Source organism: Nicotiana tabacum, chromosome 11 (genome assembly GCF_000715075.1).
Source record: "Nicotiana tabacum cultivar K326 chromosome 11, ASM71507v2, whole genome shotgun sequence".
Taxonomy (NCBI): domain Eukaryota; kingdom Viridiplantae; phylum Streptophyta; class Magnoliopsida; order Solanales; family Solanaceae; genus Nicotiana; species Nicotiana tabacum.
Window position 1 is genome coordinate 164637531 of NC_134090.1, and position 72089 is coordinate 164709619.

At 38.4% G+C, this 72089-nt stretch overlaps 3 protein-coding genes across 10 annotated transcripts; all 3 read right to left on the reverse strand.

Moving 5' to 3' along the window:
• Window positions 1-1067: 1067 nt before the first annotated feature.
• On the reverse strand, window positions 1068-8470 carry LOC107830821 (3-hydroxyisobutyryl-CoA hydrolase 1). Of its 8 annotated transcripts, none has more exons than XM_016658478.2 (7): window positions 7986-8445; window positions 6655-6741; window positions 6248-6328; window positions 6078-6161; window positions 5671-5755; window positions 4729-4814; window positions 1068-1279 (listed from the first exon to the last, which is right to left on the reverse strand). In XM_016658478.2, exons 3-7 carry the CDS (start codon window positions 6275-6277, stop codon window positions 1253-1255), a joined length of 312 nt encoding a protein of 103 aa, XP_016513964.1. In that variant the 5' UTR covers window positions 6278-6328; window positions 6655-6741; window positions 7986-8445; the 3' UTR covers window positions 1068-1252. The 8 variants fall into 8 exon arrangements, with proteins under 8 accessions (XP_016513964.1, XP_016513959.1, XP_016513958.1 ...); XM_016658473.2 differs by lacking the exon at window positions 1068-1279 and having other exon boundaries at window positions 4340-4814; window positions 6655-6726; window positions 7986-8032; window positions 8115-8470; XM_016658472.2 differs by lacking the exon at window positions 1068-1279 and having other exon boundaries at window positions 4340-4814; window positions 7986-8032; window positions 8115-8470.
• Window positions 8471-22159: 13689 nt separating this feature from the next.
• LOC142166116 (uncharacterized) lies at window positions 22160-27343 on the reverse strand. The gene is made up of 7 exons (XM_075224535.1): window positions 27193-27343; window positions 24073-24277; window positions 23482-23856; window positions 23306-23388; window positions 23088-23148; window positions 22538-22592; window positions 22160-22420 (listed from the first exon to the last, which is right to left on the reverse strand). Exons 1-7 carry the CDS (start codon window positions 27341-27343, stop codon window positions 22160-22162), a joined length of 1191 nt encoding a protein of 396 aa, XP_075080636.1.
• LOC142166117 (uncharacterized) lies at window positions 27340-27711 on the reverse strand. Its single transcript, XM_075224536.1, has one exon. The coding sequence runs from the start codon at window positions 27709-27711 to the stop codon at window positions 27340-27342; it is 372 nt and encodes a 123-aa protein (XP_075080637.1).
• Window positions 27712-72089: the final 44378 nt, after the last annotated feature.

Consider the following 72089-nt stretch of genomic DNA (forward strand, 5'->3'; position numbering starts at 1 on the left):
GCAATTGTATATATGAAGCATAGTGTTTCTCCGCGTTAAATCAGGGCTGAAGCTAGAACTAAACAAAAACATGATTTCGATGCTGGAGAATCTTTGAGGCCAATCAAACAAGCGGATAGGAAACGAAAAGAGATAGTGTTCGATGATGATTTTATAGAAGATGTGCCTATCAGTAAACCTGGAAAGAAAGCTAAGGTGACTCCCAGTTCAAAAACTCCCAAAAAGAAGAAAAATTCAAAAAAAAAAAAAAACCTAGTGTTAAATCTCCTAAAAATGTTCGAAAACACTCATTGGTGAAGGTAAGAATTTAGTAATTTCTTCACTACTTATGTCGCCTGTTTTAGTTGTTAAAAATCTACATAATCTGTGTTTTTTTTTTTTGCTTTGTAGATTTTTGTAGAAATATTGTATATATATTGCAAATGTATCTATGTTTTTTAAGCACTGAATTAATGTGAGATTATTTGTCTTAATTTTGAAGATTAATTGTAGATTTGTTGATATGTTTAACATTGTTGTTATATTGTATATTATTGAAGTTATTTTGTAGAAAAAACATACAAGTGTATTAGTGCTTTTTAATTACTGTATTAATGTTAGATTACATTTGTTGAATTTTGCAGAATGGACATTTTTTTGCATCCCATAATGTTGATTATGGGATGCTTAGATTCCAGACATTATGTGACCCTAGCATTCCTAGCCAAATTAAAACGCAACCAGAAATATTTGGTCGCCACCCGCTATAGCCTCCGCCGCTAAAAGTCAATAGCGACGAGATTGGGGTCTTGTCCTAAAATTTCATTTGAGACCAGTTTGAATCCTGGTCCCTAAAATACTTTTAGGCATCACATTTCTAGTCTCAAAATACAATATATTGGACACATTAATTTGGTTGTTAAATATTTTAGCGACTAGTTATTCTGGTCCCTAAAATAATTTTAGGAACCACATTAATTTTTTATTATTTCATTCTTGTGCTTGTTAAATTCAATCTATAACAAGAATTAAAAAAAAAAAACTGATAACAACAAGATAATACAGAGATAAATTTTGTTTTACAAAAATTGATTAACATGCCAATTAAATGGCGCCATTTACATGTATAATGTAACTAAGCAATCACAATATTGTTACACAATTTCTGCAACAAAAAAAAAAAAAAAATCTAGCTAACATCCCTAGACATTATACAAAGTACAAATTCCCAGCAAAATGAGAGTCAACTTATATTTCCTCCAAATAAGCTTTTTTACCTGCAAACTTCAATCTCCAAAACCTGTAACAAGTATTAAAATATCTTCAGAAAAACCAATAAAGATCAACAAGATGATTGGTTAAATAATTGTAACGACCCGATCGGTCGTTTTGAGCTTTTGCATTTTTCTCTCCAGTTCTCGGGCATGACTTGCCCCGTGTTATGCAATATGACTTATGTAAATCGTTGGTGTTGAGTTTCAAGTTAATCAGAATTTAATTTGGAAGAACAGTCTCAATGGAAGCTTAAAATTTGAAAGGTTTGACCAAGATTTGACTTGTGTGTATTTGATCTCGGATTGGAATTTTTACGGTTTGGTTAGCTCCGTTAGGTGATTTCTGTCTTAGGAGCGCGATCAAAATGGGTTTTGGAGTTGTACAGAAGATTTAGGCTTGAATTGGCGAAATTGAGATTTCGTCGTTTTCCGGTTGATAGGCGAGACTTTGATATAGAGGTCGGAATGAAATTCCGAGAGTTTCAGTAGCTTCGTTGTGCCATTTGGGATGTGTGTGCAAAATTTCAGGTCATTCGGACGAGATTGATAGACTTTTTGATCGAAAGCATAATTTAAGAGTTCTTGGAGTTTCTAGGCTTGAATCCTATGTTAAATTGGTGATTTGATGTTGTTGAGAGCGTTCTGGAGTTTTGAACAAGTTTGAACGATGTCATGGGATGTGTTGGTACAATTGGTTTGAAGTTCCGGGAGTTCCGGGTAGGTTCCGGGATGTTTTAGGCCGAAAATCATAGCTGTAGCAGGTCCAGAAAGGTTGCAGGTCTCGGCACTCACCCGCGCAGACCGCACAAAATGGTGTGCGGCCGCGGTAGGTGCTGTGCGGACCGCACAAAATGGTATGCGGCCGCGGTGAAGAACATTTCGCTGGTCCTACTTCGGAAGCTCATATCTTTTGATCTACAAGGAATTTTAAGATGATTCAAAAACGAAAGGTGTAGCCCTTCGTGTCTAGATTCCAGAAATGTAAAGATATCGCAATTTGGACATCTGTAGCGAATGTTATGGCCAAAAGACTAAAGTCTGTCACTGTAGAGAAAAGCTTGTGCGGCCCCGGTCGTTTTTGTGCGGACCGCACTGGTTTTGTGCGGACCGCGGTCGATTTTGTGCGGCCCGTGGAGGCGGAAATCTGTGGGGTACTCTATAAATACGAGGTTTTGGGTTTTATTTGATATTTTGACATAGAGAGCTCGGATTTTGGCGATTTTTTGAAGGTTTTTCAAGAAATTCATCGGGGTAAGTGATTCTAACTCAGATTTGGCTAGAGTACATGAATCTATCATTGAATTCATCATTTAATTCGTGATTTGGGATGGAATTTGGAAAGAAAATTGTGAAATCTTTCAAAAATATAAAATGATGATTTGAAGGACCAAATGGTATCGGAATTGGATAATTTTCGTATGGATAGACTCGTGAGAGTATAAGGATTCTAGTTTTGTGAATTTTGTCAAATTCCGAGATGTGGGCCCGAGGGTCGGGTTTGACCAATTTCTGAAATTTTGTGGTAATTCGATTATTTTCGCTTCGGGTTTGTTCCCTTAACATATTGTGACGTATTTGTTCTGATTTTGGATAGATTCGACGCGCGTGGAGGCCAATTCGAGGGGCAAAGCATCGCGAGCTAGAGAATTAGCAGGTTCGAGGTGAGTAATGGTTGTAAATGATGTCCTGAGGGTTTAAAACCCCGAATTGCACATCGTAGTGTTGTATTGAGGTGAGACACGCGCATGAGTGATGAGCGTGGGGTCTTTTACTACTGGGGATTGTGACTTGGTCCATCCCGATTGATGACTTTACCGCGTATTTGATTAAAACTTATTTGTTATCGTCATGATTTGGGCTGATTGCCATATTTGGGCTTTATGCCAACTATTTGAACCCTCCGGGAATTTTTATCACTAATTCCTCACTATTTGACTTATTACTTGAACTCAGTCCTGTTGATATTTACTGTTTTACAAACTCAGCCACTTTATTTCATATTCAAACTTAAATGATATTTCTAAATGATATTTTGGGTTGAGAACTACTGTTTTACTAATGCCCGAGGGGCTTGTGATGATTTTCGGACTGAGTGAGGCCGAGGGCCATATGTGAGGATATGCTGAGTGATATGAGGCCGAGGGCCTGAGATACTTTTTATTGCCACGAGATGGCTTGATATTGCGCTTGGGCCGTAAGGGGCCCCTCCGGAGTCTGCACCACCACACAGTGAGCGCGGGTACCCATCATGATTTGAGAGTGAGCCTGAGGGGCTGATATTGTACTGAGAGTGAGCCCGAGGGGCTGATACTGTTCTAAGTGATTGATACTGTGCCCGAGGGGCGGATTTCTACTTGTTATTTACCTGCCAAACTACCTATTTTACTTATTTAAAAAGGGATTTAACTTGATTTCTTCACGAATTTACTACTTTAAGTGATTTTTACTGCTTTGATATAGAATTGCCTTGTGCCTTTACGTGTTTTCATGCTTTCAGCCATTATTTATATTTGTTACTCACTGAGTTGGACTACTCACTTTACTCTCTGCACCTTGTGTGCAGATTTAGGTATTTATGCACCCGGTAGTGGGTTTTGGCTGATCGGTGGCAGAGTCATCGGAGTTTAGCAAGTTAGCTACCGGCGTTAGCATCACTGCTTCTCTCTTTCTTCATTCATTAGTCTGTATTTGTACACTCAAGCTTTCAGTTGTATTTATACCCTAGTAAATGCTCGTGACTTATGACACCCCGGTTAGGGCTGTGTTGGGTTATACTTCCGCACCTTATTGACATTATCCGCTACTTAGTGTTGTTATATCATGTTTTAGACTGCTTTTATGATATTTAACTGTTTAAAAAGTGAATTGGGTATAATTGGCTGACCTTGTCTTCACGAGAGGCACCATCACGATCGGATTCGGGTTTAGGGTCGTGACAATAATATTGTATAATTTTACCCTAATAATGATCAACCTACTTACCAAAATTCATCAAGTGTGGTCATCTACCCTACAAAAGTTAAATGGCAACGTAAAAGGGATTGCATGAACACAAAAAATTGATTTAGACCTTTGGGAAATATGTTCAAGGATAATTTTATCTACTATCCCGGGTTTAAATGTTAAATACAATTATGAAATAATTTCTTGGCTAAAGGTAAAAATCACAAATCTTGACAGAAGCACAACTATGTTTCATGCTAAAGCAGTATAAGCTTTGCCCTTGAGCAAATTTAATGCGTAAATACATAGATCATTGTCATAATATACTTTAAAATAAGGTATTAAACTTGAAAAACTTGATATTTTTCTATTCTTTGGCTGAAGAATGTAAAGTAACCAATCTTTACTTTAATGGGATTTTTTAAGATCTGCAAATATAACTTAGCTACATACGCATATTAGTAACAGCCATTGATTTCCAATAGAAGCAATCGAAAATGGACAGAACATGCTGAGAATTAAGGTAATATACCGTCGATGATACAAAGTGGGTTGCTAGACCACAAGCAAGCATTTCAGCACCATCCAACCTAGCACCAGTAAGACCAGCATATTCCCCTGCCAAAGAGTACAAGAAATTAGAAATAAGCCAAGGGGAAATGAGACTTAACATTTGATTTTTTTTTGTTGTTGAGAAAGAACGAGACTTAACATTTGTACCTACAAATCCTATGTGCATCATGGTAACATAGGAATTAGCCCTCCCCAATAATAGCAACATAATCAGAATAAAGAAATCAGGGGAAAAAAGGATCATATCTCTAGATAAAATCGGTATCATTCATTCAAACGTGTCACGATTTTTACATGTCTTCAAAGGCTAACATTTGTAATAATCTAAGAAATTCATATGAAAGCAAGGGCTGATATTTGTAATAATTTAAACTTGACAAATTCAGCCATCACGTGAAACCTAAGGCTGACATCCAGCTAACTGTCCAAATATTTGTAGCAAAAATATATTTTGGAGACTTTCATGTGAAAAGTAAGTATGATTATATAATGAGTGCAAACTTACTTTTAAAGTGAGGAAACATATGATCAATGAATGAATAATGGTGGAAAACAGATAAAAAGAATGTCCAGAGAATTCGAAAACTATAAGAGAAGATGCACCAAAAGGTGTGTATCACAAGCTTTTGAACCCCTTCTGCAGGAACTAAGGATCAATTTACTGTTTCTGACTCTTTCTTACTTTTGATTTCAAGGATATCGGGGAATTAGAAGCAGCATTTAATGCAAAGTAGCTGAGCTGACCATTGCTCTTAAAATAGCCTAAACTAGTGAGCAGCCATGTAGTGACTTTTAATTCCCAACGACAAGTAGCAAATAACTTCACACTGACACTTGAATGAATTACATCAACAGCAGTAAATTCCTTCAGAAATATAAACAATGTGGCAAGTGAAATTACCAAAGAATCCTGGAAGTCTTGATAAACAGTAAGAGGCACCTATATTAGGAAAGAATCCCAAAGCTATTTCGGGCATGGAAAAAACCTACATGCAAAAAAACATAAGAATATGTTGGACATGAAATTTTTGGTATCAGATCAACAAACATCAAGTTAGAAAAAGGGTTATGTGTAATCTTCAATGCAAATCTGAGGTACCACCTAAAGCTCATGAAAATATACAATTTGTAAGGTTTTGCTCTTATTTGGCTAGTGTTATTCTACTGGAACATTCATATATTGCTGCACTCCATATGAAAGGACATAAAGAGACAAATTTCAAGAAAATGCCAAAGAATGTGGCAAAGATCAAATATAAAAGGGAAAGAAGACAACAAGATAAAATCTACTTCAAGTACAGGCAATACCGACTTTTCTGTTGCAACTCGAAATCTACCACGTACAGAAACACCAGCCCCGCCTCCCATGACGATTCCATTAAGAATGGTAACCTTCAATGGGCAGTCCAAATAAGATTAAGGAGTACATCAAAGAAAGTTATATTACAGAACTAAAATAACACATGACCTAGCTTAACCTGGGGTTTGCTATATTTTTGCCATAACATAGTTCAGTATGTATCACTTTTGGAAATAATTATCACCAAATTTTCAGTTACCTGATAAGCATAAATAAATAATTAAATATATGACTGGGGACATTAAGCTATGTGCACTTAAAATTACTAAGTTATTGAAAAACTTAAATATCATCCAGAAATATCACAGTTGTCACCAGCCATATCTGGTATGTCTCTCTGTATTGTTAGCACATAGTAGCATTACCTTTTATTTCTTTTAACTAATTAAAGTCTAGACTTTTTAAATGCCAAAGAGTAGCTTGACTTCTAAGCCTTACACTGTTTAATTTGCAGCCGATATCAACTTTGTAACAGAAAATTCGGAAAAATAGATAATTTTAACACTTAAGGAATGATAGCATTACTTTGGCACATGGTGAAAGAAAGCCATATTTGGTAGCATCCACAGTGGATCTGACTCCATTTACTGTATTTGACTGTTTCACATTAAACTGGAGGTTACATAAGAATCAAATTAGAAAAAAGATATAGGACATGAAAGTACTCTAAAATGCACATAACCTTTTAGACTAATCGAATAATACTCCACGAGAATGTAAGCTGCAAATTGATTGTGAAAACGGAGAACACACAATTTCTCAGTTCAACACTGATCAACTAGTTTACTAATTGTTACTCATCAACAATTTCTCTGGTCATTAGAAGGACATAACCTTCATAGCAATGAGCTAGAATTAATAAATTATTAATCAATGATTAAATTTAAGAATCTAAAAGTAATAATATACCACAAGAATGAGATAAGCTGTAAATTAATTGTCAAAACAAAAGGAACAAATAATTTCTGTGTTCAACACTTATCAACTAGTGTACTAGTTACTCATTCCATATATTTTTTGTTTATAGTTATATTATTACATGCTTGTGAATTGAATTAAGTGAAAACTTGACTCTAACCCAACACTGACGGTCTTAGTACTAATATAAGAAAAGGACAGATAATAAAACTATCTAAAAATGAATGCACTAAAGTCAAACACTCGATTCTGAAATTTTTTACTTTCGACTACAACGATAGAACTAAAATGCGGCTGATTGAAAATAGAGTTGTTAGGTATCATTTTGTTGAGTTACAAATGAGCCATAAATACTCCAAATGCTAAATTCATTAGCAAGCCACAAACAAGACTTTCTAAAACTAAGCCAATATATACTAGACTCACTAAAAGTTAAAGAAGATGAAAAAAACCCAACTAAATATTACATTATGTTTTCAAAAGCTAAAAGGTTGTCTAAAATTCAACACTATATTCCTGCTACAAAAAGGATTAAAACATAGGAATTCACTAATAAACAATCTAAACAAAATGAAGATCTATTTTTACGGAAGATAAACAATTGACGACATATCTTTAATCCAAACTACATATAAAAAGGGGGAGTTCCTCTAAGCACTAACTGCAAAAAAAATGCTGAACAGAGTATAGAAGATAAGAACTAATTAAAAGAAAATGAAACAAGGAAAAGGCTTTTACAAACAATTCAAAAAGAGGACACGCAAGAAAACACAATCTTGAAAAGAAACTGATTGTACAAAATCTTGCTGAGCAACCACAAAATAGAAGCACAAAGACAAAAATACATTAGAAAAGCTAGATATAACAAAAACCCAGATGAGGAGTAATAAGTAAAGATTGTCTCATAGGATATATATAGAGAAATAAAGTGTGCTTACTTTGGGTAAGATAGTCGTCCATTCCTAGTTTGATTTTCTCCCCAAACCTGCACAAACGGGTTTCAAACCTACTGTGACAGAGATGAAAGAGTGAAAGAGTAGAAATATATAGCTCTGATTTTAGTATACATGCTGTCGTTCATAGCCTTTGAGGGAAATCTGCAGACTTAGGTTTATGGAAGTGATTTAGGGATTTGAGAGAGATGAGATGTGAGTGGGAGCCAGCTAAGCTTTCTTTATTTCCTTGGAAAAGATAAAGATGTCAAGTTAATTTTCTTATATTTTATTCTAACGGCGTCAAGCCAGGAGCAAGGGCAAAATGAGGAATCGAAAGCCAGGAGCAAGGGCAAAACGAGGAATCGAAAGCACGAACCTATCTTCCCCAAATTACAATTTTTTTTGGATGTAAGCATAACAGATACAACATTATCAAAGGTATCCACAAGGGATGCACAAAAAAGACCGCTATCTTCACATAGATAAATGTAGTTTGGCATGTCACCTCTTTTTTGCGCCAAAAAGTTACTCTTTTGTGACCAGATATCAACCCTTTTATGAACTAGACTTAATTCTCTTCGTTGATTTAATGAAAAATTAGAGAATTAAGGACGAGCATATATTCTCATCCCTACTATGGTACTTTTAGGGACCACATTCGAACCCCGTCATTAAATGTTGGTCTCTAATAAGGCTTTTTCTTGTAATGAATGTTGATTATTGGGTGCTTAGATTCCAGACATTATGTGACCCTAGTATTCCTAGCCAAATTAAAGCGTTTTTGTCTCCAAATGGTTTGAAGCTGTTCAAGAAGACATGCTTTGGTTATTTACTGTCATTTCCCAATTTATGCATGCAAAATCAAGCTATTCATCTTCTTATGAAGTATGAATTGAAATTATCCGATGTTTCCTATTTTTCAGTTGAGTTAAAAGGTGAGAGGTTAAATTTTGGATTGAGAGAGTTTGCAGTAGTAACTGGTCTTAGATGTCATACTGAGGTGACAGACTTTGGTTACACTCCTAATTATGTCAGTAAGATAATGAGCAGTTACTTTCCAAACAAGGTAAAAGTGGAGAAGACATACCTAAAACAGATAGTAACCAATAAAAGCTGGGTCAATGATGAGGATGCAGTAAAGTTATGTATTCTGTATCTCATAGAATTCTTCATTTGTCTTTCAGAGAGAGACCATATTGGGTTGGTAGATCATTTTAGGTTTTGTTGGGTGAAATCTGATCAGTACGAGCCATTTCCATGGGGTATTCAGTCTTACAGACAGTTGATTGAATCAGTTAGGCACAGGCTAAATTCTTTCATTCATTCTTATCTCATTCGAGGATTCCCACTAGCCATGCATGTATGGTTGTATAAGTGTTGCTCCTCCGTCAACATTGATATAGCTACAAGGATTTCTAATTCAATCCCTCGCATACACAACTGGTCAGCTACTAAGGGTCAGATTTGGGTAGCTGCAATTGAAGACAAAATGATCAAGCCTGAATGGATGAAGGTAAATGGTCTTTATTTATGATAATACAATTTATCTACAAAATATCTATAATTTGTATACATATTCTTCCTTAAACAAGCTAATTTATTTTTTTCATCATTCAGTTCACCAACATAAATGAATCACCTGAAGAGTTTTCAGTGATGTCTTTGTCTGATAAAGTTGAGTACATAATTGAAGAGGTTGAACATGTTTCTGAGAATCCAAAAGTTGATGCTCCTCCATTGGAACCCAAAGAATCAATTGGAAAAGAGGAAAAAGAGTCTATTCTTCGTAAAATAACAAAGTTAAAAAGAGGTGTTGAGAAGGTAACATGTAGTCCTAAAAAGAATTGTGATGTATATATAATAGTGTATCTGTTTTTAATGTATTTTAAGACATATTTGTGAAGTTAACTATGTATTTTTATAATTATGTAGTTGAAGAACTAGGTAGCTTTCGAGACCTAATAAAGGATTCAGTCAAGACTGTTTTGCAGGTGATAAACAGTCCAAATGATCAAGCTGATGCAAAGGTAACATTTGAATTTTAATCATATTAACAAAACTATATATGTCACCTCTAAAATATAAATCCTAACTAATATAAAACTTACAGTTTGCTGGTAATTCAACCAAAAATACTGACCAACCAAAAGACAAGAACAATCAGCAATTTCAGTTCAATAGTAGTGAACTAGTGCAGGTCAGCCCCAGGAAAATAGGTATCTACAATATATCTCCAGTTTATCTACAATTATCTACAGAATATATACAAAATATCTACAAGTTATCTACAACATAACTACAATTTGTCTACATTATATATACATAATATATACAATTGCTGATCTAGCATATTGGCACATCTCTACAGATTTATATAGATATTATGACACACCTTCATATCTTCATAAATTGTCAAGCCAATACTATCCAGTATGATTTAACATTTTTTAATGAAAAAACAAAACATGCTGAATGTGCACTTGGTGAAGAAAATCATCCAGCACATGTTGATTTATATACACATTTTGAAGGGACAGTTGATGAAGAGAATGCAGCTATGAAATTGCTTTCAGAGATATTTTCTTTATGTTTTAATATTTTTACCATTCTATTAAGTTATATATACATGGTGTTACAGAGAGGGAAAATATGCATGCACAATCTCCAATTTACGGAGTGACAGTAGCAGCTCAAAGAGAACAGCAGAATCCCGAAGATGACAATGTAGGTGAAGAGACAGAGTATGTGAATGTAGGTGATTCAGAAGAATCCGGAGGTGAGAAGAAAGAGATTACGCTTGATGATTTTGAGCTGCCTGATAACTTCTCCCAGTTGGTTAAGTTCGGCGAGCTTATACAAGATGAAACAACACCCGTGCATCAAGGTAGAACAAGGCAGTCGGGAAAGTATGCCCGATCACCATTTCTCTCTTTATACAATTATGGTGGCAGCACCTTGGTTGGACCTCAAAATTTTCACCTCAAGCACCCATTTACTAGTGTTATTGGTCAAAATGTAGACCTTGAGTTGTTGGATCAATTCCACAAGTGGTTATACCACAGTATTGACACAGGTTCAAAGAGGTTAGGTTACACAATTTGACACTTTTATTCCAGTATTCATCTTTTACACATCCACTTGATTCAACAATTTTATTTTAATTGCTATTTGTTTATATAGGAGGAAGGCTCCGTATTCTCTAAAGGACAACCAAATTAAATCATGGTTGGATCTTGGAGTTGAAAAGGTTGACAATAAGGAGTGGTTCTTTTCCCTAGCACACCCAGGACAAGTCCTCAATGACTCGGTAAGATTCAATGTATTTGATTTGTAAATTTTTTTGTAGATAATTTGTAGATAGTTTGTATTCTGAATGATAGATGCTTTGTATTCTGATTGTATATGAATTGTAGTTATTTTGTAGTTTTGTGTAGAATATTTGAAGATAACTTGTAGAATAAATGCAATATGTTTTTGTTGCAGCACATTAATTTTATAATGTATTACTTGAGAAAAAGAGGCAAGTATGACCCCCACAACAAGACCAGGTTTACTACAACAGATTGTGTATTCAAGACTAGGATTGATCAGATTTATGAAAAGTTCCAAAATTCTCCTCAAGAAAAGAAGTTTTTTGTTGTCAAACCCTAGGACGTTGTAGCAGAATATATATTGGGGTATAGACTACTCGCAAATATTGCATGGGATGAAGTTGATTATATCATCATGCCCGTCAACATTGTAGAAAAATTCCATTGGGTGTTGGTTGTTTTTGACATTGCAGAAAGGTGTCTTTATGCGTATGATTCCATGGTCTCTTCACACAATCACTCTATTGTTGAATCTTGTGTCGACAAGTTTTCTATTATTATCCCTTTATTTTTGTCATGCACCGGATTTTATGGGAAGCGCAAAAGACATCAACTTCAAGAACACAAAAGCATACATTGAGAAAGCTATTACCGACCCTCTTAATGTCACGCCCCAAACCTGGGTCTGGACATAATACGACACTCGGTGCCTGACTACATGTGACCGAGCGAACCAACTGGCTAGCTGAATCAACATGTGATATCATAACATACTGAATACGGAATACGGAAGATAAACTAACACATACTGATATACTGAAAGTCTAAAGGATATAAATCAAAGTATGGAAATATTAATACAATTTCTGAAACGTATTTGTAGCATACACAGCTTAACATGAAAAACTTGAGACTCTGTCTAACTGTCACTCTAGTCTATGAAGCCTCTAATAAAGTACTGAAAACACTGTCTGTCTGTAAATATTGAAAGACTGTAAAGTAATGATAATGCCCCAGAAGAACTGGGGATCACCAAGTAGCTGGTACGAGAATCCTAGCATTCTGAATCATCAACTTGTAAGTCATTACCTGCATCGTGAGATGCAGGCCCCAGACAAAAGGGACGTCAGTACATTTGAATTGTACTGGTATGTAAAGCAACTGAAAGAAAGAATTATAAATGCTGAAACTGAAACTAAGCTGATAACTGAGAATTTATAATTGACAACTGAAATAATTACTATTGAAACTGAAACTAAAATGATAACTGATAACTGGTAACTGGTAACTGATATGATAACTGATAACTGAACGGTAACTAATAATTGAACTGAAAGGAAGTAAGGATATGAATACTCCCTTTTCTGAATGATGAACAACCCGTTTATCTGAATATTAAACTGCGGTCTCATGCCCAATATATATATATGTGCACAAACTGCGTCCTCGGGCCCAAGTATACGTATACATAACTGCGACCTCAGGTCCAAAATGTATAAAGCATAAACTGCGGCCTCAGGCCCAAAGATGCATAAAGCATAAACTGTGGCCTCAGGCCCAATGATACATAAAGCATAAACTGCGGCCTTAGCCCCAAATATAGGTGTTCAACAATCAGGGATTTAAAATCAGGAACTGAGAATCATATTGCAATACATGATAATGAAATACTGAATCACACTGAGTCACATGATACTGGCATACTAAGTTACATAATACTGAAATACTGAATAGGACTAAACTGAGATATGTTTTCTTGAACTGATTATGAACACTGAAACTTCAACTGTTTATGGAATACTGAGTAATCTATACTAAGACTCGGGGGCATTAAACCCAAGTCTATATTGAATACGCACTGAGCTCACAATGTTCAGAATGAAAGTCATGAACGAGTTATGAAGCTAGAGAATAGAAGTTCGACAACTATTCAAGAAGTTAGGCTAAACTATATTTCTGAGGCAATTTGTAACGTCGTAAAAGAAACGTAGTGTAGGGAGAATCATTAACATTCCCAAACATTAGAGTTAGCCTCACATACCTTAACTTTATGCTCTTGAGCGTAATACAACATTCGCCAACCCTTTCAACTTTAATCTATATCAATACAAGTCAAAGGGATTCCATATTAGCAATAATACTCATGTTTGGTTACTTAGGCATTTTTCTCAAATACTTGGTGGCATAAAGCTTCATAGTCCTTATTAATGGTGTCTCTATACCCAATAACCCATTCTCTTGCTTCTAGATAAATTCTAAAGTCTCACATGGTTATAATCAACATCATTCTTTATCACCCATAAAGTAAACAACACCCTTAATCAATAATCAACAATCAACAACCCAAACCTATAATCGTTCATGATTTTCTATCAAACCCGTCAACTCATAACTCATGAACTAGAGTCTATAATCATTAATCCAATGCTAGAATCAATTAGAGGGTGAAGACATTACCTTTTTGAAGTTCAATCTTCTTGAATTCGAGTTCTAGGGTTCCTTCTCTCAACAACGATGTACCAATCGAATATCTAATGATATGGAGGGTTTACCCATGTTAATAAGATGTTGGAAAATTGAAATTAACTTAGAATCACCATTAGAACTTACCTTGGGTGGTGGAAGGACCCTTAAGGAGTTAGGTTTTTGAGAGTTCTCCTTTCTAAAGTAAGTTTTTATGTTTTGGGGATGTGGGGGATGAAATATGGCTTTAAAACAACCCCCATGAGCGCTCCCGTGCACCTAAAGACCTGACCGCGCTACTGACTGCGTAAAATGGCAGTAACACCCCCTCAAAAGTAGCATGGTCGCGCTACAGGGCGCGCATATCGCATATCGTTCTGTAAAATGCACATAACGTTTTGCACAGAGATCCGTTCAGGCTCCATAATATATCGTTAGAAAGTTATTTCAAAGTCCTACAATTTTTATACTTTGAGTTTTCCCAAATTCCTTACATAGTTTCACTAAACTCTGCTAGAAAATAGATCTTCTGCAAACTTAATCTATTTTGAAACAACTATTTTCACCCATAATCATCCCGATAGGACTTCACATGTCCAAAATATAACCTTACTACTCGTTTAACTCATTCATACCTAAGTCGAATTTATGGGATGTTACATTATCTCCTCCTTGGGATCATTCGTCCTCGAATGATTGTCCTGACTGTAACTTCTTCTAACTACGGACCTTAAACGAGTCTGGTGGAAACATGAACTTTTATTAACACTTGTATACTAAACTGAATGAATATATGATTACAGAACTGTTGAGCTACTGAATTAAATGACTACTGCATTGACTGAATATTGGTCTGCCATAGATACGTGAATACTGAACTAACATGGATATATGAATATTGAACTGACACGAATATTTGAGTAGTCTAAGTACTAAGCTGGCATGAATGTCTAAGTAATGGACTAATATAAGTAGCTGAGTATTGAGCTGACATGAGTATTTGAGTACTGAACTGACATGAGTATCTGAGTACTGGAAACTTGAATATCATAACATGATACGTGAAATACTGGCTGTACCACCACTAATTATGGTGGCAACTCCAACTCATAAGCTAATTGACTGATCCTTCGCAAGAATCTATATGGCCCAATAAAGCAGGGACTATGCTTCCCCTTCTTCCCAAATCTCATAACGCTTTTCATAAGCGAAACTTTCAGAAATACCCAATCATCAACTTGAAACTCTAAGTCTCTATGCTGCATGCTTGAATAGGACTTTTGGCGGCTCTGAGCCGTCTTTAACGCTCTTGAATCAACTTAACTTTCTCTATAGTCTGATAGACCAAATCGGGTCCTAACAACTCCACTTCTCCAACTTTGAACCAACCAATTGGTGATATACACTTTCGCCCATACAGAGTCTCTTACAGTGCTATCTTGATACTAGAATGGTAGATGTTATTATTAACAAGGTCAATGAGAGGTATGTGATCATCCCAATTACTTTTAACATCAAGGACATATCCTCAACTGTTTGAATAATGTGCTTTGCCTGGCCATCTTTCTGAGGACGAAAAACTTGTGCCTAATTATTTCTGAAAGAACTTCTAAAGTTCATTTTTTTAAACTGAGCACCACAGTCCGAAATGACAGACAACGGAGTCTCATGCAATCAGATGATTTCCTAAATGTACAACTTGGTATAATCTTCTACTGAATCTGTAGTTTTTACTGGCAAGAAGTATGCTAACTTGGTAAGTCGTTTCACAATCATCCAATCAAATCATGCTTTTAAATGAGCAAGATAATCCTGTTATAAATTTAATATTTACCATCTCCACTCAAAATATGTGTATTCTATGATAAAACACTAGGCTTTCTACTGCTCGACTTTCACTTGCTGACAATTCGGACAATTGGCCACAAAGTTTGCGACGTTTTTTTTCATGTCGTTCAACCAATAAATCTCCTTGGTCATGGTGCATATTTGGGGAACCTGGATGGAAAGAATACCTGGAATTATGGGTTTCTAACATGATCTTCCTCTTTAAGTCCATCTATGTCTAGAACACACAAACTGTCTTGGTACTTCAGAGTACCATCATCTCCCCCTTGTTTAAAAGCCATCATCTTATGCCTGTGAATCCACTTTTTCAACTATAACAAGTAGGGATCATCAAACTATTTCTCCTTCATTTAGGCTACTAAGGAGGAACAAGCCATATTATAGACAACAACTCTACTATCTTTGGAGTACGCAAATTGAACTCCTAGCTAGGGTAAGCGGTGAACTTCTTTCACCAGAGTTCTCTTATCTACCTCAATCATGAGTTATACTTCCCACACTTGATTATCTTCTTAAGCATTTCCTGAAAACACTTATAGAATTGTTGTGAGCTAAGTCTTTGACATGTACTCTAAATTTTAGAGTCCCGTGCAATGGCACTGCCTTCATAACACATAAATAGGCATGATTTTATAGCTTTTCTGTGATCATTTTATCATCAATAACTAAGCTCGGTGATCATTGTACTCACTTTGTGTTTCTTACATTGCTATACATAATCCCTGTGGTAATTATACAATTTTCCCTCATTACCGAACTGATTTTCTTTTTCATATCCCATGCCAACTATTCGGGTTTCAAATCTCTAACTGGACTTACTGAAAATTTTCACATCACCCCTTAGACCAAAGGTCTTATACTTGTGGATCCTTCTCTTTTTGTTGAGATCTAAATAACTTTCCTTATTTTCTGCAATTCTTTGCACTCTACATCAATGACGACTCATCTTCCAACTTACTTCTGAGAAATCTTTCTTACTAGAAAAAAACTAAATTATTCACTTAACGAAAAGCTAATGTATTCACAACTATCATACACAATCTTAATAATTTAACTCTATTCACACTATCCATCCTGGAGAAACTACATTATGATAATTCCTAAAGGCTATTCTTCTATAGTTTGTGATCTCACTACTAGCTGATTTTTTTTCCATTGCCACTGTACTTTGGGTTTAACTTAGACTCTTTGGATTCTAACATGCGTCCGGTATTTCAAATTGTCATCCACTCACTATAGTTAACCTGACTAAGTGAATCAAATTGTACCTCTACTAGCTCTGCTAAAATTGTTAATTCACTGTATCAACTCAAAACTTACTTACTATCCTTTTTACTAACCACTTGCTAGCATTATATTTTCTTCTCCGGCTTATTACTCCTAACTTCCCTCATCATCTGATCATACACTTTTTCCGTACACTATCCTTTTTTTTCCTTCTAAACTATGTCCATGGATCACATTTAGGGAATACATATGCCTTAAACAAAATTAGAATATCTAACCCCAACCATTCAATACAATACAAAATCATATCATACTATAAACATCCGCGGTAATTACTTAGTCACATAACCTAAGGGGGAACTGCCATTTTTTTTATCTTACATCAATAGCTGCTTCTTATAGTAGCTTACTAACGTGGTACTTCTAGTCCTGATTTGAATAAATCTAAACAACTTAAAATCATTCCCTGAAATTCATTATTGGCCTCTCTTAGTTCTCATTGTATACATCATATCTTCTAGTCATTTACATGAGTTGTACGAAATCACATCTTTGGTAATAACAAATGTTTCTGACTCCTAGGTATTTTGCCCTTAGGCTCTTTTCTTTCCAAAATTATAGTGAACAATGTTAGGGTGTGACATCTGAACTATCATCATCCAACTTGAGGCTCCATTCCCAAGAATTACATAAAGTTGCTCTAGGAGTTAAAATACATACAAATACACTACAATGCACAAACCTATCCTTCAAAGTATACCATCATCGTAGTTCACTTAATGTGCCATCCGGTGAGTCTTGGTCTTAATCCAACGAAGATTTAGCTATAACCACTATTACTTACATTTTCTTTGAGAACCCATATGCATCACTGTATACTCACAAGTCACCAGAAATTTTGATACACTGAAAATTGGATATTTGATAAACATATAACTGGATACTGGCATACTGAATAACTATAAATTTGCTAACTGAAAGACTAAATAACTGGTAACTGAGGTAAACTAATAGCCATAAGACATGATAACTGCTTTTGTACTTTCTGATAAGGTTATGCTCTAAACTTACTACTACCCATTGCATCCCACATTTAACATCATCTCATATCTCATTTGTTACCAACTTATACTCCATAATTATACCCCAATGGGAATCATCTTCTCTTAAGAACTTGAGTTTTTTTTTTCTCGCACGTCATTTGGGCATCCAATACGTTTGGAATTCGATAGGAAGAGAAGGTTCATGGCACGATCTAGAGTAGAAAGAGATGAGACAATCCTAGATGTCCTGGTGGTTAACTGTTTATATGAGTGGCCGACACACACATATAAAGGAAACTCCACTGGACACGGCTTCATAAACTCCCTAAGACTCTTGAACCTAGTGCTCTGATACCAAGCTTTGTCACACCCCGAACCTGGGCCTGGACGTAATACGACACTCGGTGCTTGACTACATGTGATCGAGCGAACTAACTGGCTAGCTGAATCAACATGTGATATCATAATATACTGAATACGGAAGATAAACTAACACATACTGATATACTGAAAGTCTGAATGATATAAATCAAAGTATGGAAATATTAATACAATATCTGAAACGTATTTTTAGCATACATAGCTTAACATGAAAAACTTGAGACTCTGTCTAACTGTCACTCTAGTCTATGAAGCCTCTAATGAAGTACTGAAAACACTGACTGTCTGTAAATACTGAAAGGCTGTAAAGTAATGATAATGCCCCGGAAAAACTGGGGATCACCAAGTAGCTGGCACGAGAATCCTAGCGTTCAGAATCATCAACCTGTAAGTCATTACCTGCATCGTGAGATGCAAGCCCCGGGCAAAAGGTACGTCAGTACATTTGAATTGTACTAGAATGTAAAGCAACTGAAAGAAAGAATTATAAATGCTGATAACTGAGAGTTTATAATTGATAATTGAAATAATAACTATTGAAACTGAAACTGAAATCATAACTGATAACCGAACTGATAACTCATAATTGAAATAATAACTGGTAACTGATATGATAACTGAACGGTAACTAATACTTGAACTGAAAGGAAGTAAGGATATGAATACTCCCTCTTCTGAATGATGAACAACCTGTTTATCTGAATATTAAACTGCGGCCTCAGGCCCAATATATATATGTGCACAAACTGCGGCCTCGGGCCCAAGTATACGTATACATAACTGCGACCTCAGGTCCAAAATGCATAAAGCATAAACTGCGGCCTCAGGCCCAAAGATGCATAAAGCATAAACTGCGGCCTCAGGCCCAAAGATACATAAAGCATAAACTGCAGCCTCAGGCCCAAATACAGGTGTTCTACATTCAGGGATTTAAAATCAAGAACTGGGAATCATACTGTAATACATGATAGTGAAATACTGAATCACGATGAGTTACATGATACTGGAATACTAGACCATACTAAGTACATAATACTGGAATACTGAATCATACTGAGTTACATGATACTGGAATACTAGAACACTGAAACTTCAACTGTTTATGGAATACTAAGTAATCTATACTAAGACTCAGGGGCATTAAACCCAAGTCTATATTGAATACGCACTGAGCTCACAACGTTTAGAATGAAAGTCATGAACGAGTTATGAAGCTAGAGAATAGAAGTTCTACAACTATTCAAGAAGCTAGGCTAAACTATATTTCTGAGGCAATTTGTAACGTCGTAAAAGAAACGTAGTGTAGGGAGAATCATTAACATTCCCAAACATAGAGAGTTAGCCTCACATACCTTAACTTCCTTCTCTTGAGCGTAATACAACATTCGCCAACCCTTTCAACTTTAATCCATATCAATACAAGTCAAAGGTATTCCATATTAGCAATAATACTCATGTTTTGGTTACTTAGGCATTTTTCTCAAATACTTGGTGGCATAAAGCTTCATAGTCCTTATTAATGGTGTCTCTACACCCAATAACCCATTCTCTTGCTACTAGATAAATTCTAAAGTCTCACATAGTTATAATCAACATCATTATTTATCACCCATAAGGTAAACAACACCCTTAATCAATAATCAACAATCTACAACCCAAACCTATAATCGTTCATGCCCATCAACTCATATCTCATGAATTAGAGTTTATGATTATTAATCCAATGCTAGAATCAATTAAAGGGTGAAGACATTACCTTTTTGAAGTTCAATCCCCTTGAATTCGAGTTCTAGGGTTCCTTCTCTCAACAACGATGTCCCAATCGAATATCTAATGATATGGAGGGTTTACCCATGTTAATAAGATATTGGGAAATTAAAATAAACTTAGAATTACCATTAGAACTTACCTTGGGTGGTAGAAGGACCCTTAGGGAGTTAGGTTTTTGAGAGTTCTCCTTTATAGAGCAAGTTTTTATGTTTTGGGGCTGTGTGGGACAAAATATGGCTTTAAAACGACCCCCCATGAGTGCTCCTGCACACCTGAAGACCTGACCGTGCTACTGACCGCGCAAAATGGCTGTAACACTGCCTCAAAAGTAGCACGATCATGCTAGGGACGCGCTACAGGACGCACATATCACTTACTATTCTGTAAAATGCACATAACATTTTGCACATAGATCCGTTCAGACTCTATAATATATCATTAGAAAGCTATTTCAAAGGCCTACAACTTTCCTGCTTTGTTTTTCCCCAAATATTTACTAAATTTTGCTGGAAGACAGACCTTCTACAAACTTAGTATATTTTGTCAAATCTTATGCACCTTACTTTCCATCTTGATTTTGAAACAACTATTTTCACCCAAATCTTATGCATCGTTTAACTCATTCATACCTTTGCTAAATTTATGAGATGTTACATTTAACATTCAGTGGATGGTCGGAGAGATACCACAGCAAAAAGAAGGATCACTGTAACAAAAATCTTCTTTCTTTCTATACATTTAACCCCTTTTTTTCCTGATGGTTTGGTAAATATTGACATTTTTTAATCTTTTGCAGCCCATTGTGGTGTATTTGTTGTTGCCTTTGCAGAGTATGTTAGTATTAGAGAATTATCAATTCCGCTAGAAGACCTTTCTGATATTGACCAACAACGTAGACGCTATGGAGCGCTATCTTGGAACTATGCTAGGAAGAAGCAGGAGCATGGGAAAATTAGTGAAAGTGAGGTGACAGGCAAATTGGCAAGGAGGAAAGGTGCACCAGCTTTAAATGAGAAAATACGAGTCCAGAGGAAGAAGAAGTAGTTGTAATGTTTTGTATGGAACATGTAGTACAATTGTTTAGTTGATGTTAGTTTATAAGAAAGATACTAGACAATTTTTTGAACAATTTATTCGGTTTTAATTGTAGCAGACTTGAGTTACAACTATAGTAGCTTTTGTTTCTTTTTTCTTATCCAGTATTGTAATTCAAATGGATACATTCTGTTGGGTTTATATTCACTTGTTGAATCTTTACAGTACTTGATCTTCATTATTTTTAGCATATAAATCCTTTCCAACTGAATTTTTATACAGTTATTCTATCAACGAAAAAATATGTAGTTATTTTGTTGTTTTTTTGTAGATAATGTGTAAAAATCAGTAACTAAACATTTTGTTGCTTTTAAATTCAATTTGTTGAATGTATAAAATACCTCATCTACATTATTTTCACCATATAGCTTCTTTCTACCTGAATTTTAATCTAGCTATTATGTCAGCTACATATATTGTAGATTTTTTGTAGTTGTATTTGTATATAATTTGTAGATTATATTTAACAGTGTGTTTTGTTTCTTTTATATTCATTTTTTGAATGTAAACAATACTCCATCTATAATATTTTAAGTTTTTAACTACTTTACTGATTTATAATGTATATACTCTATAAATTCCAGATAATGTATTTTTTTTTATAGTTTTATTGTAGATATACTGCAAAAATACATTAACAACTATGTAAAAGATTCCATAGATAGTATAAAAGTTCTAGATTATATATAGAGAAACCATTCATAAACAAATCAATCTATGAAAGTATTGTCTCAATACAGAAAAATACTAACTAACTACATTATGATCTTAAAAAACACAAACAATTACACATCAAAATCTGTTATCCAGAACTGACCAACAAATTTTATGAAATATTCTGTTAACTACATAAAATTTTATTTCTTTTTGGGTGCATTCTTGCAAGATCTTTTGTTATGCCCTTCTCCTCCGCAGTTGCCGCATGAAACCTTGTACTTCTTTGAATATATTTCATCACATGTTTTGTATCTTTTTTTTGAGGTTTTCCTGGCTGCCTTTTCCCTTCTTTAGGTGGATTTACTACTTCTTCAGTTATATGTTATGACACATTCCATTTGCTTTCATCAGGTAGGGGATTTAATGGTATTTCATAAGTACGCAAGAGGTTCGCCCTTGTGTAATAAGGAGAACAATATTGTTCAAAAGACTCATTCCTGTGTCTTAAAGCAGCCAAAGCATGTGGACAAGGTAGTTCATCAAGCTGGAATTGCCCACAACTGCATCTTTTGTTTTCAAGACAAACAATATAGCGCCTCACACCATCTATTACTATATGGATGTAGTCTGTTGAAGCCCTCACCTACGAGTACATTACAAACAAAAAAACAATTCATATACGGTTAAAATCAAACTATATACAAAATATCTACATTGTCCTGTTTAAATTAATTTGATTCAATAAATAATCAGATCTTACTCTAAGCTTGTGCGACAATATTATGTTGTCATCCAACTCTTTGTTGAATTTGTACCTAAGGTATGTGAATGTATGCTTTGCTTTCAATAACTTTTATTTCGTCCAACGTTCAAGAAGGGTCCTCATATACTCTAATAATTCTACTATCGGCAACTCTCTTGCATATTTTGTTACAACATTCAACGATTCTGCAATGTTTGATGTCATAATCCAAGTTCTGTTCACCGTAGCATGTACTCGAGACTATCTATGATAGCCAATATCGTATAAGTATGCTTTAACACGGGGTTCAATCTCCTCAATCTTTGACATCCTTTCATTAAATTCATCAAGGGTGTATGACCGTGCCATGGCAAAGTATAATTCACTTAACTTAAGATGTCCCTTCTTGAACTTTGCCCGTATATTTGTCCAAATATGTCACATGCAAGAATAATGTGGCATGCCAGAATAAACAATAGATGTTGCCTTCAATATACTCTTATTCCGATCCGAAACAACACACATATTTGGTCTTTCACCATACGCGAGTTTGAATTGCTCAAAAAACCACTTCCATGATGCGTCATTCTCTGAATCAACTACAGCATATGCCAATGGTAATATGATACCTACATTATGTGGCAAGAAGCAATTAATTGGTTGCAGAAAAAATACAGAAGAAGACATATATATAAACTACAACTTTTATACAATATATCTACAATTAATTTGCATGTACTACAAAAACATACAAACTACAATATTTCTACAATAAAACTTCAGTACCTGCTGCATCCATTGTACTGGATATTAGCATTATTCCCTTGTATGCTGACTTTAAAAAGGTCCCATCAACTACTACAATTGGCCTACAATATTTCCAACCACTGATTGACATACAAATCGCAACAAATACATACAAGAAGCAGTCATCGTTTGTCTTCTTCTATTTAACTACAGACCCCGGATAAGTCTTCACTAGAATATACAAATAACCAGGCAATTTGCTGTAGGAGTCAGCAGGATGACCTCTCAAAAACTGTAAAGCCTTTTCCTTTTCTCTCCAGGCTTGCATGTAGGTTAGATTCAAGCCGTGTTCATACAACATGTCAAATTGTATGTCTTTTGGTGTGTAAATTGTCTTAGAATCAGAATATTTTGGAATAACTATGCTACCAACTACCATGGCAGTAGGTTTGCGTTGTATGAATGTATTGTCCATTAAAGAGCATGTGTGCTGGCTGTCGAAATTTCTGACCTTGAACATTGCAGAATCATTTATGCTAGTTGCCTTGAAGTGCCATGTACAGTTTTCACCAACACATATCAGCCAGTAGCTACAAAATAAATACATTTTAAACAATGGTTTAAAATTTAGATTTAAAAAGAAAAAAAAACTGTTTTAGCTTAAACGATCACATTATACAATCTATATACAATATAACTACAATTCTATTAAACATTATCACAAGGAAAAACTGAAGAAGTAAAAAATTACAAATAAACTACAAAATTAAAAAAATAATAATATTTGACTATTCATATGTTCATACCTTCTAGCACTAGATCTTTTAACCCTGAATTGGAACTTGTGCATGACAGAATAGTGCTTCAATGCAGTTGCAATTATTTCCTTGTCTTGGTATACCTGTCCTACTTCAATAGAACTTGGTGTACTACCTGTTATTATTATACTTTCATATTCCTTTATAACGGAAGATGTTGGCATATCAAGTAACTTTAGTATTCCAGAGGAACCTGCATGAAAATAAATATAAATACTGTTATGACCAATTTGTAGAAATTTTGTAGATAATTTGTAGAAAGGTTGAAATTCAGTATTTCATATTAATTTTTCAAATTATATGTAGTTTTATTGTAGAATAAATGTAGAAATTTTGTAGATATTCTGTAATCCATACTGATATATATGTATTTTATTTGTAGATAAAATGTAGATAAAGTATAGTTTATTGACATTGTACCAGAATTTCATAGAAAAAATAACATCGTACTAGAATTTCATAGAAAAAATAACATCACATACCTGTAGCTGTGTTCTCAATGGTGATACTCAATTCCATATTGAAATCGCGAACAGTTATACATAGCGGATATAATCCTAAGTTTTTTTTCCTTTTTCATCTCCATGTATACATGAACACTCATATCGTTCCTAATTTCCATTGGAGGACAATGCTCGTTGACAATGTATTTGATTTTTATAATTTTTTCGGATGTATCAATCATTAATTGTTGTGCTATTATAGAAATCAATAGACTATAACTCACATCCTGATCGACTACAATGCCATCAACATGAAATTCTCTAAATCTCCCATAGCTATCCTAATTCCCATTCAGTTGTAGCATAATTGGGATTTTTGCCACAATTGCGTTTGTTGCAGAAGAATTGTAGAAGATTTGGTCGTTTTTGATTTGTGAAATCAGAAAAAATGTTGAAACAGAGTGTATCGCAAAAATAGAGTGCGGAAATTTTGTAACGAAGCCGACGATAATTATTACTGTGCGTGATTTGCATTATGGAAGATCTGGAAGAATATTTAATTCACCTTGTTTAGCGCGCCTAAATAAGAAATCCTACAGCTACAATGATTCCTTATTTAATGCATTGTATATATTTTGTAGAAATATTATTAGCATGAAGGGTAATATGCAAACTATGAACATATTTGATAAATATAATTTCCTATATGGCATATGAACGAAAATTTCCCTTTTCCTTATTGTCGTCCAGCCTTTAACCAAATTAGTCTAATGCGAAAACACAACAAGGAAACCCAACTGTCACGACCCAATTTAGGATCATGACCGGTTCTTAGGAGCAAGTGCCCCCAAGTTAGCCTCATCGGTATTTAACAGAAAATCGAACAGAGTTTCCCTTATTTTTTGACTATCCCAAAAATTTTCCTGTCTCAAATCAGCAACCAAACATCCTAATAGCAATTCAAATGACAATGATCTTATCAATTAACCAAAATAAATATCTACCTTTAATAGTCCACCCACCAACAACTAGAAATATTACTTTATCTCCAAATTTGATAAGAATGAGCGATACTCAACATAAATCTATAATAACGAAGAATACTCAAGACACTAAAAAATTTGACTATGGAGCGACTCTAAGAGTTCAAAGAAAAGACCATAATAATAAATAAAATCTCCGCCCACGCGAACAAATGCGAGGCTCACCAGAAATTATCAACTTGTGCGTCTGACTAACGAAATCCTCGCCCTTCAACTGTTGTCTCTGGAAAAAAAAAATAGCGGGAAGTGAGTCGCTAGCTCAGTGAGTAATAATACTTAACCCCAACCGTTTTTATTGGGGACAAGTCAGAAAACATGCTAGTATCTCAAACAGAAGATAATATATAAATGCCCTTTCAGAAATAATAAATAATTTTCAGCCTCATCATGCCTTTCTTGTAGTATAATACAATTAATAATTCAGTAATAAGCTCGGTAACCACTGTATAATATCAATATTCAAATTTGGGAGGTTTCAATGAATGGATCATGTAATCGGTATAACTGTGGACTTCTTCGCAAGAAGTCAAATATAATAGTAGTCCCTATTCGAGGGAAATCGGTAACGGTATGCTAGTTCTACCTTCCCACTAGCGAGGGCTATAACTGTACATTGTAATCGGTAAATACAAGGTGCACCAGGTCTAACGAACCTGTCGTTAGCTACGAGATACTTCAATGTCTACTCCCATTTATACTTGTCTCTGTAATCCGTATATACTCGTAGAAACTATTTTAAAACAATATAGGGCATTTCGGTTCTTATCAAATCATATAATTTCCTTTCGATAACAATAAATTCATGTAATGGTAAAACAGATCTAGTGACAACGAAAATATTTAAAATCACAGTATTCATCTCAAATAACTATTTCGGTATCATATCGAGTAAAATACTTGTCCCACATGCAACTCAAAATAATCGGTAACATATTCATATTAAAAATCATGTGTAAATCATGCAAGTTATAAAAACATAAATTGCGGTAAGATTACTACTCACAGTACTCGTGCCGAAATTCCAAATGCTTCACCTCGAGCAATTCGTATAACTTCCTCCAATTCAATCTATAATTACGTAATATCGGTCTCATGTTAATTTTTATGTTTAGGATAATTCATAGCTAATTTAGAATACCCATCCCTCGAGGTTCCATATTTGAATCTTAATTCGCCGAATTATATTCACCTACAGGATGAGTAATTATTAATCTACCAACTCCAACCTATTGATATAATATACCCGCTTAATTCATGAAAAGGTATATGGATTTCTCTTAGTTTTTCTCTGTTGCTGCTTCTGCCGTGCCGTGATGTTTGTGTTGGCTAGGGGTTTCCTTTTTTTTTTTTAAAAAAAAACCCTTTTTCTTTTGCTTCTGGTTTGGTTGCGCCACGACCTTTCTTTTTCTCCTTTTTGATTTGGGCAGAGAAAGGGGCTTCAGCCCTTTCCTTTACTTGTCTCTTTTTTATTATTTTTTTGATTTGTTTTGTTGTTTTTTTTAAAGTTAGTTTCTTATTATTATTATTATGCTAATGACCAATATACCCTTATGAAAAATATAGGGTATTACATCCTCCCCACCTTATAAAATTCGGTCCCCGAATTTAACTCAAGTACGTACCTGTAGACTGAAACAAATAGGGGTACTTGACTCGCATATTATCCTCTATTTCCCAAGTAGCTTCTTCAGCGGCATGATTTCTCCATAAACATTTTACGAACATAATTTCTTTTGACCGTAGCTTTCTTACTTGTCTATCAACAATTGTCATCGCTTTTCCTTGTAAGACAACTTCTCATCAAGCAGTGTAGTTGGTACTTCAAGCACCTGAGATGAGTTTGATATACATTTTCTTAGCATTGAGACATGAAACACTGGGTGAATAAAAGATAACTCAGGAGGAAGTGCCAAACGATAAGCCACCGCTCTCACTCGGTTTAGTATCTCATACGGTCCTATAAACCTGGGGCTCAACTTGCCTCTTTTCCCAAACCGCATCATACCTTTCATAGGGGATACTCGTAGGAACACTTTGTCCCCAATTGTGAACACTAAATCTCTTCTTCTCTTATTAGCATAAGACTTTTGTCTACTTTGAGCTGCAAGCAATCTCTGTCTGATCAATTGGACCTTGTCCATAACTTCTTGTACTAGGTCGGGTCCCAATAAGTTAGTCTCACCAGCTTCAAACCATCCGATAGGAGAACGACATCTTCTACCATACAATGCTTCGTACGGTGCCATTTGAATACTGGACTAGAAGCTATTGTTGTAAGCAAATTCAGCTAAAGGTAGAAAAGTATCCCAACTAACTCCAAACTTAAGAATACACTCTCTCAACATATCATCCAAGATCTGTATAGCACCTTTGGATTTTGTGTTTGCGTGCGATAAAACTAGTACTAAGATTTACTCGTGTACCTAACCTTTCTTGAAAAGGTTTTCAAATCGTGAAGTGAATGCGATAGTTTATTAGAGCTGATGGACAATAGAGCTCTATTGAGTCAGATAATTTTCTGTTCATGCATATCTATGCATACTTTACCTCACTATAAGAAGTTTCGATTAGCAAGAAATGTGCCTACTTGGTAAGTCAATTTACAACTTTCCCACAAATAATCATACCTCTAATGGTTTGAGTAATTTAGTCATATATGTATTATTTTATTGTATTTTCACTTCAGAATCTTGAGTTATTTTAGTGGGCCTGTGAGTCGCAAGTGCTTGCCTTAACATACTGACATGACAAATAGTTAGAACAAAGTTAACGAGTTTTTTTCCCCTTCTTTGTTTTCCAACCAATCAATTTTTTTATAGTCATGGTGAATCTTATAGACCTGAGATATACATTGTATCTGGAGTTGTGAGCTCCATCACGAATAGCTTGTCTCAGCCCATATATGTTTGCTACACATAATTAATTACCTAGTCGGAGAATATCCTTACTATTAACAATCATATCCTTGCTTTTACCACCTATAAACAAATCTAGGTAATTAAACAATCGCTCATCCTCGTATTGGTTAGCCTTTATACATCTACATCGGGCTTGACTAAAAGCCAATAATGTCTTTGAATTTTTTTTCATTGAATCTAATACTTGTACGTTCTAGTCTATGCATATCTTTGTCCAGAAGTATCTTTACAGGAGCTAAATGCGTCAAATCATCCATAATTTTTTTTGCATAAGTTATAATATTTATCTTTCCCGAACAGTACAAAATAGTACAATTATATCTTCAGTAGTTCCCTCCATCGACATTGCTAAATATTTATCTCTGTTGGTTTTAAATGTACTTCAGTCTCTTGTACTAGGTATAAATCTCATAGGTTTCTTCGTATAAATAGTATCTCTAAATCTTAAAAGGAAACACCAATATGACCATCTCCAAATCTTGAATGGCATAATACGACTTGAGCTTCTTCAATATTCCTTAGAGCATAGGTTATCACGCGACTATTTTGCATGAGAAAATATCCTAATCCTACCCTCGAAGTATCACATAACATCGTGAATCCTCTAGAGCCTATTGGAATAAGGCTAATATTAAGTGTGATTGTCAAACATGATTTCTCGTTGTACATTTCTCCATCCACTAAACTTTAGTGATTTTCTATGTTAACTTGGTGAGTGGTAGTGCTATTCTAGAGAAATCCTACACAAATGCCTATATTAGCTTGTCAAACCAAAAGTAATATCTGTAGGGGAAATGGATCTCGGCTATTTATGAACTGTTTCTATCCGTTTAGAATCTATCATATTTTTCATTCTTAGATTCCATGTGTCCTATGAATACCATCGAGTCCAGCTAATTGAAGAACTTGGAAAAAATTGATTTTCCTGCAGCATGTTTGATATATTTTTCAAGTAATTCTCGTGCTCTTCCTGGGTACGAGAATATAGTAAGTAAAAACTATGAATTTTTTTCTCCAAAAGCAACTTTGAACACCATATTCATTATACACATCAATGCAATTGGAGCATTGGCCAATCTAAAGGACATCACAGATAACTCATAATGTTTGTACCGAGTACAGAAGCAATATCAAAATATCTTCCTTTCTTATTCTAAGCTGATGATAACCAGACTAAAGGTCAATGGCTCTTTGTAACTGATCAAACAAGTTATCTATACAAGACAGGGGATATTTGTTGTGTATTGTTATCCTATTTAATTATCTGTATTTAGCTCACATTCTTAAAGACTCATCCCCCCTTTTTTCAAATAATATTAGTATACCCCATGGTGCAACACTCGGTATGATAAAACCTGTATCTAGTAGGTCTCTCAATTATTCAATTAGCTCATTCAACTCTGTTATCTGTTGGTGCCATATGATACAGTTTGCGTGTCAGGTATCAGCTCAATACCGAAGTCTATTTCTCATATTGGAGGTAGTCCTAGTAAATCTTTAGGGATACATTAGGGAATCTCTCATTATGATACCTTTTTTTTCAAACTAAGCATTTCTTCTCTTGTGCCCGTTACCGTACCTATGAGATCCAAACAACCTTTCTTCTATAACCGTTAACTCAAAATATATAATTTGCTCGTATCTAAAACTTATAATCCCTTTTTTGGACAAAACCAGCTTTTAAAGTTCGCCAAACCTAATATTCTTTTCATAGTAATCGAGGGTAGTATGGTAACAAGATAATTAATTCATATCCATCTTTACTTTGGAGTCAATCATATCAAGTACAACTTGGTTAGCAAGGGTTTCCTTCTCTTAACTTGAATCTTAAAAGTATTAAACACATGTCTAACTACTATAAATTTTTCATTGATGTGGAAACCTGAAAAGGATCACTTAATATCTCAAAACAGTCTTGATTTTTAAATCTTCGACTCATAATAAAATTCATACTAAAAGATATTCTAATCTCGATCTTCTTATGTGAGTTTTTGCACGCCTATCATTTCCATATTTTCAATCTTTCTGGTAAGTGCAACTGCTATAAAATAGGTTTAAGTCTTCAATTTTCATATATGCAGTTACTACCTTGTTTGAATAATTGACGAACCTTTCAACAAGCCTCGAAACTTAAGATGTTGCTTGCGTATCCAGCTGAGAAGGTTTGATGTTATATGTAATTATACCCAACGTCTAAATCATTTTCTTAAATGATCTCGCTTGCAAGTTCACGTCACAAACTGTCAAGAAGGAAGTGATTCATAAACACTTTAGTGAAATTATCCCCAAATTAGTTGTGTTGCTCTTGTTGGCATCTCTAACAAAATAGTAGCATTTCATGTATTTGCCATGTTCTCTAGTCTAAAAGTTGCCTGTTCCATAGAACTCTTCATGAAATATCTTATAGCTCATAATGTGGTAAGTATTCTACTAAAACCTTTAAGGATCCTTTGAACTATCAGAAATAGTAAACATAGTAGTTTCAACTTTAGGAACTTTATTAAGAATATTTTGTTGTTCCCCATAATCTTTTAGGTGCATGAGAACTTTAGAGCCCCTATTCCGTTGCTCATTCTTCTCATGTTTATCTATTATATCCATAAAGATCTCTTTTTTTTGTGATAGCACTCCTCTATCGCTGTAGTAGTGGGCTAGTATAAATTTTCGAAATGAACCCTATTACGCATCTTACCAGAAAGCACCTCATACGACATAATGAACCTTTCACTGGTCTTATATACTATTTATGTAGCATTTCTTTGCTTGGAGAGGGCTGCATATCCATTGGCGAAATTTGACGTATTTGAAGTTTGAACCTCTAGCCAAATTCTATTATAGGGTAATTGGTCCGAGCCATACACAAATAGGATAATCAGTTATCAGACCCTAATCGCCACACACGTATGGTAGAATAAGAAAGAAAGAAAGACAAGACACATCCTATCACGCCCTCGCAGAATCACGATTATGGGAATGGCCGGCTACATAACCATAATTGAGATTCTACTAGCGACGTGTGCTCCATTAGTCACAAGAATAACCTAAGCTCTGATACCAACTTTGTCACGACTCAATTTAGGATCATGACCGGCGCTTAGGAGCAAGTGCCCCCAAGTAAGCCTCATCGGTATTTTACAGAAAATCGGACAGAGTTTCCCTTATTTGTGGACTATCCCAAAATTTTCTTTGTCTCAAATCAGCAACCAAACATCCTAATAGCAATTCAAATGACAATGACCTTATCAATTAACCAAAATAAATATCTGCCTTTAATAGTCCACCCACCAACAACTAGAAATACTACTTTATCTCCAAATTTGATAAGAATGAGCGATACTCAACATAAATCTATAATAACGAAGAATACTCAAGACACTAAAAAATTTGACTATAGAGCAACTCTAAGAGTTCAAAGAAAAGACTATAATAATAAATAAAATCTCCGCCCACGCGAACAAATGCGGGGCTTACCAGAAATTATCAACTTGTGCGTCTGACTAACGAAATCCTCGCCCTTCAACTGTTGTCTCTGAAAAAAAAAATAGCGAGAAGTGAGTCGCTAGCTCAGTGAGTAATAATACTTAACCCCAACCGTTTTTATTGGGGACAAGTTAGAAAACATGCTAGTATCTCAAACAGAAGATAATATAAAAATGCCCTTTCAGAAATAATAAATAATTTTCAGCCTCATCATGCCTTTCTTGTAGTATAATACAATTAATAATTCAGTAATAAGCTCGGTAACCACTGTATAATATCAATATTCAAATTTGGGAGGTTTCAATGAACGGATCATGTAATCGGTATAACTGTGGACTTCTTCGCAAGAAGTCAAATATAACAGTAGTCCCTACTCGAGGAAAATCGGTAACGGTATGCTAGTTCTACCTTCCCACTAGCGAGGGCTATAACTGTACTCTGTAATCGGTAAATACAAGGTGCACCAGGTCTAACGAACCCGCTGTTAGCTACGGGATCCTTCAATGTCTACTCCCATTTATACTTGTCTCTGTAATCCGCATATACTCGTAGAAACTATTTTAAAACAATATAGGGCATTTCGGTTCTTATCAAATCATATAATTTCCTTTCGATAACAGTAAATTTAAGTAACGGTAAAACAGATCTAGTGACAACGAAAATATTTAAAATCACGGTAGTCATCTCAAATAACTATTTCGGTATCATATCGAGTAAAATACTTGTCCCACATGCAACTCAAAATAATCGGTAATATATTCATATTTAAAATCATGTGTAAATCATGCAATTTATAAAAACACAAATTGCGGTAAGATTACTACTCACAGTACTCGTGCCGAAATTTCAAATGCTTCACCTCGAGCAATTCGTACAACTTCCTCCAATTCAATCTATAATTACATAATATTGGTGTTAATTTCTATATTTAGGCTAATTCATAGCTAATTTAGAATACCCAACCCTTGAGGTCTATATTTGAATCTTAATTCGCCGAATTATATTCACCCACGGGATGAGTAATTATTAATCTATCAACTCCAACCTATTCATATAATATACCCGCTTAATTCATGAAAAGGTTTATGGATTTCTCTTAGTTTCTAACCTCCTCTTCTAACTCAGACTCAAATCCCATATTATATTTGCTTAGTCTCGCGAAGAATCATGTATAAAAACTACTATTGTTTCAAAAGAAGGAAAAATATATGCAATTACTTGGGCTTATCTCTGAGACTACAGAATATATACCAATGTTTAACGAAAACGGTATTTGGCACTGAGGTAACACCAGAAACCTTCTCCCTTTTCATTTTTCTCTATTGCTGCTTCTGCCGTGCCGTGATGTTTGCATTGTCTAGGGGTTTCTCTTTTTCTTTAAAAGACCCTTTTTCTTTTGCTTCTGGTTTGGTTACGCCAAGACCTTTCTTTTTCTCCTTTTTGATTTGGGCAGAGAAAGGGGCTTCGGCCCTTTTCTTTACTTGTCTCTTTTTTATTATTATTTTTTGATTTTTTTTTAAAGTTAGTTTTTTATTATTATTATTTTGCTAATGACCAATACACTCTTATGAAAAATATAGGGTATTACACCAACATAGTGGACTCAACACTTAAAAGAGTGTTTTGGCTCCGTGCCTATCTACTACTTGACCTTTTTTTGGTAAATGTTATGCACTCTAATTAAATTTTAATTAATACAGTTTCTACTATTTTGGCTCTTCTCATTTTTCTTCTTCTTGATGTTACTATTGTTGTTCCATTTTATTTGGCATACTAGCTTATCTATAGATCAAGAATGCCACTTTTCTATAATTAACAATAATTTATCTTTAGAATTTTTTGTTATTGTGTATCCTTAATAAGATAATTTATAGTCACGCAAATATTTAAACTTTGTTGTAGATTATAAATTTCAAAAGTTTTCTTTTGATAATGGTGTATAAATTTGGATGGAGAGGGTATTAAATCTACAGTGATTAATCAGAAGCAACTTTCGAAGGTATATCAAGTAAAGAAATACAAACTCGTACATTCTAATTTCTAAAAGATACAATTCGAAGAATGAGTTGAGTATAGCCATTCCTACTAAGTGGGCCTTCTCCTTATTTTGCAATAGAAATGGCGCCAGATAGCCACTCTAACGAGCTGTTATTTTAGAATTAGTCAATGCATCATGAATTTCAGTTTTTCAGTTTATTCGGGACACAAATGTCCTTAATTATCCTGAAATTAAAATCTTTGGTTCAAAATTTTAGGATAAAATAAATATTGACTACTCCCTAAATAACAGCGCTAATAATGACAAATAAGGGCGAACCAACAGAAAAAATTGATAGTTTATGACCAGTTGGCATTATTGTCCCTTAGATGTTAATGTTAATGGGATTATAGTTTGGCTTTGGTCATTAGATTGGAAAGATTGTGAAATTATCAAAACTTAAAGGAGTTATTTTGTGAAATGAAAAGTTATGAGGAGCTAAATGATGCAACTAAGAATTGGACAAGGAAATTTGTTAATTTATGTTTTAATTGAATTTATGAGATGAGATCTGATTCACAGGAACAAAGTGATCGCAGTAGATAATGAGAGAGAAGAGAAGAGGGGAAACCAAATATTCATTTCATACTTTAGCTATACGGTTACACGTGTATATATACAACTCTTAACTAATGTAACTAACTATTAACGGTAAGTATACACTCTAGTTAGTATTGTAACTATGTCTGATAGACCCGATAGGTCGTTTTGAGTACTAGTCCTTATTTCCGTAATTTCGAGACCTCTATTAGCTTCATTTAATATTTTTCGATTTGCATGTGCATTTCGTGTCTTTCTCCGAAAAGATTTTATGTGAAAAATTTAAAGAAAACATGATTTTTGGCTTTAAAAATAATTTGAATTGATTACAATTAATATTTTGTATAAACGACCCCAGATCGATATTTTGACGATCCCAGTGGATTCATATCGTGATTGTGAACTTGGAAGTGTGCCCGGAATTGAATTCGGAAGTCTCTAACTTGATTTGACTTATTTTGTCGAAAACTAGTAACTTGAAGGTATAAAAATTTCCGAGGTTTGACCGTAGGTTAACTTTATGGTTACTGATGTTGCCCAAACTCACACCACAAATATAGGTAGTGAGAGGGTCGAAGCAATAATAAAAACCTAATGGGAGTCGGGGTCGAATCCACAAGGAGTTAGAATTGGGATTATGTATATATTTAGTGTAATTGTAAGAAGTGTATCAAATTACACTTCCACATTCTTGTTTGTTGTTTCTATTTCTACTTTGAGCTATTGATTGCAATTATAAAACTAGAAGACAAAATTTTTGGTTTTGGTTGTTTTTCAAATGATAAAAGATCTAAGGTCGTGACTTCCACCTAGGTGGTTACTTAACTGGTTGTAAACTCTAGGGCAAGTTTGATTAGTCGGGGTTGTGTCACGACCTAGATTTTCCACCCTCGGGAGTCGTGATGGCACCTACTCGTGAAAGCTAGGCAAGTTAATCATTAGGGTTCTACACAGTAACAATCAATCCCAAACAGTTATAAACAGAATCTAAAGTTAAACATTGATAAATGCAGAAGAGTTATAACATGATCAGATAATCCAATACAAGTCTACCCACGGATCTGGTGTCACAATTTTACGAACATCTGCGAGTTACTACAAATACTAGTCTAAAAAGAAAGTACAACTGTTCTCGGAAAAGAAAAGAGACAGCAGAAAGCTAAACAGGGAAGGGGGATTTCAGGCTCTGCGAACGCTAGCAGATATACCTTGGTCTCTCTGGACTGAAGGCATCTACCTCGGCTACTCACCGGGTCCGGTACCGAAATCTGCACAAAACAATGCAGAGTGTAGTATCAGTACAAACGACCCTATGTACTGAGTGTCGAGCCTAACCCCGTTGAAGTAGTGACGAGGCTAGGACACAACAATCATATATACATGTGCAGTTAAATCATGTACAAAAAGAAACAGAGTAACATAAATCAACAGAATAAGGTGGGAAGGGGACATGCTGCGGGGAATATCAGATTCTAACAATAAGCCATTAAAGAAGCATAAATATAGGAGCATATTGAACATCATATCTAAATCAACAAGATAATGAAACGGTAACACATGCATGGCATCAGCCTTCGTGCTTTTACTCTCGTCCTCATCATATGAAATAACATAAACAACACGACATCACCCTTCGTGTATTACCTCACATAATCATGACACGGCATCACCCTTCGTGCATTATTCCTCACGATATTAGCACGACATCACCCTTCGTGCATTAACTCTCAAATCATGGTACGACATCACCCTTCGTGCATTATCACTCATAATACTGGCACAACATCACCCTTCGTGCATTATTCCTCATGATATTGGCACGACATCACCCTTCGTGCATTAACTCTCAAATCATGGCACGATATCACCCTTCGTGCATTATCACTCATAATATCGGCACGACATCACCCTTCGTGCATTACACTCACTCGCAATATCATGCACGACATCACCCTTCGTGCTTTACACTCTTCCTCACCCAAGCAGTAGAAACAATGCATCCCGGCAAGGGAAACAACAATATCAACAATAATGTCCCGGGAAGGGAATCAACAATATCAACAATAACATCCCGACAAGGGATTCAACTATAACCAATCTCGTTTTCAACAATTACTTTACAAGAATAAAACTCAACTTGTGCCAATTCTCAACAATAAATAGTTACCACGAAACTTTCATAAGCTTTGTTCAACATTAATAATCATCAAATTAAGCATGATCGATACATGTTAGAGTCACAAAATCATGATATAAGACTCACGGGCATGCTTGACACCAACGTATAGGTACTCGTCACCACACCTATACGTCGTACTCGATACAAACACATAGCAAATAGACTACAACTCCTATTCTCTCAAGCTAAGGTTAGGCCAAACACTTACTTCGATTTCACGGACAAATTAAGCCTCTACTACCGCTTTACCTCTCGGTTCCACCTTCAATTCGCTTGTATCTAGTCACAATTTACTTAATAACATCAATAAGTTCTAAATAAACCAATTCTAATGCATGAAAATAGATTTCCCATTGATTTCCCCAAAAACTCAAAAATTGACCCCGGGCCCGCTTGGTCAAAACTCAAACTTCGAACCAAAACCCGATTACCCATTCACTCACGAACTCAAATATGTAATTAGCTTTGAAATCAGACCTCAAATTGAGGTCCAAATCCTCAAAATTTGAAAATCCTAACTTCTATCCAAAAACACCCAATTTCCCATGAAAACCCCTAAATTTTGAAGTGAAATCATGCAAAAAGATGTTATAGATGGAAGGAAATAGGTTAGAAATCGTTTACCTATGATTTGGGGAAGAACTCTCTTCAAGAAAATTGCCTATGGGCTGTTTCGGTTTGAAAAAAGTGTAAAAGTGAAGAAGAATCCCGTCAAAATCTCACTTATCAAGTCTCAGATGTCGCAATTGCTACCAGGGGTTCACAATTGTGAGCTGCAAACCCTTTAGAATCCTGCCGCCTTCGCTTTTGCGAAGGATATGTCGCATTTGCGATTTGGGGGGGGGGGGAGGGGTTTCGCATTTCCCAGCCCTGAGGTCGCAATTGTGATGGGGGCCTGCCCAAGCTGGGTTCACAATTGCAACACATGGGTCGCATTTCCCAACCCTGAGCACTTTGCATTTGCGAAGCCTGATCTTGCAATTGCATGATCAGAGGCCTGTTACACAACTGCAACATACCATCAATTTTCCTAAGTCCAAATTCACTTCGTAGCCTATCCAAAATTCACTCGAGCCCTCGGGGCTCACAACCAAACATGCACGTAAGTCTAAAAATATCATACGGACTCGCTCGTGTGATCTAATCATCAAAATAACATCAAAAACTACGAATTTAACCTCAAATTCATGAAATTCCTTAAGAACATCAAAATTTCCATTTTCTCACCTATAGGTCCGATTTATACCAAACCACTTCCGATTCTTATCAAATTTCACAGATTCACCTAAATTATTATTTTAAACTTATACCGGACTCTAGAACCAAGATACGGGCCCGATACCATTAAGAAAATACATCATTTCACTTCTAAAAGCCTTTATATTTTCTAGCAAACATTTTCTTTTAAAAATTCTTTTCTCGGACTTGGGACCTCGGAATTCGATTCTGGGCATATGCCCAACTCCCATATTTTACTACGCACCCTAGGGGACCGTAAAATCATGGGTCCGGGTCCGTTTACCAAGAACATTGACCAAAGTCAACTTTAACCCATTTTAAAGGCCAAATTCATTATTCTTTTAAAATTTCACATATAAGCTTTCCAGAAGTGCACCGGACTGCGCATGCAAATTGAGGTGAGACAAAAAGAGGTTTTAAGGCCTCGGAACACAGCCTTAACTTCTAAAATAAGAGATGACCTTTAGGGTCATCATATTCTCAGCCTTTAAACAACCGTTCGTCCTCGAACGAACATAGAAAAGTACCTGAGTTAGTGAAAAGATGAGGATAACAGTTCCGCATATCGGACTCGGACTCCCAGGTTGCTGCCTCAACAGGCTGACCTCTCCACTGTACACGAACTGAAGGGAAATTCTTCGATCTCAATGGACGAACCTGTCGGTCTAGAATAGCTACCAGCTCCTCCTCATAGGTCAAGTCCTTGTCCAACTGGGCAGTGCTGAAGTCTAACACGTGGGATGGATCGCCGTGATACTTCCGAAGCATGGACACATGAAACACTGGGTGCACAGTTGATAAACTTGGCGGCAACGCAAGTCTTTAAGCCACATCTCCCACTTGATCAAGAATCTCAAAAGGACCAATGAATCTAGGGCTTAGCTTGCCCTTCTTCCCAAATCTCATCACCCCCTTCATGGGCGACACCTGAAGTAACACTCACTCTCTGACCATGAATGCCACATCACTAACCTTGTGGTCGGCGTAACTCTTTTGCCTGGACTGAGCTGTACGAAGCCTATACTGAATGATCTTAACCTTATCCAAGGCATCCTATACTAGATCTATACCCAACAACCGAACCTCTACCAGCTCAAACCATCCAACTGGTGACCGACACCGCCTACCATATAATGCCTCATAGGGAGCCATCTGGATGCTCGACTGGTAACTTATGTTGTAGGCAAAATTGGCTAATGGAAAGAACTGATCCCACGAACCCCCAAAGTCAATAACACATGCTCAGAGCATATCCTCCAAATTTTGAATAGTACGCTCGGACTGTCCGTCCGTCTGAGGATGAAATGCTGTGCTCAACTCGACCCGAGTACCCAACACACGCTGATCTGCCCTCCAGAAATGCGAGGTAAACTGCATACCTCGGTCAGAAATAATAGAAACGGGCATACCATGAAGACGAACAATCTTCGGAATATAAATCTCTGCCAATCGCTTAGAATAATAGGAAACTGCCATATGGATGAAATGCACTGACTTAGTCAGCCTATCCACAATAACCCATACTGTGCCGAACTTCCTCTGAGTCCATGGGAGTCCAACAGCGAAGTCCATAGTGATACGCTCCCACTTCCACTCAAAAATCTCTATCTTCTGGAACAAACCACCAGGTCTCTGATGCTTGTACTTTACCTGCTGACAATTCAAACACCGAGCTACATACGTAACTATATCCTTCTTCATTCTTCTCCACCAATAATGTTGCCGCAAGTCCTGATATATCTTAGCGGAGCCTGGATGAATGGAATACTGGGAACTATGGGCCTCCTCTAGAATCAACTCACGAAATCCATCCAAAAATCCATCATCTCCGATTGTAATCTGTTTGGCACCTCTGTGCCGCATTGTGTCTCTAAGGATAAGCAAATAAGGATTATCATACTGCTGATCTTAGATATGCTCAAATAATGAAGAATGAGCGACTATGCAAGCTAGAACACGTCTGGACTCAGAAACATCCAACTTTACGAATTGATTGGCTAAAGCCTGAACATCCAAAACAAGCGGTCTCTCACCAACCGGAATATACGCAAGACTGCCCATACTGGCTGACTTTCTACTCAAAGCATTGGCCACTACATTGGCCTTTCCCGGATGATACAAGATGGTGAAATCATAGTCCTTCAATAGCTCCAACCACCTCCTCTACCTCAAAATGAGCTCCTTCTGCTTGAACAAGTATTGCGAACTCTTGTGATCCGTCAACACCTCACATGACATGCCATATAAATAATTCCTCCAAATCTTCATCGCCTGAACAATGGCTGCTAGCTCCAAGTCGTGAACTGGATAATTCTTTTTGTGGATCTTCAATTGTCGCGAAGCATATGCAATAACCTTGCCATTCTGCATCAACACCGCACAAAGTCCAATACGAGATGTGTCACAATACACTGTATATGGCCCTAAACCTGTAGGTAATACCAACACCGACGCCGTAGTCAAGGTTGTCTTGAGCTTCTGAAAGCTCACCTCACACTCGTCTGACTACCTAAATTGGGCACCCTTCTGGGTCAACCTGGTAATTAGGGCTGCAATAGATGAAAACCCCTCCACAAACCGACGGTAATAGCCCGCCAAACCCAAGAAACTTAAGATCTCCGTAGCTAATGTGGGTCTAGGCTAGTCCTTGACTACCTCAATCTTCTTAGGGTCCACCTGAATACCCTTTGCTGATACAACATGACCCAAGAATGCAACTGAACTCAAATAAAACTCACATTTTGAAAACTTAGCATATAACTGACTGTCCTTTAGAGTCTGGAGAATGACTCTAAGATGCTGCACATGCTCCTCCCGGCTGTGGGAATAGATCAAAATATCATTAATGATGACAATCACGAAGGAATCTAAATAAGGCTTGAACACTCGGTTCATCAAATCCATAAAAGCTACTAGGGAATTTGTTAATCCGAATGACATCACAAAGAACTCATAATGCCCGTACCGAGTGCGAAAGCTGTCTTAGGGACATAGGATGCCCTAATCCTCAACTGACGATAGCCAGACCTCAAATCAATCTTCGAAAACACATTGGCACTCTGAAGCTGATCAAACAAATCATCATTCCTCGGCAACAGATACTTATTCTTGATTGTGACCTTGTTCAACTACCGATAGTCTATGCACATCCTCATTGATCTGTCCTTCTTCTTAACAAACAACACCGGCGCACAATAAGGTGAGACACTAGGCCTAATAAAGCCTTTATCAACAAAATCTTGCAACTGTTCTTTCAAATCTTTCAACTCTGGCAGAGCCATACGATATGGCGGGATAGAAATGGGCTGAGTGTCCGGAGCTAAATCAATGCAAAAGTCAATATCCATGTAGCATCCCCGATAGGTTTGAAGGGAATACCTCTGGAAACTTACGAACAACGGACACATAATCCATAGAAGGAACCTCATCACTAGAATCACGAACATACGCCAAATAAGCCAAACACCCTTTTCAACCATACACCGAGCTTTATATAAGACAACCCTACTTACAGAATGACTGGGAGTCCCTCTCCACTCCAATCGAGGAATACCCGATAAGGCTAAGGTCACAGTCTTGGCATGACAGTAAAATACAGCATGATAAGAGGATAACCAGTCCATCCTTAAAATGACATCAAAATCTACCATATCGATGAGTAAGAGATCTACACGGGTCTCAAGATCCCCAATAATAACCACACATGAGCAATAGACTTGATCTACAACAATAGAATCACCCACCAATGTAGACACATATACAAGTGCACCTAAAGAATCACGAGGCACAACCAAATAAGGGAAAAAATAAGATGACACATAGGAATATGTAGACCTCGGATCGAATAGAACTGAGGCATCTCTACTGCAAACTGAAACCGTACTTGTGATAACTACATCGGAGGCCTCAAACTCAGGTATGGCTGTGATAGCATAACATCGGGGCTGGGCTCCACCACTCCTAACTACATCCCGAGGATTGCCCCCTACTGGCTGGCCTCCACATCTAGCTGCCTAACCTCTATCTCTAATGGCCTGACCTCCACTTCTAACACTTCGACCCCTACCTCTAGCTAGCTGCGCGGACGGTGGAACACTCGGTGCCTGAACCATGGCACGGGAACCCTGATGCTGAGAATTACTCGGTGCTTGATCAAAGCTAACCCTGCACTACTATTGAGTAGTGAGAGAGGTCGAAGCAGCTTTTACCCGATTAAGGTCAGGATCGATTTCCACAGGGAGCTAGAGGTTGGAGTCAGGTGTCTATCTAAAGTGGAGTCGTGTATTTGCTCTTAATTGCACTTCTAAACATTTTGGGTTTTGATTTACTTCTAATTTTATAAATCTACAATGCTTAATTAAACTAAAATAAGCTAAGGTTAAGCTATTGCAAGTTGTTCAAATGGGTAAAAGGCACTAGGGTAATGACTTTTGCCTAGGTGGTCAATTGACGGGTACTTGAGGCTAAGACATGATTGTCACATTAGGGGAGTATGATATAACCATTGCACGATTATACTCACTCTACACCTCTCGGTAGTTTGAGTGATTTTGGCCGGATTGATTTTCTCAAGACCAATTGGGTATGCAAATTTGCACAAGCAATCAAAGTTCAAGTCGAGTATTATTATCTCTAGATTTAACCCTTTAATTGGGGCTATCAATCTCTTAAGTACGCCCCAATTCCTTGTTGGACCAATTTCAGAGACTTAAACTCTCTTTCTCAAGAAGAGCCAAAGTCAACTAAACACAAACTAGTGTTTGCAACCACTAATTTAGCAATTAAACATGAAATTAGTCCAAATATCAAATACCCATAGACAATCAAACATCAAAACACAAGACCCATCAATTACCCACAGTAGGGTTGAGCCACAACCCTATATTATGGGTCTAGCTACTCATAATTAGAAGAAACAAAGAAATAGATGAAGAAAAACTCATATTAATTGATTGCTAAATTAAACTTGAAGATTCAATATTGAAATGAAAGCTAAAATTACTCAAAATAGCTAAAATATTCGAAGTCACGAGCGCAGCCAGTGTACAAAACTATCTGATAACCTAAAAAATGGGAAAAGAAGCTATTTATACTAAGCTGAAAAATCTGGACAAAAATACTCCTACGGGGTTAGTGCGGACCGCACAAAATCACATGCGGCTGCACTAGGGCTCTGGACTTGAATAAGCGACTCTCTGAACTTGGGCAATACGGCTACAACATCTCATTCAACATCTCTTTCAAGATTAAGCTTCCTCAAGGCCCACATGGCCTTGTGCTCTAACTCAATTGGTAGATGGAAAGCTTTCCCAAATACCAACCGGTACGGAGACATACCAATCGGAGTCTTGTAAGCAATCCTATAAGCCCATAGAGCGTTATCCAACTTCTTTGACCAATCAGTCATATTTGCATTGACTGTCTTTGACAATATGCTCTTGATTTCCCTATTGGAGACTTCAACTTGGCCACTCGCTTGAAGATGATAGGGAGTAGAAACCTTGTGATTGACACCATACTTTGCAAGCAAAATGTCAAAAGCTCTATTGCAAAAATGAGACCCCCATCACTTATGATTGCACGAGGAGTACCAAACCTTGTAAAAATGCTCTTTTTGAGAAATGCAACAATACTCCGGGCCTCATTGTTGGGCAAAGCCACGGCTTCAACCCACTTTGAGACATAGTCGACCGCTACAAGAATGTATGTGTTCCCACACGAGCTGACAAACGGGCCCATAGCATCAATGTACCATACATAAAAAATATCAACCTCAAGAATTGTATTGAGAGTCATCTCATATTTCTTCAAAATTCCACCCGCTTGTTGACATTAGTCACACCTCTTCACGAGTTCACTTGCATCTCTGTACAAAGTTGGCCAATAAAACCCACAACTAAGAACTTTGGAAGCCGTCGTCGCCCCACCATGATGGCCACCATAGGGAGAGGAATGACAAGCCTCCAAGATACTCAATTGCTCTTCCTCCGGGACACACCTTCGGATCACACCATCTGTGCAAATCTTGAACAAGTACGGCTTATCACAATAAAAATCCAAACTATCCCGTTTGAGCTTCTTCCTTTGGTTAGAAAAGAGCTCACACGGGATTATACCAGTCACAAGGAAATTAGCAACATCGGCAAACCATGGCATATCATTCATCAACACCCAAAGGAGTTGTTCATCGGGAAATGAATCATTGATCTCTAGGCCATCACGAGGCCTCCCCTCCTCCTCCAAGCGGGACAAGTGGTCCGCCACTTGGTTTCACTACCCTTCCGGTCCACAATTTCCAAGTCAAACTCTTGAAGTAACAAAACCCATCGCATCAGTCTAGCTTTAGAATCCTTCTTCGTAATCAAGTACCAGAGTGCCGCATGGTCGGTATGAATAATAACCTTAGCACCCATGAGATACGGTCGAAATTTTTCCATTGCAAATACAATAGCCAAAAGTTCTTTCTCGGTCACAGTTTAGTTCACTTGAGCATCATTCATTGTCTTGCTCGTATAGTACACCGGATGAAACATTTTGTTCACTTGTTGACTCAAAACCGCCCCAACCGCAACATCGCTTGCATCACACATGAGCTCAAAGGGCAAGCTCCAATTAGGTGCGGTAATGATAGGAGTGGTGGTCAACTTATGCTTGAGAAGTTCAAAGGCGTGCATACATTTCAAACACGAACTTGACATCTTTTTCCAACAACTTGCACAAGGGATTCACTACCTTTGAAAAGTCTTTGATAAATCTCCAGTAGAACCCTGCATGCCCTAGAAAACTTCAAACTCCCTTGACAGATGTAGGGGGAGGGAGCCTTGAAATCACATCAATTTTTGCTTTGTCTACCTCAATACCATGCTTTGAAATTTTACGCCCAAGAACTATGCCCTCTTCCACTATAAAGTGACATTTCTCCCAATTGAGAACAAGATTGGTTTCTTCACAATGAGCCAAAACTCTATCAAGATTCTTCAAGCATTCATCAAATGAATCTCCCACAACACTGAGGTCATCCATGAACACCTCCAAAATGTCTTCTACCATATCAGTGAAAATGGCCATCATACACCACTGGAATATAGCCGGTGCATTACACAACCCAAAAGGCATCCTAGAGAAAGCAAAGGTGCCATATGGACAAGTGAATGTGGTCTTCTCCTGATCTTCCAGAGCAATTAAGATTTGGTTGTACCCAGAATACCTATCCAAGAAATAGTAGAAGGCACGCCCAGCAAGTCGGTCTAACATCTGATCAAGAAAAGGCAACGGAAAGTGATCCTTGTGGGTTACTTTATTCAACTTGCGGTAGTCCATGCATACCCTCCAACCGGTGACGGTTCTGGTAGGAATCAACTCATTTTGTGAATTTGCAACCACAGTCATGCCACCCTTCTTCGGTACACATTGCACCGGTGAAGTCCAAGAGCTATTAGAGATGGGGTACACAACCCCGACATCCAACCACTTGATCACCTCCTTTTTTACAACTTCTTGCAGTGCCTCGTTAAACCTCCTTTGATGTTCCAATGAGGGCTTTGCATCATCTTACAGAATAATCTTGTGCATACATAATGAGGGGCTTATCCCCCAAATATCAGCTAAAGTCCATCCAATTACCTTTTTCCGCTTTAGAAGCACTGCCAATGTGGCATCAACCTGCATGTTAGTAAGACAAGAGGAAAGAATCTCTGGCAAAGTAGAATTTGAGCCTAAGAACTCATACCTGAGGTCTGGAGGTAGTGGTTTCAACTCCAACACCGGAGGCTCCTCAATTGAAGGTTTTGTTGGTGGAGTCTTCCTATTATCGAGGTCCAAAGTTAATTTCCTAGGCTCATAAGAGTAAGAGTCCATTCCATGTAAAGAATTCACGCACTCCACTCGGCCCTCATCATCATTGACATCAAGATTCAACAATACGGCCTCCAATGGATCCTTCACATTAATCATTGCACTGGTGTCATCAACTATCACTGTTGTGACGAGGTTCACAAAAGAGCACACCTCGGTACTGTTGGGCTGCTTCATTGATTTGCAAACATGGAAGATCACTTTTTCATCACCCACCCAGAAGGTGAGTTCCCCTACTTAGACATCAACTAAAGCCTTCCCAGTAGCAAGGAAAGGTCTCCCTAAAATAATAGAAACTTCATAATCCACCTCACAATCCAAGATCACAAAGTTAGCTAGCAAGATAAATTTGTTCACGCAGATAAGCACATCATCAATAATACATAATGGTCTCTTCATCGTTCTATCCGCCATTTTCAATCTCATGGAAGTCGGCCTAGGTTGCCCAATACCCAAAGTTTTGAAAATTGAGTAGGGCATAAAATTGATACTAGCCCAAAAATCACATAGAGCCTTAGCAAAATCCGCCCTCCCAATGGTGCAAGGAATGGTGAAAGCACTGAGATCTTCAAGCTTCAGGGCCATTGAATGCATTATTGCACTAACTTGGTGAGTCATCTTTATCGTTTCACAATCCATAGACCGCTTGTTTGTCACCAAGTCCTTCATGAATTTAGCATAGCCCGACATTTGTTCAAGAGCCTCCACTAAAGGCACATTAATGGATAAGCTCTTTATCATGTCAATGAACTTTTAAAACTGGTTCTCATTTTTCTGCTTCGCGAGCCTTTGAGGATAAGGTGGAGGTGGCCTTGGCAAAGGAGCCTTGGCTTTAGGCATAATCGGCTCCAGCATGTCTATTATGGTTTCCCTAGACAGGTTCACATCATTTTGAGTTTCTACCTCAGTATCTTGAATATCAATCCTCACTTCTTCATTCACATTGTCATCAATCACATTTTCAACCACCAAAGGAACTTCATCTTCTTGCAACTCAACATCATCACTCAAAATTTGCTTTTGTTTGGAGGCATTCACATCACCGCCTCATCCGATCCTTGTAGTTACTGCCATAACATGATTGTTTCCACCCTTCGGGTTCACTACCATATCACTTGGTAGATCACCCTTAGGGCGAGTATTTAAGGACTGTGAGATTTGTCCCAACTGACCCTCCAAATTCCGAATCGAGGTATTGTGGGAAGATAACTGAGCATAGGAATCCGCACTCTTTTTTATCATCTGTTCGAACATCATTTCAATTCTCCCCATATCATTGCTAGAAGAACTGAGACCTTGAGATGGAAATGGGGGTGGATTGTTCGGTTGTTGGTACATGGGGGCCTTGGAAAGCCTTGCCCCCGATTTCCTTGGTTTCCATTGTTCTATCCACCTTGATTATTGTTACCACCCCAATTGTTGTTACCATTCCAACTTCCTTGATTGTTTTGATTGTTGTTCTGATTTCCCCAGTTGGAGTTTTGGTTGTTGTTCCCCTAACTACCATTGCCTTGTTTTTGTTGATTTCCCCAATTGCATTGGGTCTCCATTGTTGTTGGTTGGAAGAATTGCCCCTTTGCCCTTGATAATTATTCCTGTATTGCACCTCTTCTCTTTGTCCATCAAAACTATCATCTTGAAATCCACCACAATCATTGTCAAATTGCTCCGAATTCCCTTGGTTCTGTTGAACTCTTTGTCTTCTTTTGTTAACAAGCATGTTAACACCCTCCATGGCATTCACTTGGCGAGGATTTTGAACTTGTTGCAACTGTGCGTTTGCTAGTTGGTTCATCGTAGTTGTCAACTCGGCTATAGTCTTCCCATGATCATGTAATTCCTTGTGCAAATGAGTAACCGTGGGGTCACCCTAGGGTACATTGGCTCTACTTTGCCACGCAGAAAAAGTGCCAGCCATCTCATCAAGAATGTCACAAGCCTCATCATAAGACAACTTCATAAAGTTGCCCCTAACAAGTTGGATCACTATGCATTGGTTTGTTGTATTAATGCCCCGATAGAAGGTTTGTTGGATCATCGCCTCAGTCATATCATTGTTGTGTCATTCCTTCACCATTGTTCTATAATGCTCCCAAATCTCATACAAAGGTTCCGTGGGCTCTTGCTTGAACGCCAAGATCTCATCTCTCAATGCAGCCATATGCCCCGGTGAGAAAAATTTCTCAATGAACTTATCCACCAGCTCATCCCAAGTAGTGATGGAATGGTTGTGAAGTCGCTCAAGACAATCAAGTGATTTCCCTCTAAGTGAAAATGGGAAGAGTCTCAATCGGAGAGCATCCTCGGACACGTTAGTTTGCTTGCTCCCCTAACATGTATCCACGAACCCCTTTGAGATGTTTGTAAGCATTTTGATTTGCAGTGCCCATGAAATACCCAAGCTGCTCTAGCAAAGTCAGCATCACATTGGTTATTTGAAAATTGTCAGCCTAAATTTAGGGTGGCACAATAGCACTTGCATAGCCCTGGTTCGGAAGCACTCTAGGAGCCACTCTTGGAGGTGGCGGGGGAGGGTCTGGAATATTATCATTGGCCTGGCGGCCTCTCCTTTGTCCGTGAGGCACAATAGGGATCTCATCTTCAACATTATCATCTACTTTCTCCCCTGGCGGAAGATCTCCAAGAGGTGCATTGTTTAAGTTTGCTACCATTTTGTACCTGAAGTTGTGACACAAATAAATTAGTAACAAAAAAGGAAAGAAGAACAATACACAAATCTATCCAGATATATAGCCAAAACCGTTAACTCCCCAGCAATGGCACCAAAAAGGTCATCGAAGCCAACCCTGCACTAGTATTGAGTAGCGAGAGAGGTCGAAGCAGTTTTTACCCGATTAAGGTTGGGATCGATTTCCACAAGGAGCTAGAAGTTGGAGTCGGGTGTCTATATACGGTGAAGTTGTGTATTTGCTCTTAATTGCACTTCTAAACATTTTGGGTTTTGATTTACTTCTAATTTTATAAATCTACAATGCTCAATTAAATGAAAATAAGCTAAGGTTAAGCTATTGCAAGTTGTTCAAATGGATAAAAGGCACTAGGGTAGTGACTTTTGCCTAGGTGGTCAATTGACGGGTATTTGAGGCTAAGATATGATTTTCACATTTGGGGAGTATGATATAACCATTGCACGATTCTACTCACTCTACACCTCTCGGTAGTTTGAGTGATTTTGGCCGGATTGATTTTCTCAAGACCAATTGGGTATGCAAATTTGCACAAGCAATCAAAGTTCAAGTCGGGTATTACTATATCTAGATTTAACCCTTTAATTGGGGCTATCAATCTCTTAAGTATGCCCCAATTCCTTGTTGGACCAATTTCAGAGACTTAGACTCTCTTTCTCAAGAAGAACCAAAGTCAACTAAACACAAACTAGTGTCTGTAATCACTAATCAGCAATTAAACATGAAATTAGTCCAAATATCAAACACCCATAGATAATCAAGCATCAAAACACAAGACCCATCAAATACCCATACTAGGGTTGAGCCACAACCCTAGCTTATGGGTCTAGATACTCATAATTAGAAAAAGAAAACAAAGAAATAAATGAAGAAAAACTCATATTAATTAATTGTTAGATTAAACTTGAAGATTCAATGTTGAAATGAAGCTAAAATTACTCAAAATAGCTAAAATATTCGAAGTCACGAGCGCAGCCTGTGTACAAAACTATCTGATGACCTAAAAAATGGAAAAAGAAGCTATTTATACTAAGCTAAAAAATTTGGACAAAAATACCCCTGCGGGGTTAGTGCGGACCGCACAAAATCACGTACGACTGCATTAGGGCTCTGGACTTGAATAAGCGACTCTCTAAACTTGGGCAATACGGACTGCACAGAATCGAATGCAACTGCAGTGGCCTCTAGTGCGGTCCGCATGAAATGGAGCGCGGACCATATTAGGCTTCAAACTTGGAACTGGCAACTCTATAAACCTTCTCCCTGCGGACCGCACTAAATAGAGTGCGGCCGCATTGATTCCAGTGCGGACCGCACAAAACCTCGTGCGTCCGCATTGCCTTTTTTTGCCTGAATAGCAGCCTTTCTGAATCTCACTTGTGTGGACCGCACAGAATGGTGTGCGGCCGCACTGTCCCTGTTTTGCCTGAGCTTGTATTGTCTTGGTACTTGTGCAAGTTTCATTCCCTTTTAAGCTGATCTTTGACATCTTGTTACCTTGTTGATCAAACCTGCAACCAAGCACAACTTGTGAGCCTTTTGGGACTATTTTTACAGATTTCTAATCAAACCTTAAGCATGAAGGAGTATAAAATGTATCAAAATCCCTAGTTATCAATGTTCGAGGGCAAAATCTAGCAATATGCCTCGTATCACCACAAGTGTAACAAGCCCTCATCTGTTGAGACTAATGACCCTAACGGCCTGAGTAACACCACCCTAAAAACTTTGGAGTTGCGGTGCACTGATAGGAGTTGGAGGTGCACTGTAAGGCAACTGATCAGAATACTGCATATGAGAACCACAACCACCTGGAGCACCGTAAGAAGCCTGAAGAGCTGAATAAAATGGCCTTGGAGAATGACCCCTACCAAATGAATCCCTGCCTCCAGATGAGACACCACTGAACCTGCCCGAATGACGAGGCCTCTTGTTAGACCCCTGACCACTCCCCTATGATAGAACCATCTCAACTCTCCTGGCCACATTTGCCACATCTTGGAAAGAAATCTCGCTCCTTGTCTACTAAGCCATCTGCAATCGAATCGGATGAGCAAGTTCCTCAATGAACCTCCTCACCCCCTCTCTCTCGGTGGGAAGTATGATAAGAGCATGAGGGAAAGGGAATGAATCTGGTTTTGTACTAAGTGACGGTCATAAAACTATGCTGGAGGCGCTCAAACTGCCTCTGATAGCTCTCTCTCTGAGTGATAGGTAGAAACTTCTCCAGAAATAGCTGGGAGAACTGATCCCAAGTCAAGGTCGGTGACCCAGCTGGTAGAGCCAATCAATAATCTCTCCACCAAGTCTTGGCAGAACCCGACAGACGAAAAGCAGCAAAGTCGACCCCATTGGTCTCCACTATCCCCATGTTTCGAAGAACCTTGTGACAACTGTCCAGATAGTCTTAGGGATCCTCTGAATATGTACCACTATAAGTAGTAGTGAAGAGCTTAGTGAACCTGTCCAACCTCCATAAAGCATCAGTGGACATAGCTGCTCTATCACCGGTCTAAGCAACAACACCGACTAAACTATCCCAACTGGCTGAGCTGTTGGAGTCTGAAACTGGGGAGCCATCTACTCCGGAGTGCGAGTAGTAGGAGTCTGTGCTCCTCCCCTAGACTGAGAGATGACTAGTGCTACAGGAAGTTAGCTTGCCTAGGTGACACTCTCCATAAGGCCCACTAGACAGACCAAGCATTCTGGAGTACCGGGGTAGCCTCTAGGGGATAAGCACAAATGTCTCTGTACCGATCCCTCAGACTCTACCTAGATTGTTCATGAATTGTGAGACAAAGCAATCGAGTACTCTGATACCAACTTGTTACGACTCGGATTTTCCACCCTCGGGAGTCGTGATGGCGCCTACTCATGAAAGCTAGGAAAGCCAATCATTAGGTTTACACAGTAACAATCAATCCCAAATAGTTATAAACAGAATCTAAAGTTAAACAGTTGATAAATGCGGAAGAGTTATAACATGATCAAATAATCCAATAAAATTCTACCCACGGTGTCACACCTCCTTTTTACTACACCCCATAAAGGGCATAATATAAGCGAGTTTTTCCAATTAAATGACAATCGTAACGTGATCGTTTATTTATTAAAAATCAGAGTCGCCACTTGGGATAATTTAGGGTGTCCCAAGTCACCGGTTTAAAATCCCAAATCGAGGAAATTTAACCCTATTATCGGTCCGCGAACACAAAAATCCGGGTAAGGAATTCTGTTAACTCGGGAGAAGGTATTAGGCATTCCCGAGTTCCGTGGTTCTAGCACGGTCGCTTTGATCATACTTGGCTTATTAAAATGATTTAATTACTGATTTTAGATACTATGTGAATTTACCCTTCACCACTTTTAAATCATTTGATTATTCGTAGTTAAAGAATTGAGTTACACGTACGTATACTGTTTTCCTTTGGCGCGTCAAAAATCATGTCACGCGAACTTGTCCATAATTAATAACGCTTTGTTTATTATTAAGAAAAATTAGCCGAAGTTACGCGAACGTATACTCCGATTTATTTTTAAGAAATCATAACCATGTCACGCGAACATGTCCACTATTACGATAGTTCTTTAAACGACCCTAAAGGTTTCTCTACGAGTATTTGTCTTATTGAATGCTATAGTAAGCTTTGATTCCAATTCAAAATTAAACGTTGAAAGCCATGAACTATGTCCCATTCTAATGCGATACACCTCACATGTAAATTCTTTATTTGAAATTACGGGGGAGCCTCAAACTATTGTTATTTAAGAAGGCATGCTTCTATTATGAAGGAATCATTCTGAAATCATGTAATTTTGAGCTATTGCCTGTGAGGATATCATTTCCATTGGCTTTCAAACCTTTGGACTGAGCCTATTGCGAACGAGATTGGCAGCAGCGGTCAACTGAATACTGGGCTCAACTCAGTCCAGGGGCTGGACTGCACACATCCACTCAGAAAATTGACTATGAGTCCAGGCCCAGGTAAGCCGCAACGTGCTATATGTGTCAGTGACACAACACTGATGGAGAGATCTGGGCTCCAAACTAAGACCATAGATAGAAGAGATCCAAACGCCCTAGCCCAATGCCAATACTCAGAATTATATGCCTTTAAGCATTTCCCCAAATTAAAACAACAAGAGGTAAAGAACTATACTAATCTGAGAATTATCAAGTTTAAAAATTAGACCCTATATCTATTTGAAAGCCTTTGTGAATTTATTCATAAATCAAGTAAGGCTAGGTAACAAACTGAAGTACTGAGCTTATTCAAAAAGCTACTAGATGGGCAACAGAGTACAAACCAGATTTGCTGAGGAAGAACAAATAAAAGAACGAATTTGAGGGATGCTTAAACACTACTAAAGAAAAACATCTCCAAAGCTTAACGAACTTCAGCTAAATCAAGCCAAACGAGAATCCAAACAACATTCAAAAGAAAAACCACATATTCAGGCCTTGTAACGAAATACCAGACTAACACATGAATGAAATATACAGAGTAAAACCAAACACATGGACAAAATACAACACATCTGAACAATTACTCGACAGTAGAAAGCTAGTTGTTGCCATTTCACTTCAATTTGGTTACATGGCTTCACATTTGTACCTCATATGTTAATCAAGAGTCGATACATACCTGGGAATAAAGAGAAACAACAGAAGAGAAGAAATTAGTAGCCAACAACAGTAGAGAAGTAATGGAATAGTGATAGAGTCAGCCAATTAAACCTAATGAATTCAAGCTGAAACCCCAAACTATACAGTACTCCATACGAACAAACTCAAACCCAGTTTTCAAACCCAAAATGAGGTGCAAAGTTCCCAAAAACCCATTTCAGTCGAACAACAACCCAGCAGAAATCAAACCCAAACTTTAAGACTCGAACTCAATCCATTTCAACCCCAAATAAAGCAAAACTGCCTCAGGAATTGAAAGCCTCAGGGTTTCAAAACAGGAAGTTCAATGGAACAGTGTGTTTTTTAAAATTTTTAACTGTTTGTGATTTTTCTGAGCTTTTCTTCTTTTCAGCTCTTGGGTCTGCCTTGAAAGGCAAGAAAAACTGCCTTTATAGGCAAGCTATTAGGGCAGACTTAGTTTTTGCACTTTTCCTCCCCCTTTTTAATTTAATTATAGCTTAGATACCCGCATAAAAAGAAAAGAAAATCAGAACCAACCCCTTACCCAGCATCCTAGAAGCTTGCTAGTCTGTTATAGCAAGATTCCTTTAGGTGACTTACCAAATTTACCCCTATTACCCCTGTATTTTACCTTGAAACCCAGCCAGACTTGAACATGGGCTTTGAACCCCCAAAAGGGCTCAATGCTTAACTAGACATGGGCTCAGACTCAGGCCAAACAGAATGCCTTTAACATGAGATCTTAGACTGACCTCAGAGCCCAAAGACGAAACCTTAACGAACTCAGAAAAATTAAAAACCAAACAAATAAACTAATTAACAATCACAAACAAACGGGGAACTAATTAAGCTAACTAGTTAAGCTCAGTGACCAAAACAAAGACAAAAATGAGAAATTTGAGCGTGGCACTAATGAAAAATTAACCAGACCATAAACTTCAAAAAAAAAAAAACTGAAAAGCCAATGACACAGATACGAACGCAAAATCAATCTTAAGAGAACCTAGGTTCAGAACTTTGTTCGAATCTCAGTCAAGGTAAAAAAACTTAAAGAAAGGTAGAAGAAAAGAAGAGGAATAGAAGGTAAACTCGGATAGAAAAGAAAAGGGAAGGAAACTTACCCTAGCAAACCCGAAATGGCATCGGACACCTTGATTTCAACGGAACTGATGCTAATCACTTGTTCTTTGTCAAGAACAAATGAGCAGCATCAATTCGTGTTGAATCAGACTTCAAACTCGAGCAAATCGGAGGCTTAAGGTCATGCATGCCCACAACTTTGACGAAATATTTAGGGTTCGAACTCAGATTTGACATTCGAAGAGTTTTGGGGTAATTCGAGGGAATCTAAGTGGGGATTTAGGGTGAGGGAGAGACGGGGGTTCAGGGGTGTGATTTTGGGGTCATACCGAGGCGGCGCCGCCACTGGAGAATACAGGGGCGGCGCTAGGGTTTTCTTTCAAATCAAGATTCGAGACGTTTTGGGCTTGTTCGATGGAAGGTGCTTGTAGATTTGGACTGAGGGAGTTGAGGAGGGTATTAGGTGTTAATCTGAGGTCGGTTTGTGGTGGCGCCGCCTCCAGCGGTGAAGGGATTTAGGGGCGGCGTTGTTAGGGTTTGGCAGGGGCAGCTTGTGAGGGAGATGAGTGAGGGGTAGGGGGCAGGTTTGGACATTTAAATACTAAGGAACCTGGGCTTCAGGACCGTCTGATCAAGAAACCTCGACGGTCCTGATCTGTTGCCCATGAAACGACGTCGTTTTGGTGGGGGGGGGGGGAACCCGGACCGGGCTAGGGTGGTTTGGGCCGGGTATTGGGTGATTTTCATTTGGGCTGGGACAATTAAATTGGTTTGAGCCCATATTTGAATTTCCTTTCTTTCTTTTTCTTTTTCAATTTCACAATTCTTTTCTTTTTCCAAAATTAAAATAAATCCTAAATTAATTAATAATAATTTTTAAACTAAATTAACCTATCCAATTAGATTAATCACTCATCATGGTATTTACAATAATTAATTAAATCTTAAATTTAAAGAAAACTATACAATTCAAAATTAAAAAGTAAAATGAATTATTTTTGTGATTTTCCTTTTTTATAAACGAACTAATTTAGTAATTAATCTAAAAATATAAAATTAAATCCTAAATGCAGATGCAACATATTTTTTGTATTTTTTATGAATTAAATAAAATAAACGTGCACAGACAAATGCAAATAATTAACAGAAAATGCCACGAAATCCAACAAAATTGCAAACACTGAAAGAAATTATTTTGTTTTGAATTTGTTGGAGTAATACATATAGGTCAAAAATCACGTGCTCACAGCTGCCCCTCTTTGCCCGAAAACACGAAGAGTTTTCTTGCAAAGATAAGTGAGTGAATACGAGCGATTTTTGCCCGTTTGAATACTCCGTGGGAAGCATTTTTGAAAGATTTGACCGCACCCTACTTCCGAGGTTGCCTACATATCCTTGGCTAAAAAGGAATCAGGTCAGTGTAGTTCAGGAATGTCTGGTAGCTGGGACTACCATGGAGCTGTGATTTCATAGTTGCGGCTGCTGCTGCTCACTGAACCCCTTATTACACCATGTCAAAAATAAAAGAAGCTAGACTAGACTATGATCTATACTTTACAAAATTCTATCTAGATCTTCAAACTTGAGCTTGTGTTTCTTGTTGCCTTGTTGTCTTGTATTCTCTTGGTTAAATTCTTTTGTTGCCATCTTGAATTGTAAACTGAGATGCTTCCCTTTCTCCAGACGGATGCCTGACTGCTGAACTTGATATGTATTCCCGTGCTATCCAGGCGGGCTTCTGACTTCAAAACGTGAATGTATTCCTATGCTATCTTGGCGGGCTCCAGATTTTAACTTGAAAGTGCTTCCTGCTCTCCAGGCGGGCTCCTGACTTCAACATAGACAACACAAAGAATTCGAAAGCTAAAACTCAAATTGTACTCCCTTGTTCTCCAGGCGGGATCTTGACTGCTAACTTGAAATGTATTCCATGCTCTCCAGGCGGGCTCCTGACTTCAGCATAGACAAACAAAGAATTTGAAAGCTAAAGTTGAAATGTATTCCCTGCTCTCCAGGCGGGCTCCTGATTGCTAACTTGAAATGTATTCCCTGCTCTCCAGGCGGGCTCCTGACTGCTGCGCTTGAAAGTATTCCCTGCTCTCCAGGAGGGCTCCTGACTTCAACAAAGAATTCGACAGCTAAAATTTAAATTGTACTCCCTTGTTCTCCAGGCGGACTCCTGATTGCTACGCTTGAAAGTATTCCCTACTTTCCAGGTGGGCTCCTGATTTCAAAACGTGAATGTATTCCAATGCTATCTTGGCGGGCTCCAGATTTTAACTTGAAAGTGCTTCCTGCTCTCCAGGCGGGCTCCTGACTTCAACATAGACAACACAAAGAATTCGAAAGCTAAAACTCAAATTGTACTCCCTTGTTCTCCAGGCGGGATCTTGACTGCTAACTTGAAATGTATTCCATGCTCTCCAGGCGGGCTCCTGACTTCAAGATAGACAAAACAAAGAATTTGAAAGCTAAAATTTAAATTGTACTCCCTTGTTCTCCAGGCGGGCTCCTGACTGCTACGCTTGAAAGTATTCCCTGCTCTCCAGGCGGGCTCCTGACTTCAACTTGAAATGTATTCCCTGCTCTCCAGGCGGGCTCCTGACTTCAAATAGACAAGTATTCCCTACTCTCCAGGCGGGATCCTGACTTCTACATTTGAAAGTATTCCCTACTCTCCAGGCGGGCTCCTGACTTCAACATTTGAAAGTATTCCCTACTCTACAGGCGGGCTCCTAACTTCAACATAGATAAAACAAAGAAAATTATCCTGCCCCTATTTGGTGGCTGGGCACAGATGTAAGTGTAAAACTAAATCATATTACCAAGTATTACTAAAATTGAAAGCTAGATCCCATTATTCAGGAGGTCCTGGCAACTCTTAACTAAACGACAATTTTTAAAACCTAAGTTATGTCCTCTACAGGTATGATTTCTGCTAAATTTTGTAATCTAAGAGGGTTTTAAACTATTCCCCATTATCCAGAAGGGTCCTGAAAATCAAAAGTCAAGTTTTATCTTAAGAGTGACAACTTTCATAGCTGAATTATACTACCCTACAACAGAGTTTACGCTAAATTGTTGTTATCTAATCGAAATCTCAAAGCTAAGTCCCATTATTCAGGAGGGTCCTGGAAACTCCTAATTGAATCCTGTCTCGAATCATGCAAATTTTAAGCTAACTTATACTCTTTTGGGATACATTTATGCTAAATTATGCTATTTCTGAACTTTAAACTAGGTCCCATTTTCCAGGAGGGTCCTGAAAGTTTACGGTCAAACCTGTTTTGATGCTTGCTCTTTCCCCTGCGGAGAGTTTCTCCAAAGCAAATGAATTTTCTGCTCCTGTTTCAATCAAAGAAAAATTTGTCAGTTTAAAGTGGTGGTTAGCTGATGGCATTCTTGCTGAAGATCTCTCCACTGCATTGTTTTGTTCTAAATGGCTTTCCCGAACTGGCCCTGAATCGCTTTGACTTTCTTACTGACTTTCAAATTCCGTGACCTTTGACGAACCGAGTGTTCTATACCCGTGTTGTTGTTTCACACCTCTAACCCCTTTATTTGGATCTTTGCATCTCCTATGACATTACCAAATCATTCCGCCGATGAAACGGTGATTCCTTGTACCCCACCTTACATCATGTTGTCTTTAGTATGCTTTGACCATATTGTGATTTGCAATTTTGGGAGTTGGTAGTGAGATTTGAAACTCTTTTCCACTTACTTGGGACAAGACTGACATTAAAACCTCTTAGAAAAATAAACCCAAAAGAAAGTGAAATGCAATGACTTTGCGGGTTAACTATAAGAAGAATCCAAAACCAGATAACTGCTACAAAGGGAAAAAGAAAAAGAAACTTATCTGAGGGGAACAGCTGGTACCAATGATCATGACATGCATTTCCGATTAATTGGCCCAATCTGTCCAACCAATCAACTTTCAGTTGCCGTACTTTGTCTCCTCAGAATTTCCAAGACCTGATTACTTTACCCAAACTTTGCCCTTGTTCATCCTGCGGTGTCTTGAAACAGTTCCCCACCAACAGACCTTTCTCACTTGTTGACTTTTTAACTCACTTTCACCTCAAGGTGCCCGTGAGGGTTTTCACCAATAAGACTCTCTCATTTTAATTTCTCTCAACTCTCATCGTCTTACGGTGCCTGTGAAGGTTTTCACCAATAAGACTCTCTCATTTTTATTTTTCCTGCTTGAACCAGAGCGTTTCCCCTGACATGAATTACCTTCACCTGCTCGATTTGACATTTCTCAAAGACTGATCAGAAGGTCTTTCTTTGGACCGTAATGTGAGATTTTGGACAGGGTTAGAAAGAAAGGGCATAAAAGGCTCAAAACAATTCAAATGGTTAAAGTTACAACTTTCAGAATCAGGTTTCTCACAACAACCACGACTTCTGCCCCAGTTTCATGCTTGGGGGCTTTTGGATTTTTGTTTGATGAGACTGAACTGTGAGGCTTCCTACGTATCCTTAAAAGGAATCAAGTCGAACGTAGTTCATGTCATAGAAATTACTTTGTTGTTGTGATTTTCCTTTTCTCTTTCTTCTTCTCTTTTGCTTTTCTTCGTTTTCTTTTTATTGTTTTTCTTCTTCTTTTCTCTTTTCCTCTTTCTTCTCTTCTTTTTTTTCTTATTTTTTTCTTTTTCTTTCTTTCTTTTCTTTCTCTTTCCTTTCTTCCTCCTTTTCTTTTCTTCCTTTTCTTATCTTTCACGCTTGCGTTTCTGATCTTCACTACTGATTCCGAAGGAGGGGTAAGAAAGAAAATAAATAAGGCTCAAAAGGGGTGATGAGGGATCAAGTGTTTAGATAGCAGAACAAAACACCTTCATCATTTCAATCTTCAAAATATGCCAAATACAAACAAGTACAATCAAACAAAGAAATTATATATTGTATCTCTTGACTGCATCGAAATTGATAGTCATTTCCACACATTTCCCTTCTACATCTGTCAAATATAATGCGCCATTGAACAACACTCTAGTTACGACAAATGGCCCCTGCCAGTTTGGGGCAAACTTTCCTTTTTCTTCAGCCTGATGAGGCAAGATACGTCTCAACACAAACTAACCCACTTCGAACTTCCATGGACGTACCTTTTTGTTATATGCTCTCGCCATTCTCTGTTGGTACAATTGGCCGTGACATACTACTGCCAATCTCTTTTCATCAATCAGATTTATTATTCCAAGCGGGTTTTGACCCATTCCACGTCATCAATTTCTGCCTCAGCAACAATCCGAAGGGATGTGATTTCAATTTCGGGGGTATTACTGCCTCTGTGCCATACACCAACAAATAAGGAGTGGCCCCTACTGAAGTGCGAACAGTAGTGGGATAACCCAACAATGCGAAAGGTAACTTCTCATGCCATTGTATGGACCATTCCACCATTTTCTGCAGTATCTTCTTTATGTTCTTATTGGCTGCCTCGACCACTCCATTCGCTTTAGGGCGATATGGGGTGGAATTGCGATGTATAATCTTAAACTGCTAACATGTCTCCGTCATCAGGTGACTGTTGAGATTAGCACCATTGTCCGTGATGATTACCTTCGGAATCCCAAACCGATAAATGATATTTGAATGCACAAAATCGACCACTGCTTTCTTGGCCACAGATTTGAAAGTTTTCGCTTCAACCCACTTGGTGAAATAATCAATGGCTACCAGAATAAACCTGTGTCCGTTTGATGCTGCTGGCTCGATTGTCCCAATGACATCCATGCCCCAAATAACAAAGGGCCATGGTGCCGACATTGTATGCAATTCAGATGGTGGGGAATGATTCAAATCCCCATGCACCTGGCACTGATGACACTTGCACACAAAACTAATGCAATCTCGCTCCATAGTGAGCCAGTAATAACCTTCTCAGAGAATCTTCTTTGCCAGAACGTACCCACTCATATGCGGTCCGCAAACTCTAGATTGTACCTCAGTCATGATAGCTGTGGCCTGTCTGGTATCTATGCATCTTAGCAATCCCAGATATGGAGTTCTTTTATACAATACCCCTCTACTGAAGAAAAATCCACTTGCCAATCGTCGAATTGTTATTTTCTGATCACCTGTGGCCTATACCGAATATACCCCCATCCTGATATACTCTTTGATATCATGGAACCATGGCTCCCCATCAAGTTCTTCTTCCACCATATTACAGTAAGCATGCTGATCACGGACCTGAATATGAAAAGGGTCCACATAAGCCTTATCAGGATGATGTAACATTGACACCAGAGTAGCCAAAGCATCGGCGACTTCATTATGTATTCTTGGGATATTCCTGAACTCTATTGACTGAAACTGTTGACAAAGATCATGGAAACATTGTCTGTATGGTATGAGTTTCAAATCTCGTATTTCCCATTCTCCTTGAATTTGGTGCACCAGGAGGTCCGAGTCACCCAAGACCAAGACTTCCTGGACACCCATATCCACAGCTAACCTCAAACCCAGAATGCATGCCTCGTACTCATCCATGTTATTGGTGCAGTAAAAACGAAGCTGAGCCGTAACAGGGTAGTGCTGCCCTGTTTTAGAAGTAAACACTGCTCCTATCCCCACGCCCTTCATGTTTGCAGCCCCATCAAAGAAAAGTTTCCATTTCGGCTTCTCAACTTGCTCCAACTCATCAATGTACATCACCTCTTCATCGGTGAAATAAGTTTTCAAAGGTTCATAATCTTCGTCAACCGGGTTCTCGGCCAAATGGTCCGCCAAGGCCTGTGCTTTCATTGTGGTTCGAGTCACGTAGACAATGTCAAACTCTATGAGCAGGATCTGCCACTTTGCAAGCCTCCCTGTGGGCATAGGCTTCTGAAAGATATACTTCAATGGATCCAAGCGAGATATGAGGTAAGTAGTATAAGAGGACAAATAATGTTTCAATTTCTGGGCTACCTAAGTTAGGGCGCAACACATCCTCTCAAGATGAGTATACTTAACCTCGCATGGCGTGAATTTCTTGCTGAGGTAATAGACTCCTTCCTGCTAGTGATGTCATGTTGACCCAATACACAACTGAATGAATTGTCCAAAATTGTCAAATATAGGATCAAAGGTCGCCCTGGTTCTGGCGGAACCAATATGGGTGGATTTGACAAATACCCCTTTATCTTATCAAACGCCTCCTGACATTCATCTGTCCATTTGATCGCAACGTCTTTCTTTAACAGTTTGAAGATAGGCTCGCAAGTTGTCGTGAGCTGAGTGATGAACCTGCTAATATAATTCAATCTCCCCAACAAACTCATCACCTCGGTCTTGTTCCTCGGAGGTGGCAATTCTTGTATGGCCTTGACTTTCAATGGATCCAGTTCAATGCCCCGGCGGCTGACTACGAACCCCAGCAACTTTCCAGATGGCACCCCCGAAAGCACACTTTGCAGGATTAAGCTTGAGATTGTACCTGCAAAGCCTTCGGAAGAACTTCTTAAGATCCCTAACATGTTCAGACTATTTTCTAGACTTCACGATCACATCATCCACGTACACCTCAATTTCCTGGTGTATCATATCATGGAATATTGTTGTCATTGCCCTCATATAGGTTGCCCCAGCATTCTTCAAGCCAAATGGCATGACCCGATAGCAATACGTTCCCCACGGCGTGATGAATGTCGTCTTTTCTGCATCTTCCTCATCCATTAAGATCTGATTATTACCCGCGTAACAATCCACAAAAGAACTAATCTCATGTTTGGCACAATTATCGATCAAGATATAGATGTTCGGAAATGGGAAATTGTCTTTTGGACTTGCCTTGTTGAGATCCCGATAGTCAACACACACCCTGGTCTTGCCATCCTTCTTTGGTACAGGCACAACATTGGCTAACCAGGTGGGATACCGGGTGACCCGAATGACTTTGGCATCGAACTGCTCGGTGACCTCTTCCTTGTTCTTTACACTCATATCTGTTTTGAACTTTCTCAGCTTCTGTTTGACAGGAGTGAATGCCGGGTCAGTGGGTAACTTATGAACCACTAAATCAGTGCTCAGAACCGGCATGTCGTCATAGGACCATGCAAAAACATCTTTGTATTCGAACAATGCTTTAATTATCTCCTCCCTGAGTTGAGGTTCCAGATGGACACTTATTTTAGTTTCATGGACATTATCTTTGTCCCCTAGATTAACTGCTTCTGTATCGTTCAAATTAGGTTTGGGCTTTTCCTCAAAATGACTTAGTTCCTTACTAATTTCTTCATAGGCCTCATCATCATCATCAAATTACAACTCGTCATTACACTCAATTTCTTGTATTATTATTTCAGAGTTAGATTGGCTTTTAAAACTGGGCCGAAGATTCCTCATACATGTCAGGTCATTGATATCAGCATAAAAAGAACTGTACAAAAGAAGAAAACAAAAACAAAATTAGAAGAAATGAAGGGAAAGGAACAATTGCATTTTATTGAATATAAAGATAACAGGGTTTTAACACATCCAACTGGACGGAACATAATATCTGAATTACAGACCCTAGAATAATCCAGACAACAAAAGAAAATCAAAACGCACTACCAAGACTCCCTCCAGGTAGGAAGAGGAGTAGCTTCCCAGTTGTTGACTTTTGCACGTGGTCCCACAAATTGAACATTTGCCCTGCTGGACCCTTCCCCAGCCTGAACCATGTTAACCTCGGCAAATAACCTTTCGAACCCCTTCTCCAAGTCTCCATCGGCACCAATCAGTGGTCCAGGAACCTTTGACAACAGTTGCCTTCTGATACCCGGCCTAACGAATGACCTAGACAGACACATGATTGGCTTTGGCAATGCCCATGCTTTCTGTTTCATTTTTCTAGCTCTTCTCACGTCTGTAAGGGTATGCTTGAACCCTAGACCAAAAGTATCCAGATTCTTTGGAAGAGAAACTGGCTGCACAATACCTTATAGAGATGCACCCAAACCCTTGCCCGGTACGAAACCATTTTTCAACATTTCAACAGCTACCATAACTGATGCATCAACCATCTTTGGAGTTGGAGCGCACTTTCATTCCGAAATTTTCTCTACCGATACTGTGTCGAAAACCGGATACACCCATGGTACCTTGCCATCGTCAACCTCTATGAACGGAACAATGTCACCATTGGGCACACACAAATTATCTTCGCCATGTACAACAATTTCCTGTCGATCCCATTCAAACTTGACCATTTGATGCAAAGTAGATGGGACTACTTTGGCAGCATGGATCCAGGGTCGTCCCAATAGCATATTGTACGAAATAGCCACATCGAGCACCTGGAATTCCATAGTAAATTCAACTGGCCCTATTGTGAGCTCAAGCACTATGTCCCTGACTGAATTTTTACCCCCACCGTTGAATCCCTGAATGCAAATACTGTTCTTGTGAATTCTTTCATCGTCCACTTGCAGCTTGTTCAATGTGGAGAGAGGACAAATGTTCACGCTAGACCTATTGTCAACCAGTACCCGAGTAACCATGGAATCTTCGCATTTCACCGTCAGATTGAGGGCTCTATTGTGCTCGGTACCTTCCACGGGCAACTCATCATCAGAAAAAGTGACTTTATTTACCTCAAATATCTTGTTAGCTATCTTTTCCAAGTGGTTTACTAAGATTTTGTCAGGAACGCGAGCCTCGTTTAAGATCTTCATCAAAGCTCGACGGTGCTCGTCGGAATGGATCAATAATGACAATAATGAAATCTGAGCCGGTGTTTTCGTCAACTACTCCACAATGGAATAGTCCTGCACTTTCATTTTTCTCAAGAACTCCTCTGCTTCTTCCTCAGTCACTGCTTTCTTCACCAATACTGGATTATCTTTTGAGGTCTTAGCTTTTATCAACTCTTCGGGGGCAAAGCATCTCCCCGATCGAGTCAAACCATGAGTCTCACACACTTCTTCTCTAACCTTTTTCCCTTTGTAAGTCACGGTCACTCGTTCATAATTCTGTGGGACTGCGTTGCTGTCAACTATCAGTAATTGAGTTACCAGTTTGATAACGACAAGATCTTTGGGGGCGCCCTTCACAATTACCACGGGCTTGTTCATCACTCCCGGCACAACCACCTTTGCTTTTTCATGTTTTCCAGCAATGTCACTTGAGGACCCCCCTTGACCTCCACAGATGGTTCATTATTTGCCCTGTTCAACTTGATCACAGACTTCTCACTGATTGTCTTGTCAAATGGCCTAGCTTCACTAGCCCGAATCATCATGACGGTCTACGAAGGCTTCTTAGGTTCCCTTCCCCTATGCACTATCTCAATCATATTTATTTCATGATAGTCTGGCAAGGGATTCTGATTGATATTTGGGCGCCTTGGGAGCTTGTACCTGAATCCGATTGGTGTCAGTGAGTTCTTGAATGGCTGTTTTCAATTTCCAGCATTTCTCTGTATCATGTCCCGGGGCCCCTGAACAATACTCATAACTCACCGAGCGGTCAAGATTTCTGGGAGGGGGATTCGACAGTTTAGCCTCGATCGGATTCAACATACCTAACTGTCTCAGTCTGTGGAACAGACTAGTATATGATTTTCCCAGTGGAGTGAAAGTCTTTTGCTTCTGTAACCTCTCATTCTTAAAGGCTTGGTTGGGTCGAAAACCCGTTCCAAGAGGATTTCTGTAGGCTTTTGGGGGTGGATGGTTATTTTGTGGAGCTTGGTATGGGTTTTGGGGAGCTAGCGCACACCATTGTGAGTGAGCGGGAGGTTGGGTATAGGTTTGTGCATGATGGACAGAAAAATGGGGATCTGGCGGTGGGTAATAGTGTTGTGGTGGGTTATATGGAGTGTGGGGGTAAGTTTGGAGATAGTGTCGCGGCTGGTTGTAGTAACGGGGAAGGTTCCTGGATCCAACCCAAGCTCCCGACTCAATTGTCGCAACATCCATCCTCCTTCTTCTTCTTCCCGAGCACACCCCCAGTACCGTTTTGAATGGCCTGAGTGGTCGCCTTGATTGCTGAATAACTCATGATCTTGTTGGACTTGAGTCCCTCTTCAACCATGCCTCCCATTTTCACGACTTCATTAAAGGACTTACCTACTGCTGACACTAAGTGACCGAAATAAGTGGGTTCCAAAGCCTGCAAGAAATAATCAACCATCTCGCTTTCTTTCATCGGAGGGTCAACCCTCGCTGCTTGCTCTCTCCAGCGGAATCCATATTCCCTGAAGCTCTCACCGGGCTTCTTTTCCAGCTTTTTCAACGACAGATGATCTGGGATAATTTCGAGGTTGTACTGAAAATGGCAAGCGAAGGCTTAGGCCAAATCGTCCCATGTGTACCACCTGTTGTGATCTTGTCTGGTATACCAATCTAAAGCCGATCCACTCAGACTTTGGCTGAAATTTGTCATCAACAATTCATCCCTTCCACATGCTCCTCTCATTTTGCTACAAAATCCTCTCAAGTGTGCTACTGGGTCACCATGCCCATCGTACAGATCAAACTTGGGCATTTTGAACCCTGTTGGCAACTGAACATCTGGGAACAGACATAAATCCTTATAGGCCACACTCACTTGACCTCCCAGCCCCCTCATATCTCGAAATGATTGCTCTAAGTTTTTGACCTTTCTGATCATCTCTTCATGCTTGGGATTTTTGGGCAGTTTCTCGGTCTCTGCTGGGATATCAAGATGAGGGGTGTAAGGATATGGTTTTGGGACTTTGAAGGTGGGTTCAGGGGGATAGTACTGGTTGTCGTGGGTTTGGAATAGGGGTTCACTGGAAGATCGGTGTAAGGTAGAAGGTGGAGGTGCCACAAAAACAGGTGTAATTGGTGTGTGTGTGGGGGGGGGGGGGTATGAGACTTGTTTGGGTGGTGGAGCTTGAGAAGTATGGGAAGTGGCGCCATGGCATTGTTGGTATAGGGGAAATGTTGGAGATGAGTTCACAGTGGGAGGCTCCGGAGGTTGGACTGATGGTGGGATATAGGCAGGGTTGGCGGGATAAACTGGCGGTGGATGCCCCTTCGCCCAGGCTTGGTACATTTCAGCCATCTGCTGCTTCAGCTTATACATTTCTTCCCTCATCGCATTAACGTCCATTTCTTCCACCTCTTTCGATGGGTCAACAATACTTGTTACTGGTTCCTGGTTGGTCATATTCAGCCCGTCTTTCGATCGGGTGTTGTATGAGTGAGTTGCCAGAATACCAATCAACTAACCACCTGCCTGGACTTAATACATCAAACAACAACCTTGTTAGCGATTAGGCTTTAACAGATTGGTAACCGCACATTGGGCATGAATGCACCTAAACAGTTAACCGTCTCTATTATGTATTTGATTGGTTGTATGCGTCATTCCGGCCTTTTCTTACTTTCGATTGCAAACCTCCCCCTTTTCTTTCTTTTCCTTTTCCTTCCTTTCGTTCTCTCTTTGTTTTTATTCTCTCTTGATTTTTATTTTCTCTATTTTCTTTCTTGTTTTTCCGCTCTTTCTTTCTCTTTTTTATTTAGTTACGGTCGAATCCTATGGAGATTGCCTACGTATCATGACCCCACATGAATCAGACCAAGCGTAGCTCTTGGGGATAAGTGTGAAGTAAAGCATTTTGGGATTTTCAGTTTTCATATATATATAAAAAAATGCTATTACAAAGACTGAAACTAACAGACTCGAAAGAAACTAACAGACTCAAAAACAAACAACCCACATACTCTGATAACAGAAATACAGAACTCCAAAACAACTGGCAGACTTTAACGGAAAGAAAATACAGACTCAAAAAATCACGAATACATCAATGCCTCAATTGTCCCTGGGACTCGCGGGGTGTCATTCGGCCTTGCTGCGGGCCGACTCGCTAAATCCCTTTGAAGGTGGTAGATATCTTCCATTACCCGGCGAACAAACATCATCACAGTAGCGAAGAACATAGATCTCGTCATATCCTCACAGCTACTGCACTTCATTGAGATATAGTTGGCGACCCTTTTGACTAGCTCTCTTATGACGCCCTTCTCTTGCAACAAGCGCCCAATTTGTTCAGTTCTGGCTTCCAAAGTTCGTTCGGCTACCTGGTTCTGCTCTTGGAGTTGTTGCAAGTCCCTTTCTAGCCGTTCCATTAAGGCATAACAATGTTCTCCTTCAGCCTTAAAATTTTTGGCTTGTTTAGCCATTTCACCCTCGAGGTTGCCAATTGCCTTTTCCCAACCTGTGACCCCTCTTTCATATCTTTCTTTCATTTGTTGAACGAAAGCTGCACGCCCTTCGACGCTTTTAGCCAACCTTGCCCGTGCTTTTGCTAGTTCAGACTCAGCTTTCTGCAGGTCATCTTCATTGTCACGTACCTTTTGAGTGAGGTTGTAAATGAGCCTCTCATCTGTCCTGCTTTAGCTTGGGTTCTCAGCTTCAATTTTCAACTATCGAACCTGAGCTCTGAGGGCTTCATTTTCTCGCACCAATCTTCTCCTTTCACCTTCGGCCTCTTGTGCTTGCAAATCATTATTGAAGGTTACATTTCTCAATTCTTCTCGTAAACCATGGATGATGGCCTTATATTCCTTTTCCTTCTCCCTCCAAGCAAACCTCTCTTGAATTTTATCATCAAAGGCTTGAACATGAGGCCTTTTGGCGGGTCTCTCAGGCTCTGGATCGTTGTTTACATAAGACATTTTCTCAAACCAAGCAACATAATTTGGATCTACTTCCCCCTTGGCGATATCTGGTACCTGAGTGCCATTTTTTAGATACCGGCAGCTACTCCAATCCTGCTGAACTATAGCCTCAGGCAATGCAGCTTCTGGATGTAACTCTATGACCTAGGTGCTTAGATCTTCATCTTCAGGCACAATCTGATACCTTCCTAATTGCCTTAAGACCCTCTGTGGTGCATATGGCTGAATACTCCTTACGCTTATTATCCTCAGGTATACTTTGGTAGCAGTCATATAGATGGCCTCTGTATTCGGAAGCCATTCTGTAGTCCACTCGACCTGACCTGCGTCAAGAACTTTCAAATGAGAAACCCATGCTTCAAATCCTTCTGGTGTGTTGTAATCTTTTATCCTTTCCTCATAACTAATGATGAAGTTGTTTGGGCTCAAACCGTAACTCATGAATCTGGGATGATGGCGAAGAGCTCGATCAACCACATTTGCAGAATGATAATGCAACCTTCAAAAAATTGAGCCCCTGCTTTGCATAAAGTCAATGCTCGATAGATATCTGCTAGTACCAACGGGGCAAGTGTATGATTTTCCTTGGTAGTAAGGATTTGTGCAATTCTAGCCATACGAATATCCACCGTCCCTTTCTCATTTGGAAAAACCATGATCCCCAAGAATGCCACAATAAATGTGAACCGGCGATGAATTTGCCAAAGGCCCTTGTTTTGTTTATTGCTTAGACCCTTTTCGTGCGTTTCAAAACCAGCAGAATGCCCGAACCTAAAGTATAAGAAATGGAAAGCACATCAGTCGTTGCTCACACGTTCCTTATTTGTCTGTTTACTAATATTCAGGAGGTCAAAGAACTTGTGCACCGATGGAGCCCTTGGAAATATAAGTTGTTGCTTCCTCAAGTCTCGTCTGAATTCAATGTACCCAGCTATCTCCTCTAAAGTAGGGGTGATCCCAAAATCTGAGAAACGAAAGACATTGTGGACAGGATCCTAGAAAGTTACCAAATCTTTGACCAGATCTTCTCGCAGTTTGATTTCAAAGATGTCTATAAGACCACCCAAGTGCTTTTTCACCCATTTATGACCATCTTCGACTAGATCATTCCACCGCATACGCAAGTGTAGCCGAGCCTGTTCCCTGACCACTTCGGGCGGTTCCTGGATGGTATTCATTTGTTCCCTGCGGATGATTAAGGTTAAGGTTGACTCGAGTTGACCCTTTTGTAAATAGTTTTTGAGGAAGAAAAGAAAAATGAAAAAGAAAAGAACAATTTCTTCCCTTATATGCCAACTTTAGCCAAATGGCTGTTTTTGCAAATGCGGCCCCTTCCCAATTTCATGCGAATTTTGCGGCCGGGGGAATTATTTTATGACCCCTCACAAACTTGTCCATTCTTTTACGAAAATAGCCTTTCGACAACTGAAAAATACTCTAAGGCTATCTTGGCAAGAATGGTTTAAGGCATTGCCGAAGCTGGATCGGCTTATTTTGACCAAAAATCAAGATCGCGTTCACTTGACCACCGACTCTCTTTTCTTGTTTTTCTTCTTCTTCCTTTTTTCAAAAATAAGGCCGAACCTTATGTAGGTTGCCTACGTATCCCACATTCGGTGAGAATTAGACATGCGTAGTTCGGTCAGTTTTGACATATTTGAAAGAACAAAGTGTTTGACTCTTTTGAAATAACTCTTTTTTGAAAAATTTTGGGCAGAGTTCCAGGACGCTTTTCAAATACCGGGATGTTTAGAACCGGGTTTTATTTCCTTCCCTATATCACTCTTGGTTTTCCCTCCTTTTTGCTTTATTTTCCCTGGCCGGTCGGTATGCAAGCCAAAATAAATGTTCACATAGCACGTAGAATGCATCAGGATGGTCTGTTCTTTCAGGCATACGTGTCCTAGACGGACTCAACTCCTATGTTAAGTCCCCTAAGTCAAATGCACATGATGCAAACAAACGTTCCTACTAGGGATCCAACATGAGGCTGTGTTTTTCTAGGTTTAAATCCTGTGGTTTTGGTCTAGACTTGGGGTACCCGAGCGGACAACTGGGGCCAAGGAGGGGGCGACGTACCGGGAGCACTGAAGTCTACCCGGCCTTGTCGCTTGCCCAGCCTCGTTCTATTTGGTATAGTTTCTACAGAAAAAGCGGGCTACGCGAACGTATGCACCATTTCTAGAAGACTTAGAGAGGTGGCGTAAGAAGGCAGTTATATACAATTCAAATAATATTAAAGCGGTAAACAGATAGCATTTAGCATAAAAGATTCACAGAATACAGTAATATTAACAATAAAGCCAAACAAAATCATATCAACAAGCTCGAATTCTTGAACCCTGAACCGGAGATTCTGGGTTCGGTCCCCAGCAGAGTCGCTAGAGCTGTCACACCTCCTTTTTAATACACCACGTAAAGGGCATAAATATAAGGGAGTTTTTCCAATTAAAGGACAATCGAAACGGGATCGTTTATTTATTAAAAATCAGAGTCGCCACTTGGGATAATTTAGGGTGTCCCAAGTCACTGGTTTAAAATCCCGAATCGAGGAAAGTTGACTCTATTATCGGTTCACGAACACAGAAATCCGGGTATGGAATTCTGTTAACCTGGGAGAAGGTATTAGGCATTCCCGAGTTCCATGGTTCTAGCACGATCGCTTTGATCATACTTGGCTTATTAAAATTATTTAATTACTGATTTTAGATCCTATGTGCATTTACCCTTTACCGCTTTTAAATCATTTGATTATTCGTAGTTAAAGAATTGAGTTACGCGTACGTATACTCTTTTTCTTTGGTGCGTTAAAAATCATGTCACGCGAACGTGTCCATAATTAATAACGCTTTGTTTATTATTAAGAAAAATTAGCCGAAGTTACGCGAACGTATACTCCGATTTATTTTTAAGAAATCGCAACCATGTCACGCGAACGTGTACACAATTACAATAGTATTTTAAACGGCCCTAAAGGTTTCTCTACGAGTATTTGTCTTATTGAAGGCCATAGTAAGCTTTGATTCCAATTCAAAATTAAACTTTGAAAGCCATTAACTATGTCCCATTCTAATGCGATACACCTCACTTGTAAATTCTTTATTTGAAATTACGGGGGAGCCTCAAACTATTGTTATTTAAGAAGGCATGCTTCGATCATGAAGGAATCATTCTGAAATCATGTAATTTTAAGCTATTGCCTGTGAGGATATCATTTCCATTGGCTTTCAAACCTTTGGACTGAGCCTATTGCGAACGAGATTGGCAGCAGCGGTCAACTAAAAACTAGGCTCAACTCGGTCCAGGGGTTGGACTGCACGCATCCACTCAGAATTGGACTATGAGTCTAGGCCCAGGTAAGCCGCAACGTGCTATATGTGTCAGACTGGGTGCCTCCTAATATCCTCTGGAGACTAAGCCCATAGATAGAAGAGATCCAAACTCCCTAGCCCAATGCCAATACTCAGAATTATATGCCTTTAAGCATTTCCACAAATTAAAACAACAAGAGGCAAAGAACTAAACTAATCTGAGAATTATCAAGTTTAAAAATTAGACCTTATATCTATTTGAAAGCCTTTGTGAATTTATTCATGAATCAAGTAAGGCTAGGTAACAACTGAAGTACTGAGCTTATTCAAAAAGCTACTGGATGGGCAATAGAATACAAACCAGATTTGCTGAGGAAGAACAAATAAAAGAACTAATTTGAGGTATGCTTAAACACTACTAAATAAAAACATCTCCAAAGCTTAACGAACTTCAGCTAAATCAAGCCAAACGAGAATCCAAACATCATTCAAAAGAAAAACCACATATTCAGGCCTTGTAACGAAATACCAGACTATCACATGAAGGAAATATAGAGTAAAACTAAACACATGGACAAAATACAACACATCTGAACAATTACTCGACAGTAGAAAGCTAGTTGTTGCCATTTCACTTCAATTTGGTTACATGGCTTCACATTTGTACCTCATATGTTAATCAAGAGTCGATACATACCTGGGAATAAAGAGAAACAACAGAAGAGAAGAAATCAGTAGCCAACAACTGCAGAGAAGCAATGGAATAGTGATAGAGTCAGCCAATTAAACCCAATGAATTCAAGCTGATACCCCAAACTATACAGTACTCCATACAAACAAACTCAAACCCAGCTTTCAAACCCAAAATGAGGTGCAAAAATCCCAAAAACCCATTT

Excerpts from the sequence above, each read along its gene's own strand:
- LOC107830821 (XM_016658473.2), bottom strand. The coding sequence starts at position 6,277 with ATGTTATGGCAAAAATATAGCAAACCCCAG. Across the intron at positions 6,162-6,247 it reads AAAAATATAGCAAACCCCAG|GTTACCATTCTTAATGGAAT; the intron begins GTTAAGCTAGGT and ends TGCCCATTGAAG. Across the intron at positions 4,815-5,670 it reads AAGACTTCCAGGATTCTTTG|GGGAATATGCTGGTCTTACT; the intron begins GTAATTTCACTT and ends ACTCTTTGGCAG.
- LOC142166117 (XM_075224536.1), bottom strand. The coding sequence starts at position 27,711 with ATGGACAAGGTCCAATTGATCAGACAGAGATTGCTTGCAGCTCAAAGT.
- LOC142166116 (XM_075224535.1), bottom strand. The coding sequence starts at position 27,343 with ATGACAATTGTTGATAGACAAGTAAGAAAGCTACGGTCAAAAGAAATT. Across the intron at positions 23,389-23,481 it reads CTAGTGAAGACTTATCCGGG|GCCAATTGTAGTAGTTGATG; the intron begins GTCTGTAGTTAA and ends GAAATATTGTAG. Across the intron at positions 23,149-23,305 it reads CAGTACAATGGATGCAGCAG|GTATCATATTACCATTGGCA; the intron begins GTACTGAAGTTT and ends CACATAATGTAG.